This window comes from Triticum urartu, chromosome 3 (assembly GCF_003073215.2).
Source record: "Triticum urartu cultivar G1812 chromosome 3, Tu2.1, whole genome shotgun sequence".
NCBI lineage: Eukaryota > Viridiplantae > Streptophyta > Magnoliopsida > Poales > Poaceae > Triticum > Triticum urartu.
Genome location: NC_053024.1, coordinates 186,918,913 through 186,989,843, shown reverse-complemented (window position 1 = coordinate 186,989,843; position 70,931 = coordinate 186,918,913). Strand labels below are relative to the sequence as shown.

Here is a 70,931-nt window from a genome sequence, read left to right as displayed (position 1 = left end):
TCCAATACCAACAATAATGATTTTATTAGCACTCCGATTGCTCCTCTTACCGATGTTAAATCTTGTGAAATCAATACTGCTTTGCTGAATCTTATCATGAAAGATCAATTTGCCGGCCTTCCTAGTGAAGATGCTGCTACCCATCTAAAAAGCTTTGTTGATTTATGTGATATGCAAAAGAATAAAGATGTGGATAATGATATTGCTAAATTGAATCTATTTCCGTTTTCGCTTAGAGATAATGCTAAAACTTGGTTCTCTTCTTTGCCTAAAAATAGTATTGATTCATGGAACAAGTGCAAAGATGCTTTTATCTCTAAGTATTTTCCTCTCGCTGAGATCATCTCTCTTAGAAATGATATTATTGACTTTAAGCAACTTGATCATGAGCATGTTGCACAAGCTTGGGAGAGGATGAAATTAATGATACGTAATTGCCCTACACATGGTTTGAATTTATGGATGATTATACAGAATTTTTATGCTGGATTGAATTTTGCTTCTAGAAATCTTTTAGATTCGGCCACGGGATGCACTATTATGGAAATCACTTCAGGAGAAGCTACTAAACTCTTAGATAATATTATGGTTAATTATTCTCAATGGCACACCGAAAGATCTACTAATAAAAAAGTTCATGTGATAGAAGAGATTAATGTTTTGAGTGGAAAGATAGATGAACTCATGAAATTGTTTGCTAATAAGAGTGCTTCTTATGATCCTAATGATATGCCTTTGTCCACTTTGATTGATAATAATAATGAATCTATAGATGTGAATTTTGTTGGTAGGAACAATTTTGGTAACAACGCATATAGAGGAAATTTCAATTCTAGTCCGTTTCCTAGTAATTCCTCTAACAATTATGGTAATTCCTACAACAACTCTTATGGAAATTTTAATAAGATGCCCTCTGATTTTGATACTAGTGTTAAAGAATTTATGAATTCTCAAAAGAATTTCAATGCTTTGCTTGAAGAAAAATTGCTTAAGATTGATGAGTTGGCTAGGAACGTGGATAGAATTTCTCTTGATGTTGATTCTTTGAAACTTATATCTATTCCGCCTAAGAATGATATAAATGAGTCTCTCAAAGCCATGAGAATTTCCATTGATGAGTGCAAAGAAAGAACCGCTAGGATGCATGCTAAAAAGGATTGCTTTTTGAAGGCGTGTTCTTCTAGTTTTCATGATAATAATGATGAAGATCTAAAAGTGATTGGTGTGTCTCCTTTTAAATATTTGTTTGCCAATATGAATCTTAATAAATATGGGACTGGAGATGAGTCAACTTTAGTTAGAAGGCATCCCAATGATTCGGAGTTTTTAGATCTTGATGAAAAAATTGGTAAAAGTGGGATTGAAGAGGTCAAAACTTTACATAGCAATGAACCCACTATTTTGGATTTCAAGGAATTTAATTATAATAATTTCTCTTTGATAGATTGTATTTCCTTGTTGCAATCCGTGCTAAATTCTCCTCATTCTTATGATCAAAATAAAGCTTTTACTAAACACATCGTTGATGCTTTGATGCAATCCCATAAAGAAAAGCTTGAACTAGAAGTTTATATTCCTAGAAAACTTTATGATGAGTAGGAACCTACTATTAAAATTAAGATTAAAGATCATGAATGCTATACTTTATGTGATTTGGGCGCTAGTGTTTTCACGATTCCAAAAACTTTGTGTGATGTGTTAGGTTTCCGTGAATTTGACGATTGTTCTTTAAATTTGCATCTTGCGGATTCCACCATTAAGAAACCTATGGGAAGGATTAATGATGCTCTTATTGTTGAAAATAGGAATTATGTGCCCATAGATTTCATTGTTCTTGATATAGGCTGCAATCCAACATGTCCTATTATTCTTGATAGACCTTTCCTTAGAACGATTGGTGCAATTATTGACATGAAAGAAGGAAATATTAGATTCCAATTTCCGTTAAGGAAAGGCATGGAACACTTTCCTAGAAAGAAAAATAAATTACCTTATGAATCTATGAGAGCCACATATGGATTGCATACCAAAGATGATAATACCTAGATCTATTCTTGTTTTTATGCCTAGCTAGGGGCGTTAAACGATAGCGCTTGTTGGGAGGCAACCCAATTTTATTTTTGCTCCTTGCTTTTTGTTCTTGTTTAGTAATAAATAAATCATCTATCCTCTGTTATGATTGTGTTTTTTATGTTTTAGTTAGTGTTTGTGCCAAGTAAAGCCTTTAGGATCTTCTTGAATGATTGTTATTTGATCTTGCTGAAAAAAACAGAAAGTATGCGCTCACGAGAGTAATTTATATTTTTAACCGGAGGGTGATAAAATACTGATACAACTGCAGTAGATCAATATACAAATTATTTAGGATGTCCTAATTTCTCAGGATTTTGGAGTTACAGGAGTATTCAAAACCTATAGATTACTACAGACTGTTCTGTTTTTGACAAATTCTGTTTTTCGTGTGTTGTTTGCTTATTTTGATGAATCTATGGCTAGTATCGGGGGGTATGAACCATGGAGAAGTTGGAATACAGTAGGTCTAACACCAATATAAATAAAGAATGAGTTTATTACAGTACCTTAAAGTGGTGGTTTGTTTTCTTATACTAACGGAGCTCATGAGATTTTTTGTTGAGTTTTGTGTTGTGAAGTTTTCAAGTTTTTGGGTAAAGATTTGATGGATTTCGGAACAAGGAGTGACAAGAGCCTAATCTTGGGGATGCCCAAGGCACCCCAAGGTAAAATTCAGGGACAACCAAAGGCCTAAGCTTGGGGATGCCCCGGAAGGCATCCCGTCTTTCGTCTTCATCTATCGGTAACTTTACTTGAGGCTATATTTTTATTCACCACATGATATGTGTTTTGCTTGGAGCGTCTTGTATGATTTGAGTCTTTTCTTTTTAGTTTACCACAATCATACTTGCTGTACACACCTTTTGGGAGAGACACACATGAATTGGAATTTATTAGAATACTCTATGTGCTTCACTTATATCTTTTGAGCTAGATAATTTTGCTCTAGTGCTTCGCTTATATCTTTTTAGAGCATGATGGTGGTTTTATTTTATAGAAATTATTCTTCTCTCATGCTTCACTTATATTATTTTGAGAGTCTTTAAGAATAGCATGGCAATTTGCTTTGGTTATGAAATTAGTCCTAATATGATAGACATCCGAGATGGGTATAATAAAAACTTTCATATAAAGTGCATTAAATGTTATGAGAAGTTTGATTCTTGATAGTTGTTTTCAGACATAAAGGTGGTAATATTAGAGTTGTGCTAGTTGAGTAATTATGGAATTGAGAAATACTTGTGTTGAAATTGGCAAGTCCCGTGGCATGCACGTATGGTAAACGTTGTGTGACAAATTTGAAGCATGGGGTGTTCTTTGATTGCTTTCCTCGTGAGTGGCGGTCGGGGACGAGCGATGGTCTTTTCCTACCAATCTATCCCCCTAGGAGCATGCGCGTAGTGCTTGGTTTTGATGACTTGTAGATTTTTGCAATAAGTATATGAGTTCTTTATGACTAATGTTCAGTCCATGGATTATACGCACTCTCACCCTTCCATCATTGCTAGACTCTTCGGTACCATGCATTGCCCTTTATCACCTTGAGAGTTGGTGCAAACTTTGCCAGTGCATCCAAACCCCGTGATATGATATGCTCTATCACACATAAGCCTCCTTATATCTTCCTCAAAACAGCCACCATACCTACCTATTATGGCATTTCCATAGCCATTCCGAGATATATTGCCATGCAACTCTCCACTGTTCTGTTTATTATGACACGCTCCATCATTGTCATATTGCCTTGCATGATCATGTAGTTGACATCGTATTTGTGGCAAAGCCACCTTCATAATTCTTCCATACATGTCACTCTTGATTCATTGCATATCCCGGTACACCGCCGGAGGCATTCACATAGAGTCATATTTTGTATCGAGTTGTAATTCTTGAGTTGTAAAGTAAATAAAAGTGTGATGATTTTCATTATTAGAGCATTGTCCCATGTGAGGAAAGTTCTTCGAAAAAAAAGAGAAAGGCCATAAAAAAGAGAGGCCCAAAAAATGAGAGAAAAAGAGAGAAGGGGCAATGTTACTCTCCTTTTTCCACACATGTGCTTCAAAGTAGCACCATGATCTTCATTATAGAGAGTCTCTAATGTTGTCACTTTCTTATACTAGTGGGAATTTTTCATTATAGAACTTGGCTGGTATATTCCAACAATGGGCTTCCTCAAATGCCCTAGGTCTTCGTGAGCAAGCAAGTTGGATGCACACCCACTTAGTTTCTTTTGTTGAGCTTTCATATATTAATAGCTCTAGTGCATCCGTTGCATGGCAATCCCTACTCCTTGCATTGACATCAATTGATGGACATCTCCATAGCCCGTTGATTAGCCGCGTCAATGTGAGACTTTCTCCCTTTTGTCTTCTCACACAACCTCCATCATCATATTCTATTCCACCCATAGTGCTATATCCATGGCTCACGCTCATATATTGCGTGAAAGTTGAAAGAGTTTGAAAAGACTAAAGTATGAAACAATTGCTTGGCTTGCCATCGGGGTTGTGCATGATGGGAGAATTTTGTGTGACGAAAATGAAGCATGGCCAAACTACATGATTTTACAGGGGCTATGTTATTTTGATAAGACATGATTGCTTGGTTAGCATTGCTTGAAGTATTATTATTTTTACATCAATATTAAACTTCTGTCTAGAATCTTTTGTATCTAAACATTCATGCCACAATAAAAATAAATACATTGAAAATTATGTTAGGTAGCATTCCACATCAAAAATTCTGTTTTTATCATTTACCTACTCGAGGACGAGCAGGAATTAAGCTTGGGGATGCTTGATACGTCTCCAACGTATCTATAATTTTTATTGTTCCATGCTTTTATATTATCTGTTTTGGATGTTTATGGGCTTTATTATACACTTTTATATTATTTTTGGGACTAACCTATTGACCGAAAGCCTAGTGCAAATTGTTGTTTTTTTTGCCTATTTCAGTGTTTCGCAGAAAAGGAATGTCAAACGGAATCCAAACGGAATGAAACATTCGCGATGATCTTTTTTGGAACAAATGTGATCTAGGAGACTTGGAGTGGACGTCAAGGAAGAAGCGAGGAGGCCATGAGGTAGGGCGGCGCGCCCAGGGGGGCTAGGCGCTCCCCCCACCCTCGTGGGCCCTTCGCAGCTCCACCGACCTACTTCTTTCTCCTATATATACTCTTATACCCTGAAAACATCCAGGAGAGCCATGAAACCACTTTTGCATCGCCGCAACCTTCTATACCCCTGAGATCCCATCTGGGGACCTTTTCCAGCGATCTGCCAGAGGGAGAATCGATCACGGAGGGCTTCTACATCAACACCATAGCCTCTTCGATGATGGGTGAGTAGTTTATCACAGACCTTCGGATCCATAGTTATTAGCTAGATGGCTTCTTCTCTCTCTTTGGATCTCAATACAAAGTTCTCCTCAATGTTCTTGCAGATCTATTTGATGTAATTCTTTTTGCGGTGTGTTTGCCGAGATCCGATGAATTGTGGGTCTATGATTAAGATTATCTATGAACAATATTTGATTCTTCTCTGAATTCTTATATGCATGATTTGATATCTTTGCAAGTCTCTTCGAATTATCAGTTTGGTTTAGCCTACTAGATTGATCTTTCTTGCAATGGGAGAAGTGCTTAGCTTTGGGTTCAATCTTGCGGTGTCCTTTCCCAGTGACAGCAAGGGCAGCGTATTGTATTGTCACCATCGAGGATAAAAATATGGGGTTTATATCATATTGCTTGAGTTTATCCCTCTACATCATGTCAACTTGCCTAATGCGTTACTCTGTTCTTATGAACTTAATATTCTAGATGCATGTTGGATAGCGGTTGATGTGTGGAGTAATAGTAGTAGATGCGGAATCATTTCGGTCTACTTGACACGGACGTGATGCCTATGTTCATGATCATGCCTAGATATCATCATAACTATGCGCTTTTCTATCAATTGCTCGGCAGTGGTTTGTTCACCCATCATAATATATGCTATCTTGAGAGAAGCCACTAGTGAAAGCTATGGCCTCTCCGATCTAATCTACATCATATAAGTTTCCGATCTACAATTCTAGTTTACTATTTATTTTACAATCTTTACTTTTCAATCTATACAAAAATACCAAAAAGATTTATCTTATTATCTCTATCAGATCTCACTTTCTTAAGTGACCGTGAAGGGATTGACAACCCATTTATCGCGTTGGTTGCGAGGTTCTTGTTTGTTTGTGCAGGTACTAGGTGACTTGCATGTAGTCTCCTACTGGATTGATACCTTGGTTCTTAAAAACTGAGGGAGATAGTTACGCTACTTTGCTGCATCACCCTTTTGAAGGAAATATGCCCTAGAGGCAATAATAAAGTTATTATGTATTTCCTTATATCATGATAAATGTTTATTTCCTTATACCTTGGTTCTCAAAAACTGAGGGAAATACTTATGCTACTTTGTTGCATCACCCTTTCCTCTTCAAGGGAAAACCAACGCATGCTCAAGAGGTAGCATTTGTCGCCTCTTTCTTTACCATCTGTAATAGTACAAGTATAGAACCCCGGTACACCATTCTTTATTTGGTGCTTCTGTAATTCTTAAACATATGTACTTGTGAATCGAATAATGCATTGGTTGTTTGAACCTGGTGGATATGAAAAAGCTACAGCCTGCTTTCAAGTTTAAATTAGGTACAATTTTAAATAGCAGCAATTAAATTAGGGCAAAATTACGTTGTGCAGTGTAACGCCCGGATAATTAAGCTACAGTAACCCCACGCTAATGGAGCCACGTTACCTACGTTACTGTTGCTAATCGATCGTTAGATCAAAACCGGACCAAAATTCAAATTCAAACTTTGGTAAATAATAAAAGTTTTCAAACATTGAAATAAAAATGTTCGGTTTGTACTAAATATTACTTAGATAATTGTGGTGTAGGAGACCCAGTTTTATAAAATGCATAAATATTTTAAACTGAATTGAAACACAAGAGAAAATAAATAAAAGAAAGAAAATACGAAAAGGACAAAACAACAACAAAAAAAGGAGAAAGCCCCCCCCCCTCCCTGGCCGTGGCCCAACTGGGCCAACCCACCTAGCCCAGCCGGCCCAGCCCCTGGCCCGGCCCACCCCCTCACTCCCATAACCCCCCCCCCCCCCTACCAGAAACCCTAACCCCATCCCCCCACCTCCCCACGATCCCCCCCCCCCCCACGACGGCGCCCCATTCTCCCCCGATCCAGATCGGATCGGGCTCGACGCCGCCGCCTCGCCCTCATCGCCGCCGAACGCCGTCGCCCCCCTTCCCCGCCTGGACCTCGCCGGCGCCCTTCCCCACCGGCCTGCCGCCTCTCCACTGCGACGTCCCCGACCTCCACCTCGCCCCCCCGCTGCCCGTGCCCTACGTCCCCCACGTGAGCCCTCTCCTATCTCCCTATCCAGACGCCCGCACGCGCGCGTCCGTGCTCGCCGCGCCTGCACCGCGGCCGACGTCGCCCTGCGCCCAGACGCGCGCCCGCGCCTCCCTGCTAGCACAGCCGCGCCCCGCGCCGTCCCGCTCAGGCCATGGCCTCGCCTCCCCGCGCGTTGCGCTTGCCGGCCGCATCCTGGCCGTGCCCGGCGTTGCTCGCTGCTCCCCGTGCCGCCACCTTCAGCCTTTCCCCGCTCGCCGCCGCCCCTGGCTTCTGCTGCTGTGCGCCCCCGCTCGCCCCGCCCTTGCAGCCCCGCCACTCTGGCCGTCCCTGGCCACCGGTCTCCCCCCCCCCCACGGCGCCTTGCCGCACCCGTCGGCCCTCGCATCGCCCCACTCCCTCGCCCGCTTCCTGCCCTGGCCGCACCGGCTCCGCCCGACCGCGCTCGCGCTAGGCCGGCCCCGGCGCCGCCTCGTCGTGGCCTCACCGCTGCCATCCCCGGCGCCGGCGCCCCTCAGCGCCCGCTCGGCCCTCTCCTGGGTCGAGCGCCCGCAACGCCCCACGCCCGCTAGCCGGTAGCCTGCGCCCGCTAAGGCCCCGGGCCTATGACAGATGGGCCCCAGGCCCAGAATGTTTTAATTGAAAAAAAAGGAAATAAAAAATAATAAAAATAAAAATAATTAGATAAATAATAATTACTAAATTAATTAAAGAATTAATTAAATTAAAATAATTAATCTTGATTAGGTTAACCTAATTACTAGTTAACTTAATTAACCCCTGATTAGCCTAATCAATCAATGACATGCGGGACCCACACATAGTTGACCCAGTCAACTGCACAGTTGACTGCTGACATCAGCATGATGTCATGTTGACGTCATCCTTTACTGTTCCGGATAATGTTGAATTTAAATAATTAAATAAATCCTAAAAATGAATTAAGTCTTTTAAAATTAATATAAAATAAACCGTAGCTCAGATGAAAAAACTTTGTACATGAAAGTTGCTCAGAACGACGAGACGAATTTGAATACGCAGCCCGTTTATCCGCCACGCATCCCTAGCATAGCGAACACGCAACTTTCCCCCTCTTTTTCATCTGTCCGAAAACGCGAAACACCGGGGATACTTTCCCGGATGTTTCCCCCCTTCACCGGTATCACCTCATACCGCGATAGGGCACCCCTAGCACCGATACTTGTCATGTCATACATCGCTATGCATCTGTTTGCTTAAATATTTATTGTTTCTTCCCCCTCTTCTCTCGCTAGACACCGAGACCGACGCCGCTGCTACCCAGTACGACTACGGAGTTGACGACCCCTCTCTCTTGCCAGAGCAACCAGGCAAGCCCCCCCTTTTGATCACCAGATATCGCCTACTCTTCTCTATACTGCTTGCATTAGAGTAGTGTAGCATGTTACTGCTTCCCATTAATCCTATACTGATGCATAGCCTGTCCTTGCTACTACTGTTGTTACCTTTACCTGCAATCCTAATGCTTAGTATAGGATGCTAGTTTATCATCAGTGGCCCTACATCCTTGTCCGTCTGCCATGCTATACTATCGGGTCGTGATCACTCGGGAGTTGATCACGGGTATATTCTATATACTTTATACATGATGCATGTGGTGACTAAAGACGGGTCGGCTTGAGGAGCACCCGCGAGTGGAGTTTTGAGGCGGAGCGGCAGGGCAGGTTCCGACCACCTAGGAGAGAGGTGGGCCTGGCCCTGGTCGGCGTCCGCGGATACTTAACACGCTTAACGAGATCTGGGTATTTGATCTGAGTCTGGCCATTTGGTCTATACGCACTAACCATCTACGCGGGAGTAGTTATGGGTATCCCGGCGTCGTGGTATCAGCCGAAGCCTTCGTGACGTCAGCGACTGAGTGGCGCGCGCCGGATTGGACTGGAAGGCCACTAGGCTAGGTCTGCTTTCGGCCGCATTCGCAACGTGCAGGTGTGCTAAGGGCGATGGGCCCAGACCCCTGGGCGCTTAGGTTTAGACCGGCGTGCTGACCTCTCTGTTGGTCTAGGTGGGGCTGCGACGTGTTGATCTTCCGAGGCCGGGCATGACCCAGGAAAGTGTGTCCGGCCAAATGGGATCGAGCGTGTTGGGGTATGTGGTGCACCCCTGCAGGGAAGTTAATCTATTCGAATAGCCGTGATCTTCGGTAACAGGACGATTTGGAGTTGTACCTTGACCTTATGACAACTAGAACCGGATACTTAATAAAACACACCCTTCCAAGTGCCAGATACAACCGGTGATCGCTCTCTCACAGGGCGGCGAGGGGAGGATCATCGGTTAGGGTTATGCTATGCGATGCTACTTGGAGGTCTTCAGTCTACTCTCTTCTACACGCTGCAAGACGGAGGCTGCCAGAAGCGTAGTCTTCGAAAGGACTAGCTATCCCCCTCTTATTCCGGCATTCTGCAGTTCAGTCCACATATGATAGCCTTATTCCCGTTGATACCAATGCATACATATGTAGTGTAGCTCCTTGCTTGCGAGTACTTTGGATGAGTACTCACGGTTGCTTTCTCCCTCTTTTCCCCCTATCCCTTCTACCTGGTTGTCGCAACCAGATGTTGGAGCCCAGGAGCCAGACGCCACCGTCGACGATGACTCCTACTACACCGGAGGTGCCTACTACTACGTGATGCCCGCTGACGACGACCAGGAGTAGTTAGGAGGATCCCAGGCAGGAGGTCTGCGCCTCTTTCGATCTGTATCCCCGTTTGTGCTAGCCTTCTTAAGGCAAACTTGTTTAACTTATGTCTGTACTCAGATATTGTTGCTTCCGCTGACTCGTCTATGATCGAGCTCTTGTATTCGAGCCCTCGAGGCCCCTGGCTTGTAATATGATGCTTGTATGACTTATTTTATTTGTAGAGTTGTGTTGTGATATCTTCCCGTGAGTCCCTGATCTTGATCGTACACGTTTGCGTGTATGATTAGTGTACGGTCAAATCGGGGGCGTCACATGCAGGTCATTACGACACACACGATTGGTAAAACACAAACGTTTGCGATATACACCATAATCCGACACGGTTCACGAAGAGGGAACGTGTGCAAGCATGCACACAGTTGCCGTTTGCAAAGCGTGCGTGATGTCAGACACTATCACATACGGTGCGAGAAAACTAAATGTGTATGATTGTCTACCTATCGTACACGGTTTATAATCATGAATTGTTTGTGATGTGCCAGACATCATAAATCTCCCGTGCCTAGAATCTGCCTAGAAAACTGCCATGCCTGGAATCTGCCTGGTTTTAGGCAAAACCACAAAACTCCGACTATGATGGCAATGCGAGCACAAACGAGTGGCAAGGATGAAGCGTTTGGAATATTCGAGATATCGGAAATGGTTATAAAGGGACAACTGTATGCATCAAGGCTCCCTGTCCCCGACTGTTTCTGGATCGTGTGGGAAGGACCCCCCTATTGCCCACACTCACTTGGAGACGGTTTCATATGCTGTCGCGAAAAGGGGTTAAAAATCGTTTGTTTAGGACCGATGCGCCCCAGTGACAAAGTAAAGGAAAGAGATAACCACAAGTGGAGTCGGGGGAGACGAGGATGTGTTACCGAAGTTCCTTCTCTTTAAGAGGAAGTACATCTCCGTTGAAGTGGTGTGGAGGCACAATGCTCCCCAAGAAGCCACTAGGGTCACCGTATTCTCCTCACGCCCTCACATAATGCGAGATGCCGTGATTCCACTAATGGTGCCCTTGAAGGCGCTGACTGGACCTTTACAAACAAGGTTGGGGCTCTCTCCACAACCTAATTGGAGGCTCCCAACCAATCCCTAAAGAATCAACAAGTTTGATTGGCTAGGGAGAGAGATCGGGCAAGAATGAGCTTGTGAGCAATAATGGAGCTTGGGAAGGAAGAGGTAAGTCAACTTGTAGAAGATGACTCCCTTATATAGTGAGGGCATAAATCCAACTGTTATACACCCTCTGCCCGTGCACAAGCGGTAATACCGCTCGGGCGAGCGGTACTTCCGTTCGCACGGAAGTTCCGGCCACGTAGTTCAAACTGAACCAGTCAAGGAGGCGGTAGTGCCGTCAAAGCGGTACGACCGCTCCCACCAGCGGTACTACCGCGTGATGTTGAACAGCTGCAGGAACCCGCGGTAGTAGAGGAGGGCAGGGCGGTAGTGTCACCCTGGGCGGTACTACTGCAACCAACTGTCATGCTACTTCCGCGGAGGGGACTGGGTATTCCAGAACACACAAAACGGTACTTCCAGCGGTAGTTCCGCAACGTGATACTTCCGCTTAGCCACTACAAACCTAGTAAACCAACGGTAGTGGAGTTGCAGTTAGGGCGTAGTACCGCAAGGGCGGTACTACTGCGCTGAACTGCTGCTCTACTTCCGCTCGTTTACAGAATGCAAAAGACATGCGGAAGTAGTAATCGTACTAAACCGCGGTAGTACCACTGGAGCGGTACTACCGCTTAAGCTATTCTGAAAAGCCCAAGCAAGGTGGAAGGATACGCTCAGTTGCAAGGAAAGGAAGTAGGGTGAAGAGGACTGTGTATGTGTTGATTCCACCCAAACCTTTCTGAAGCGGAAATAGTACAGTGATCCTACGACTCAAGTCCACCGAAAATGAAATGCAAGAAAAACACGGTATTCATAAATATCCAAAGGGGTTCAAATCGTCTTTGTGCCATATGATAGATTATTTAAAATGTTCAATGCACACAATTAATCCGCAAAAGTATTATCATCAATCACCAAAACCACTGGTGGAGAAATATGCCCTAACACCAAGCATTCAGTTGTCTCTATTTAACGGAGTTTTTGTCTCATACACCTAGATGATATATTGTTAAGTAAAGAAAAATAATAAAAGAAATCATGTGCACATATGTTTTAGGTTTTCACCAAGTTTTCCTAGATTACTCTAAAGAATATATATTTTTCAAACAAAATGCTTTCTCATCAACATATACTATGTTTTCATAAAAACTCATATACATTTTTAAACATTAGCTCATTTTTAGCGATTCTGACAGTAACGCGCGAGGTATCACCTAGTAGCAGTAATGTATAGTACGGTATCACCTAGTAGCAGTAATGCATAGCCCGTTCGGTCATTTTTAGTGCATATAGGTTGCCTTTTTTAGTGTATGTATGTTTTGTCCGAAATCAAAGTATCTCTACTTTGATAAAAAATATCAACATCTACAACGTCAAACAATATTATTAGAGTATCTTCAACCGCACCCCCAACAAGCCTCCTCAAGACTTTTTTTATCGCCGACGTCGAAAAATCGACCCAATCGCACCCCAGAAGCCCAGTTTTCGTCGGTTAGGCCGAATTTGTCGCCGGCGGACCCAGGACGAACCCGACGCGATGGGGCCGCATGGGAGCGTCGGGGGAAACAATTTTGGCGCGAAAGCCTGGCAGGCCTGCCGAGTTAGCGGCCGGGTGCGTTCGTCGTCCTCGTCGTCTCGGTTTTCCGCGAAGAATCAATGCCAAGACTGCCGCTCTGCCGCGTCAGTCAACCTTCCATTGATGCCTCATGGGCGACACATGAAGGCGCGGCGACGCGCGGCTCGTCCACTTCCCCACACGTACACACGGCGGCCGTCGTCTTACCGCCCACGCACGGCTATAAAAGCCGCCCTCCCTCGCCGGTGAGCGCACACCTCCATCACCACAGAACCATCTTCCCCTCTCGACCTCTCATCGCCAACACTCGTCTCTCCTCTCTCCAGGCGATGGTGCGGCGGCCAACGGCTTCGGCCGCCGCCACCTGCAAGAGGATGAGGCACGCCTCCTCACGTGGCTGACTACCCGGCGCCGCCGGACATGCGGGTGTCGGGCACCTGGAGGCTCATCGCCGGCGGCATCCCGGTGCCTCCAGCGCCCACCGGAGCTGCTCGGCGCGCCCACGCGCATCCGGTCCTTGCTGCGGGAGCAGGCACAGAACCAGCCGAGGTACGTCCCTGACAGCAACGCGTCGTGGATGGCGTACTTCGACCGGCGCCACGAGGAGCAGCTCGCCTCCACCAACGGCGTCGAGCCCTACAGACGCCTCAACTTCGAGGGGCGGCGCCAATGATGGGGTGTCCCCGGCCGCACCCTCGACGCCGCCCTTGAGTACATAGAGACCGACAACACGCCGCGCCTGGAGTACGCGGTGCCCCCCTCCTTCTCTCGTCGCCGCGGCAGCTCCTAGACGTCGCGTCGGATGGAGATGGCAACCTCCTCATCGTCGGGCCCCCTCTCCTTCGGATCGCGGGCGCTCCGCCCCGTCAAGTCGGAGCCATACGAGACCCCGCTCAGGCGCCGCACCCGCGGTGGCGCCCTCATCATCAACGAGGGCGGCTATGGCCCCTCTTCTCCCTCTTCCCGCCTCGTCTGGCCAAAGACCGAGCCAAGGCTTCTCCCCGTGAAGGAGCACGAGGCCATGGCCGCCTTCAAATGGGCGCGGGAGGACTACGTTCGCGAGGAGATGGCGCACTAGCGTCGTGCCCTCGAGGAGATCGCCGCTCAACGTCGTGGACGTGAGGAGAGTGGCGTCGTCGTCCTTGACAACAGTGATGAGGAGATGCCCGGTCCATCCAACCCCCCATGCATCGCGACCTGATCAAGGGTGCAACAGGGACGGCGGCCACATGCAGGGCGGCAACGTCGATGTCGGCGACTACATCAAGTTTTACAGGCTGCTCGGTATGTAAAAGGTGGACGATGACGGCTTTAGTATTTAGTTGTTTTTAATAGTAGTAATATTTAGTTGTTTTTAATTTATGTTTTCAGTTTTTTGTATAAATATCAATGAAAATCGCCTAGTTTGGTCGAATTTCGGCCGAGTTTAGTTTTCGAACGGCTCAGGCAACGCTATTTCAAGCGCCTGGAGGACTGAACGTCTGGAGATGCTCTTAGATTCATTAGAAAAAGAAAACGCTGGATTCTTTCGTTATTAATACTTAGCTGTAAAAGTAAAAGGTACAAGCCCTGCTCTACGAGAAATACAGTACATCTGATCTGAGCACACCAACACTATAGCACGGCAGACGAACGCAGACACGCACACACACAATGGGAAACAGCCGAACATCCAGGCCGCATCTCCCCCTTAGTATAGGATCGATGATGATGAGATGCGTGGTGAAGCCGCGCAGCCGCGCGCGGCGCTCCGCGAACGAGCCCCGGAATGCCTTCCCTCGTTACGTAGCATAACAGTTTTCCTTCCACGGCGAGACCAGGAGGGTCGTCGAGCGGTGCTTCAAGCCCGTGCGTAGGTCTGTCCGAGGTGCGCGGCGCGGAGGTCAGCGGGGTCGGCGCCGGCGGCACGGTTGGCGGGACGGTAGTGGCCGGTGACGGGGTCAGGCACCCACGAGGCGTCGGCCACGGCCTTCTCGGCCTCCCTGGCCGCCTTCCCGTCCGCGGCCGCCGCAGCGCCGCGCCTCATCGCCCCGGAGGAGGCCGCCGCCGCGTAGCCCCTGGCGGTGGCCGGGGCCAGCCGCTGGGCGAGCGCGCGGGCAGCAGCGGAGCCGGAGAGAGCGAGGGCCATCGGATCTGTCTGTGTCGGACGATCGGACGGCTGGAGGGCTCCGGCTCTTTGCTACTGCTCCAACTTGGGCGTTTGAGGCTTGGTGGGCTTTGGTGGTGTGGGGGAACGAGAGAGGCCAGGGCCCGTATATAAAGAGAGACGGGGAGGGGTAGGCGGGGTAAAAAGGGCGGAACGGCGCGGGTTTTGTCAAAGATTCGGTGGCTTTTGGGAGCCGTCACTCAGCGCGGCGAACCGGCACGTGGTGTCGCAGGAAATGGCGCCGCGGGTTCGTCGCTTCCGTCCTTCCTACGTGGTCGACCTGATATTTTTGTTTACTCATCTCGAGCTGATGATAGCGTGCATTGCCGGGTCGACATGGGCTTGGTGACACTGACGCCGACGCGCGCTTAATAAAAAGGTTAGTGACAATTTGGACTTTTGAGATGAGAGGAGCAAGCAAGTCGTGCTTGTTTCGTTTTTCTCTTTTCGTTGTGAACGGCGAAGTTGCCTTTGCTCTTCTCGGTTTGGTGTGCAGTAAAATTAATTTTTCAGGGTGCGTCGGTTACACGTTGCACTAGTAACGGTTATCCACGTATTCGGGGCAGTAGAACACGATGCGAAAACAAAAACATTATCCTCTCTTGCCTCGCTTTGAGTATTTGGGTGGGGGCACATGGAAGGGGTCTACGTGTCGCCTCCTGGGACGTGGAGGAGATTTTTTTTTTTTGAGGGGTCGTGGAGATCTTTTGGCGAGCGAGCGAGCAAGCGTGGACCAGGGACCCAGGCTCGTCGTGAGCCGAGGAGGCGGCGTCTGGTGGAGGCGGGGGGCGCGGTCGGCAGCGCGAGGGAGCGAGTGAGCCGCATCTGGACGGGTCGTACCCGGCCCGGCGTGCGGCCGTCGCTCGCTAGGTATAGCGGCTCCCGGGCCGACCGGGTCGCGCGCCGACGGGCATCAACACCCCAAAGCAAAGGGCACAGGGCCCCCTGATGATGAGGAGACTTGACGCGGTCGGCGTCTCGGTCGGTCGTCGGCGCACCGCGCGCACGCGGCGCGGCTGGAACCTACATGGATGCATCCCGTGGTTTGGCCATTTTGTAGCAGCGGAAAGGAGATTCTCTCGTGACGCCTACATGCACCTCGTAGTTTGGCCAGTTAGCGGCGAAAAGAAAGGGCAGGGACGAGATGCGGATGCATTAGAAAACAGAGGAAGTAGATGCGGATGAGTTTATTTATTTATTGAGGTAATAGCATCCCAGATCCATGAACTTGCACAAAATGTGATGATTTAGTTCAAAACTTGCAAAATTTCACCAAGAGTTCCAAAACTTGACACCCTATGTGGTGATTTGGTCCAGAGCAAATCACAGCGCGACAAGTGGCAGTCCAGAGCTTGGACCGGTTAGCACTGGCATTTTTGCAATAAACCCCTGCCATTCCGTCGATTTAACCCGCACTGGTTAGTGCTCATCTTCTCCACCGCAGGTGCCCCGCCCCCGCTCGTCCACACAATACAGTACTACAGTCTCTGTCGAGTTCTTGCGGTGTTGATGCTTTTGCGGTGCAGATTTGCTCGTCGGGGTGTTCATCGATGCCATTCTCGAGCTGCGGGGGGTCCCGGCGAGGACGCGGATCTGGTGCGTTGTCGCCTGGTTGTTCAACCCCTTCACCTTCACCATCGGCACCAAAGGGAACTGCGAGCCCATCATCTGCGCCGCCATGCTCTGGATCCTCATCTGCTTGATGAAGGGTGTAAGCTCTGCATCCTTTTTTTATGTCTGTTCAGTGATAGCTACCTTTATGAACTGCTAGCTTTGAATATTTTGCAGTTGTGTGATATGCTAATTCTTACTTGTCAAAACTAGGAATATTTCTCTTCAAATTTTAGTAGGTATATAATTGGTCTGAAAGTTGCGATGATGCTCCACACATTTAGTTCATTATGTTTAGTCTGTAAAGTATCTTCCGTTTAGTCCTTTCTTAAGTTTTTGTTCACCAATCAATTGCCTGTCTGTTGGATGATCAATCCCACTATTTAGCTTATTTTTGTGAAGTAGTCGAACTTAACCTTTTATACAAGGGGTATTTAACTTATTGGACCAATGGATTTACAAACAAAAATTTGGCAGACTGCATTTTACAAAGTTGGGTGTTGCTTATGCACTGAAATACATGATGGTAACATCAGAAAAATCCCACACACAAACAAAAACTCTCAGAAGAAGGAAGGTGTACCCATAATCCAAGAAAACCATACTAGATTTCTATCACTTTTGCAAAACCACATATACCAAATAATTTGCTTCTTAATTCTTATACATAGTTCTAGTCTCCTTTGTACCTGTCTGATGTTTTTCCTTGAAAGATATCAGTACTTGGTGCTCAACTGTTAAAGTACCTTTGCTTCAGAATTCAGGTTTTCTTTTGATTAATGTCTTAATGGTGTCATTACAGTGTCTTCTGTCCTGTTTCTTCACTTGCTTGACTCGATGCATTTTGACAGACATTCAGCTTCATAATCTAGTTTGTGAAGTGAAAGTTGTCAGGCAAATGGTTTGCTTGCTTTATTTGAATGGTAGCCATCATCATCATTCTCTTTTTCATTATCAAGATAAAGGGCTTCATTTGAAGAGTTAGTTGGCGGGCCTACCGGCCCGCAGACTACGAGAAAGAGATAGAGGTTGCCTCTCTTGCAGATCATTTACTCTGTTGCTTACTTGCATCATAAGTATGGACAATTTACTAGTATTTGCAGACACATGTAGTAAGAAGATTAAAAACACAGAATTATTGTTTATAAATATTTTGCATGGCTATCTTACAGTTTGATTATCTACTGCAGGTAGAGTACTGGAAGCAGCATTCTTGTATGGGCTGATTGTGCACGTCAGAATAATCATTTGAGATAGCAGTCACTTGAGTGTGTAAACTCAAGCTCCTTTTTGCTGCTGGCTAGAGTAGTTACTGCTATCCTGGAGTTGAGCAATACTTGAGCACTCAGATGCGATGAAAAATTAGATATGCGAAATGGGCAGTAAATAACTCTTTACTGTAATTTGTTTTCTTCCAAATAATTCCAGCACCAACACTACTAGGGAAAACCCTAGCAGTAGCGCTCGTTTTGTGCTCACTAATAGCGCGGGTAGGCGCGCGCTACTAATAAGGCGCTACAGCTATTGCTTAGCAGTAACGCGTGCCGCACGCACTACTGCTAGGACAAATAGCTGCAGCGCTTGTTCACTCCCACACTGCTGCTAATGTAACTACTGACAGCGTGTTTTCTTTCCATCGCTACTAGTATTGTTTTTTTATTTTTTTATTTTTAGTGTATTTATGCGTTATCGTACAAATATTGGTACAATACCAGTTATGAGGTTTACATTATTATGTCCATAACAGTGTGTCAAATGAAGGTGGATTAGGTTCACGTGGAGGCAGTATGTGGTGCATGTCAAAAGTATACTACTAATCTAAACTTGATCTAGTTTGGACTAGTAGTACTTTCGATGTGCACCACATGTTGCCTCCACTTGAATCTAATCCGCCAGCACAAGCTATTTAATCATCATCATAATCATTAGCATCAACAATATTTATTTAATCACCACTAACACTAGCTAATAATAATCATCAGTCATTACCACCAACACTAGCTATTTTATCATCATAGTAATAGTGTAGCACATCATTATCCTCAAACTCATTTCTAGCTAATCACTCTTGCTGCTCTCTCTTAGGTAAAACAACATAAAACATGTGTAGCTCTCCTCCTTGATCAAGTTGGAGCATGCAGATGAACCCGTCTCCTAATTTTGGGTAGCACATCTGTTTGCTGCCCCCTAGTACTTGTCTGCGCTCCCCCATCACATATCTGGTCCAGTCTTGCACTATTAAGCATTCATCGCTGATCTTGAATGCACTAAAGTAACATGTAGGATATCTTGGCCGTAAGCTAATAATACTCATGGTACCTTTAGTCTCGATCCCATAAGGCACAACATTCATCGGGAGTCCCTGTTGAAGAACATCGTATGGTCACATACTTAGCAATGAAGTTTAGCTTCATAAATAATGTATGGAAAAGATGCACTGAGGACAAATAGTAAAAATCTTACCATCCTTCCTAAATAGATGTGACCGTAGTTCATGACGAACACTATTGGTCGCACGTTTTCAGTACTAAGATTTCTAAGTCCAGGAAGAAAATTTGTCTTGACGGTATCAAGATCCTCAAGCCATGAAACATAATGACTTAGCTCCTCGCAGTTTAGTTCAGCCCCGGGACAGTAGTAGGTCCTGTCTACCAAGCGTTGGACATGTTTGCTTGCACCGAAATAAGCTGATAATACAAATTAGTTGTCAACTATTTTTGAATAAACAATATCAAAGACATAAATATGGTTGAGAAACTTACATTTTGGTGTAACTGGAGGCGTCTGCACATCGACCCAGATGTCGGTATTACCTTCAATATCATCTTCCGGACGAATATCAAAGGTGATAACCATATCAGGCTCAAATGCATAAGTCTTGCATAGTGCTCGCCATGTTTTGCATCCAAAATAGGTGTAGTCGTCTGAATTGTATAATTTTACGTGGAAAATATAACCATGCTCGGTCTTCAAATAAACTTTCTTTACCTCCATAGTATGACTGAAACCTATCTTATCCAATACAAAAACTCTTGCATGGCAGGGGATACGCTAGTAGAATAGTAAAAAAAATATAAGTTGAAGCAAATGAATCAGATGTCATGCTTAATTACGAAAAAAGACTTGTCGTTGTGACTTACTGTATCCACTTCAAAGTTCTCGTCCAGCTTGATGCTGAAGCGCCTATCATCATCTAGGAAGATTCCGTCGCACAGGCCGCGCTCGTCTTCGCAGTATTTGCAAATACCGAAATCCTTTTTGTCGTCAGACATTTCCTATGTTCATAGTTAAAACATTAATTGAAAATCGATAAAAGACAACTACCAGGATACTCAACACACAAATCCGGGGCACTCGATATTTCCTACATATTTTGGCAAAAGTCATGCCAAAATTCACGGAAAAATCCGGCATGACCTTTGCTAAAATAGGATATATCGAGCGCCTGAAATTTGCCGGAACGGAAATGAATCAACACTCCAGCAAAACATAGGCCACTCGGAGGTGTAACCTGCAAACATGACCGGCCACTTGGATATTGAGCAACACAAGATATACATTTTAAAATATCTTATAAGACTCAAATTAGCATGCATTCAATAAGCAAAAGTAAATCATCTCATGCGTCCGTACATCGTCGAATATTATCACTAATACATCCCGAATAGTGTCATACATATAACATCACTAGTACAACTAAAACCCTAGCACACAACGGGTATCGGCGCGGGCGGTGGACACCCACAGAGAAGGAACCATCACGGGATCATAGCTCCAGTGAGATCCCTGGAGAACCTACCAGGTATTGGAGAACCTGTGCTCCAACGCAAACAAGCAGCGACGGACGTGCGCGTCCTCCTCACTGACACGGTGACACACCACCTCCGCGGAGTCCTCGAGCCTCTGGACCGTCACTGGCCCACGCGGCCGCCACCAAAGAAGGTTCGGGTCAACGACAGGCTGGCTCCTCACCAACCTGTGCCCCCCGGTAGGTAGCGCCTCCCAGTACCACCCCGGCGGAGCCCAGTCCCGGACATGGCCCATCTGGTCAAGCAGGTGTCGTCCTCCGCCGACTCGACGACGAGGATGCGGGATAGGCATCGTCCACGTCGATGCGGGAAAATTGCTTTAACTAAAAAAATAGCAACAAGTTCTTACTAACTAGTTTTATTAATTCAACTAGTTCTTACTAAAAATAAACTTACTATAAATAAAAATATTCTAGTACCTAATTAGTACCTAGTTCTTACTAACTAATTAGTATCTAAGAACTACTGCCCTAATTACCATCTAATTTGATGAACCTATAGGGGTGGAAAGTGGTAGAAACCCTAACTAATTTGATGGAGGTAGAAACCCTAGGCAGAGGTAGGGGGGAGGGAGGAGCAGGCGTGCTCACCTCGGGTGCTTGCGACGAGGGAGGGGCAGGCGGCGTCGAGGTCGTGGTCGGGGCTCCGGGGCGGCGTTGAGGTCGGCGGCGGGGCCGGCGTTGAATCTGGGGTCGGGGGCGGCGTGGGGAGAGCGGCGGCGGCCGAGGGGCGACGGCGGCGGCGAGAGTGGAGTTGATTTGGGGGATGAAGTGGCCGTGGGGAAGGACGAACCGCGTGGTTAAGTCAGAAGTACCAGTAGCGCGTTCCAGAAAGGGCGCTACTGCTACGTTAGCTACAGCGCGTTCTGGAATACACGCTGCAGCTAAGGAGATTAGCAGTAGTGCTGGGCCATTATACGCGCTACTGCTAGGTTGGGCTAGCCATGTGCGCCCAGTTCAAACGTAGCAGCAGCGCTTTTCGCTAATACGCGCTACTGCTAAAGTCATAACAGTAGCGTGGTTTATTTACGCGCGCTCCTACTGGATGCTTGCACTATTAAGTAGCAGCAGCGCTTGATTTTATACTGCGCTACTGCTAAAATTCTGTGTATAGACCTTTCCCTAGTAATGCAAGCTTTGCATTAGTGCAAATGACACCGAAGTAAGTTAGCTCGGTATAATATCTCAAATACAAACATCCAGTAGGAAGATGAAATGTGGATCATGGGGCCACGTGCCAGCGGCCGCATTGTACTGCATTTTCGGACCGGTGACCTACGGCCATTGTATCTAAGATCTTCTCCTTGTTTGCATCAGGAGTAATAATCAGAGTATAAGCCGTCATTCCGCACAGGCTAGAGGAGGGCATTCTACCTGAACTGAAGAATGTTTAGTTCCTCGGGAGAAACGGTCTTTTATTTTCAAAATATCGTGTGGACATTGCGATCATCCTGTACGTGCGTGCAGCACAAGGTTTGTTAGTCCTGCACCTAACCACTCCTGACAGGCTGACGCTGCACAAATTTTTGCCATGTCTTCATCGTGAGTTCAGACTTCAAAGCATGCACCTACCTCTTCCTCTCTCTATCTCCCTCTAGTTCACCCAGAAGAAGAAGAAAAAAAGGCAAACAATGAAGGTTGGAATCAGACACCCAATGCCGTCGAAACAACCAAACTAATATGCCATTTCATGTGCGGTTCAAATTTGAATAACACAACTGAAATATCAACAAACTTGGAGAAGTAACAGACGGAGGAAAACCAATTCTATAACTTAAATTCCAGGCCGAAATGGAGGATCTCTCTGTCAACCGAACCGAACCGAATCGTCACCATCGTCCTACGCAACAACAGCAGGGGGCAAAAAATTCTCGGACTTAGCTCTAATGGGGGCCGTGCGGCTGACCGATCATAGACTAGAGCCATCCGAGATGTAAATTGACGGAACGACAGGGAGTTTATTGCAAAAATGCCAGTGCTGACCAGTCCAAGCTCTGGACTGCCACTTGTCGTGCTGTGATTCGCTCTGGACCAAATCATCACATAGGGTGTCAAGTTCTGGGAGCCCTCAGTGACATTTTGCAAGTTTTGGACTAAATCATCACATCTCGTGCAAGTTCATGGATCTGGGGTGCTATTACCTCTTATTTATTTATTATAACAGCATCGAGCAATCATCTCAATCATGGTGAGCGTGTCGGCGTCACCTACCTTCGATCATGGCGAGCACGGAACGTAGAAAAGAAAACTGGTCGGATGGAATCATCTTGCTTTATTTGGCACCGGGAGCATGGTCCAGCGGACCCAATGCAATCAGTAAGATGGGTGATAGACTCGGTAATGGACTCAACAAGTGCTGGAAAAGTAAGCAAGCCGAAGCAATCAAAACAAATAAAATGGAATACACCTGATGAAGGCGTGATGAAGATTAATGTAGATGCATCCTTTGATGATGTTTCCTGTCAAGGTTTGACTGGGCTGGTTATTCGGGATAGGGAGGGTGCATTACTTCGTGCACAAGCCCTTTGGTATAATTTTGCAGCTAGCTCACAGTCCATGGAAGCAGAAGCAATTTGAGATGGGGTTCGAATGGCTATTGAGAGAGGTTTCAGCAAAGTTGAGGTGGAAACTGATGCTCAAGCTATTGTTAAGTTGTGGGAGTCGGATACCTTTGATCGTTCGGAGATAGCTGGCATTCTTCAAGAGATCGGGGAGCTTTATCAATTTGAGAGTTTTAGGCTGAAATTTGTACGTAGAGAAGCTAGTGAAGCGGCTCATTTATGTGCGAAGCAGGCGACAAGTGTTAGAAGAAGATGTTTATGGCTTAATTACACTCATGTTTTCCTAATGATCATGTTGTATCGTGACTGTATGCCTGCTTAAGTAAGCAATAAAACTCTTTTATGTTGCAAAAGAAAAATTGATTTAATTTTAGCTATATAGTACTTCCTCTGTAAAGGAATCTAAACGCTGTTATATTTCTTTACGGAGGGAGCAGTATACTCCTATATATAGATGTGGAGGGGGAAAAAAGAGTCATGCACACAAAGTCACACACCATGTATCTTCTTAATACTGTTTCTTGCCAGGGACATGACAATGAACACCGCAAATGCAATTATACTACCTTCAAGATTAGCATCTCCTAAAAGAACCGATCATCAATACTAAGAATCCCTCAAAAAGGTACTCCCTCTGTAAACTAATATAAGAGTGTTTAGATCACTACTTTAGTGTTCTAAATGTTTTTATATTAGTTTACAGAGGGAGTACTAGTATCTTCTAAAAATAATACAATACGATCTTGAGGTTTAGCATGTACTACTGCCAGCAAACAGTTTGCCAGAAAAATATCAACGTGCTCTCCAAGACAATAGAAAAAATCAAGAAGAATCTTCGTAGGCACATGGTGCTACGCTATGGATAGCTGAGAAAGCTTAACGGCAAGATACACTCGGCAGTCGCGATCACGCATTAATCCACACGCAAAAGAAGTCACACCATGCTCCATCAAACAGTCTTGAATAGCAAATTTAGCATCACAGGCAAGCAAGTCCAGAATATCTCCAGCCCAATAATCTCCGTTGCATTTCGGAGAGGAGAAACATAACAGGCTGTTGATCCTCAAGTCATCAAGTGCTACAGCAGATTTGTTTCAAATAAAAAGTGCTACTGCAGATTATCAGGTCGAGCTCCTACAACAGAGTCCTTTTATTGACCTGGAGTCCCGGACAAACGTTCGTTCAGTGCCAAATTCATGAACACAAAAGTTGCAATCAGTCCAAAAATCAGAAATGCAGCTCAAGACTGCGCAAATGCTAAGCCGAGCTCTATGTTTTCACCATCACAACAGCTTGACACCAGATTCTCTGACAGAATCTATAACAGCCTTGACTTTCCCGTGGTACTTCTGCTCTCTCTTCATGTGGATGGACACGGCAGGTATCCCCTTGAGCAGCAGGCGCTCCCCCAGCAACTTCCCAATCTTTGCGGCGGCAGATACGTCGCGGGTCGACTCCAAGTTCGGTCTCAGCAGCTTCTCCTGCGAGCTTGCAGAACACGCGACGGTTGCTGTTGGGGTATGGATGACCTGGGCGGTTACATACTTGTTCGAGAAATGCATCCTCAAAAGGTAGGGCTTGAGAAAACCGACGATCCTAGCGGCCCTGTCTGGTGGAGGGACGACCATTGTTACTGGTTTCTCTGTAGCAAGGTAACAAGCAGCACGTATTAGTCAATTGACAATGTGAATACATTTCAATTACCCAATCTATAAACCAGTTTTAAATTATCAGCGGTCGATGTTAAAAATCAGGATATCAGAACACACTGAGGAATACAGTATTAATGCAATTGCTAAACAATTCATAAAACAAATTCTTGCCACTGGTGTAGACAGGGAGCGACAGTGCATGATAAATTGACGATCTTAAAAGAAAGAGAATGAAATCAATAGCAGGGGCAAAATCCAAGTAAAGTTGCCTGCTAAGTAGATAACCTGATACTGAATCTAGTACTTAGCTCCAGTGTTTGAACCATTGTGACAAGGAGCTATACCAGGAAACTCACACAACCTTTTTGCTCATACACAATAGCTAATAGGTAAGAATCTTGATTTGCACAGTTGCACCTTAGGTGTGTTTGGTTTGAGTCCAAGCCACTGCTCCAAATACCGGTCAGTTAACTGTAGAGTAGTTAACTGTTATTCGGACCCCTCAGATACGAGAACGTGCTATTCGAGCCATTAACTGGTAGGTCCAGTTAATTTGTCTGACAAGCCGATTTATCAGCTGTCAGGCCGAATTATTGGCTGGGCCAATTAACTACTAGGCATTTTTTAGCCCAAAACTAGGCCATTCCCTTCCTACTTTTCAATGTTCAGGTTTATAAACTTCCAGATCGGCTGCAACATCATTAGAACATCAAGGCAACAATTTTCCTTGTTGCTATGTAGCCTAGGATTGCGTATTTAGACACTCAGTACATTGCACGTCGCTGTATAGCCTAGGATATATAGATATGGCCCTAGTTATACCTCCCGATAAATGGGTTACCGATAAATTCAGTAAAAATGGCCTATTCGCCCATTAATCCCTACTCAGCACCCAACTGATATGGTACCAGTTACCGATAGCCTGAACATTGGTCCAAGCCAAGAGATACAAAAATGTTGGCTAGGCAAAATATTGGATATGGTTTTGGTTGTCAAAGTTCTGGCCTATGTTGGCAAGGAAGTTCACTGGGAGTCGCCTAAGGAGCATGAGTATATGGAGAGTTTGGCAACCATGTAGATGCCTATGAGAGGTATTAATTTGGACACTGTGACATCATGAGCAAGAAATTGATGCGGTTAATTTAGGCATAGGCCAAACATAGCCTGAACAATGTAGCTATGAGAATAGTGTTCTAGTTGATATGCATTTTTTTTAATATAATGCAGCAGCAGTAACTTAATTGACAGACATAAAACTCTAAATGAAGTTGCCAACATTGATATCAGAATACTTAGCGCCAAACAAACCAAGGCAGAATTTAGCAGGTTCATTGAGAGGAAGCTTAATCACACTGTCTTTTGAGGTATGATGACTAGACATGTCAACTTCAGCAAAATGAATAGGATATTACACCATGAAATTTAGATTTCAGCCAAATTATCTAGAGTGGCAATATCTAATGGCTAAGAAGGAAAATTTATGCATTCATGAGGCAGAAACAGAGTGATTTGTCCCAAAAGAACTAAAAGACTTTCAGAGTGACTCACTACACTGAGCCAGTAACCCGAAGCCGGAAAGGATTGTCACTGAGTGAAGCTAAGACCTTAATATGCCCCAGCAATGCTAGGCTCCAATAAACATCAGTACCGAATAGGGCTCTACACATTTCAGTTTACCAGTACACATGGCACCTAATGAATTCCAGCTCAAGATTTTTCAAATAAAAACATGGCAGTTAAGTATGCAGAAACTGGATCAAGCGTGCTGCGTGCAGACCTAAACATAAGAATTAGCGACACTTAATTCTCGGGCCATATCAAATTAACAGCCACAGAACCAAATTATCGAACCCATCTGGTGAAGATGTGTTTCAAAATGAGTTGAGCTCTACCACGGAATGGCAGAATACCACTGGTGAATCAACGCATAGGTAAACCGATACGGATCTCACGAGAAGTGCAGCCTGACTATATCTGTATTACGACTTTATGAGAGAGGTGGCCTACCTCGGAGAGCACGTGGGGCCGGAGTCGTACCGCGCGGCGAGCCGGGGATGCAGCGGACAGCGCAGGGCGGCGGCGGCGGCGCGCGGCGCGACGTGGGTGGCGAAGCCGATCAGAACATGGACGGGGCGGCGGCTGCAGGGTTAGAGGAGGAATGGACGCGATGCGATGCGATTAGACTAGTAACGGCCCGGTTAGGCCCAGGAATATGGTCGTTGTTTGGGGGTGAGCCCAGCTCGTTTCTTATCCAGGCCCACATTGTGAACCGCCTCCAGTACCGGGACAAGAAAGGAGAAGGGTGTAGTAGCTCGGAGATCGGCGGGCGGCGGCTATGGCGATGGCGGCGGCATCAGCGGGCGGCGAGCCGGTAGAGCCGCAGTCGTTGAAGAAGCTGAGTCTCAAGTCGCTGAGACGCTCCCTCGACCTCTTCGCGCCCACCCACTCCCTCCCCTTCGCTCCCGACGCCGAGAGGTAAGCCAGCTCGCTCGCCCCCCTTCCTTAACCCCCCCAAACCCTAGCCCACTTGTGCTAACCTCTTCTCTTCGCTTGCTCTCTATCTCGCGGCAGCAAACGGATTCGCGTCAGCTGCAAGGTTCGTGGCCTCGTCTCGGCTCTCTACTGGTTATGTTCCTACCTTTGTCTGCACATAAGCGGCGGCCCTGAGAATTTGGTGGTCGGGTGGTTTCTCGCAGGTGAATGCGGAGTACGGCGCGGTCAAGAACCTGCCGACCGACCAGGGCCGAGCGCAGGGGAAGGGCGCCGCCGCTCCTTCCAATGCGTTAGCGCTTCTAGGTATTTTTTTGCTGCCCTTCTTGAATGAGAAGTCCCTGCCGCTTTTCAAATTGAACAACAGAAATTCACTAGCTATATCAGGACTTTTGATGCTCGTTAGTAATGACCGCTAGGCAAAAGAAACAATGGGGATTTCAAGAACAGGAATAACGGCTGAAATTCTAGCGAATTTCATTGTAGATTGTTTACAGGATGATAAAAATTATCTTTGTCAGGCACACAAGACACAAAAGATGCTCCTAGGGAAGGCACTAGTAATGCCATTATCCCTGCACCGCTTATGCTTCCTAAAGCACCGTAAGTGCATCCATGTTCTCTTGTCTGTTGTTAATATGTTGATGTTCCTTTTTATTGCTACTGAAGTTTCCTCTTTGATTTTTCATCAGTGAATCTGCAGTGCCTGGCAAAAATACAACCGTATTGTCGATTCCTGGGTCATCTGATAGGTTTGTTCACTTGCATTTCCCTCTATGGCTGTCTGGTCATCATACAACATGGCTTCCATATTATTTCTGATATTCTATCAAGTGTGTCAACTGTGAAATATTTGTAACGTGCAGTTCCTGGCTGTTACTTTAAATTGCTCATGTCTTGATATGTCTTTTAGATTCTCGACATCTGCACTGATGGAAAGGTTGCCAAGTAGATGGCCTAAACCTGTATGGCATGCTCCCTGGAAGAACTATCGGGTAATTATCTTTCATTCAAGTGTCACTTCCATATTGTGTGTTATAGCTTGTTTGGCACCCCAGGGACAGGTTCTTGGCATATCGGTGCCGTATTTGGACTGGAAAAAAGATTTATTTTGACCTTTTGAGCATCCATGCAATTCTACTATCCATCTGTGAATATTTAAACTGGTTAAAATCGTTAAACCCTCTCATGTTCTTCTGCATATTTGGTTGGAATTAAACTGGTCTATGGGAGCATCTTGGTTCTCACTAAGTGATAAATTACATCATTTCTTTTCCAGAATTATTGTTGATGGTAGTTCTAAACGTATGCAGGTTATCAGTGGCCACTTGGGTTGGGTGCGATCTATAGCATTTGATCCAGGCAATGAATGGTTCTGTACTGGTTCTGCTGATAGAACAATAAAGGTGAGCCCTACAGCCTGCACTCCTGTCTTGGAATTTGGAAATTAAGTTGAATTCATGTATGCGTGCAACTAGTTATATCATAACATGCATTGGCACTGTTAGTGGCTCAGAGGCTTGTTTACAGGTGTCCTCACTTTTCTAATGTTTTATACTTCTATTTGCATGATGCAGTTATTCCCAGTTTCCGGAATCTTGTTTGAACTAATATAATAATTATATTGCTATTCTGTTGGCGAATTCTCATGAGAAACAGAAAATAGTGCATGTACAATTTATTATCTGTTTATGCTTCTGGTGGGTTTTATTTTGACATCAATCTTCCATTTGCATTTTTTTGCTTTGTGCAAGGCCAACCGCTACTATAAGGGTCACTAAACTATCTCCCTCTTCCCTTATTTTGCAATTGTACATTAAGCTAGCAATCCAACTGCCCAACATGTCATACTACTTTCCTGTGTAGTTCATTGATTGATCTTCTGACAACTGGGTTGTGTAGATATGGGACCTGGCATCAGGAATGTTGAAGCTGACACTAACTGGTCATATTGAACAAGTCCGTGGTAAGTTGTTCTTGGTTTTGGATTGCAGAGCCTTCAGGCACTCAGCCCCCTTTCAGATTTCTTTTGCTTTTGCCTCAATCTGAAAGTTTGTAACTGAGGGGTGTAATGTGCATTTATGTAGGACTTGCTGTCAGTCAGCGGCACACATATTTATTTTCTGCTGGTGATGACAAACAAGTAAAATGTTGGGATCTTGAACAAAATAAGGTCTGTTTTATTATTTACTCGTGTTTAGCATGTGGCATATCGGCATTCTTGATATTTTGTCTGTATTCTCTGTAAAGGTTATTCGGTCTTATCATGGGCATCTGAGTGGGGTTTACTGCTTAGCTCTCCATCCAACAATTGATGTCTTGCTGACAGGTGGTCGAGATTCAGTTTGCAGGGTAAGAAATTACTCCTTACCGTGCACATTATGCAAAATTTGGCAGCACACTATGCACTAAGCTGTTCTTGTTCCATGCACAGGTGTGGGATATCCGAACAAAGGCTCATGTTTCTGCTTTAACTGGACATGATAACACAGTTTGTTCAGTGTTTGCTCGGCCAACGGTAAGAAAGCATCTTTACTTGTCGCAACTCACTGAAATACCGAGTTTTGCTGCTTCAATACTCTTCATCTATTGGCGTCTCAAGTTTCTAATTGGAGTCTTCTGATTCTTAGTCTTCTTAAAGTTAAATAAAAAGCAGTTAAAGAATACATGCATAAAACCTTTGATTTGTTCACCATGTTATTATTTGGACTAGGCTTGGAGCTTGCTTGTGATAGTATTTTCTTGTCTATTGTGGTAGCTACTGTTAATTACCTTTTTTCTTTCTTTCTCAGGATCCACAAGTTGTCACTGGCTCACATGATACAACTATCAAGTTCTGGGATCTTGTAGCTGGTAATTCAACTATTAAACTTGACATTGTCCACCAAATGGTTCCGTTTATCTGTATCCGTTACAGTTGTTTGTTTCTCCAGGGAAAACTATGTGTACTCTTACACACCATAAGAAGTCTGTTCGGGCCATGGCACTACATCCAAAAGAGTTAGTACCCAGGGATTCATTTTTTAAATTATTTGGTACCCATGGATCCATATTTTCCATTATGTACATTGCTGGAACCTTTACAGTAACTTCTCTTATGTAGGAAATCATTTGCTTCAGCATCTGCCGACAACATAAAAAAGTGGAGTCTGCCCAAAGGCGAATTTCTGCACAACATGCTGTGAGTTCACTTATTTGTATCCATACTTTTTCACCTTGTCTATAAGTGACACAGTTTGTTATTTAGCTAACTGTAATTTGAAACAATTAAGTACAGCACTATATGTCAATGCAACTCAGATTCCATGATTCCATCATTTGTAATCAAAATACATTTTAGGTCTGCTTTATAACCTTCTTTGGTAAATGAGTGCGCGCCATCTATGCTGACCAGGATGTCTTTTTTGTCTTCATTTGTGTGCATTCAAATGGTTGATTAATGGGTATGAATTTGCTGGTGTTCTTATTGTAAGTTTGAATTCTAATGCCCTAGATCTACCTATGGACATTACCAAAGTCAAGTTCCTCTTATCTCAGAGTTATGGAAAACTTTCGAGGCATTTGTGCTACTCTCTCTGATCCAAATTAATTGTCGCAGCTTTAGTACAACTTTGTACTACTAAAGTTGTACTAGAGCTGCGACAATTAATATGGATCGAAGGGAGTATTTGTTTTAGCAATTTCAAAAGTATATTATTGTTATTCTGTAATATCAAAACATGCTACTTGCCCTAGATAATGACCATCCGGTGTCTTGGTCTCATCCTGCTCAACATTGATTCCTGACAATGCCACTAGTATTGCTACTACAAAGTGCAAACGGAGAACTCACACAGTTTGGCATAAGTTGCATTCATCTTTCATAATCCAATATATTGCATTGCCCCTCTAGTCACGATTTCAACATCTGGATGTGATTTTTTTGCTCAGTCCAACATCCTCATGCACTAAACTTCTCATCTGTTATCACCTTCAGGTCCCAGCAAAAAACAATTCTAAATGCAATGGCTGTTAATGAGGATGGTGTCCTGGCAACTGCAGGTAAATGCATTGACAGAGTGCCATATTCTTCCAACCTTTTGGGCTCCCCATCATGCTTTCTCAAGTGTAGTAAGATTTTGCAGGGGATAATGGAAGCATGTGGTTTTGGGATTGGAAGAGCGGCCACAATTTTCAGCAAGAACAGACTATTGTCCAGCCTGGTACGTACTACTACGCATTCCGCATTGGTTGACAGGCTCACAAGTGATATTCAGCTCGGCCATTTCGATTTTTTATGAAGTTTTTCCTCTTATGAGGGGTTCTGAATAATGATGTATCAGAAATGCTAGTGACACTGGCAAAACTGGTCTAACCTTGATGTTTGTTTACAGCTGGAATCACTGATTATCTGCATCCATGTTGTCTTGAATTTCAGGATCATTGGAGAGTGAAGCATGTATATATGCCCTTTCTTATGATAATAGTGGATCAAGGCTTGTGACATGCGAGGCAGATAAAACAATAAAGATGTGGAAAGAAGATTTAACAGCAACACCAGAAACCCACCCTGTCAACTTCAAGCCACCAAAAGACATCCGGAGATATTGATTGCCACATAAGTTACAAGATTTGTTTCGACCACCCAAATTCTACCCTTTGGTTGAGTGTTCACCTCCTTTATGGCGGTGTTCAAGCCCTAACGTCCCTGTTGTATAATACAGATGGTGTTCTAGTATTTATTGCTGAATCTGAAGCATGTTTTCTAGTTCAAATATATTTTGTTCTATGCATTGGGAATTTTTGTGATCTATCAAAATTGAATTTCTGCAGCTGTAGTGGTGTTTGTAAGTCACTACAGGTTCTCTGTAAGATTGAGATCTTGCTAATGCTTCAGGCTAGGTTCAACAGTATGATTTTTTTCACCTAACATCATTATTGAGGCTTGCGAAAAGCTTAACGTGGATGATGTATTATTCCATGCTGAAAGCTCTTCGGTTGCTGCTGGTGCAGTTATTCGCGATGAGTTGGACTATTTTTCTTTTTTCTTTTTGCTGCTGCCTAAGCATTGTTTGATTCAAGCTGACAAGTTGGTTGCAATACGACTGGAAGGCTTGATGTGTATCTGGATGTAGAAACCTGCAATTAGTCAAAATCTGTAGTTCATGGAGAAACGAGGACTACTGAAAGCTAATGCTGATGGGTTTATCTGGGGATAGTATAACCATGGTGGCTGGTGTGTCATAAATCCGTGGCTATAGAGGAGAGGTGATCACAGCAAAGGCCGGAAGCAAATCCATTCAGTGCTGAATGCATTTTATCTTGCCACGAACCTGGGAATCATGAACCTGATTCATAAAAATGGATGCTATCTTCTCGCTCAGGCTATCAGTCCGGTACCCTGGAGTGCCCGTCCAAAATATTGGCGTTGACTGCCCTTGGGAAGCTGTTTGCATGGACACAGAAACTTTGGTGAGCCCAGCCCTCCTCGCGTTCGCTAGTTCATTTCCACGCCATCTTTTTGATGAGACGGGGGCGGCCAAATCCTGCGCCAATTATTTGGCATGGCCCGGATTGGCAGGGCCAGCTCAGGCGCAAGCCAAACAGCCCAAAAATAATTTGCTATTGGCGGAAAGGCAAATTGGGAATAGGTTGCTAAGTTACTACAATGAGGTATTGAGGTGTCAACTTTGGATGCAAGGGAATCCCATGGCTGGGCATATGTGTATTCCGGCACCAAAATGTGATAGTTAATACATCCAGTTTTCTCTAAAAACCCACTTCTTCTCCACATAGTTCAAACTTTCCACACGAGTATGACGGGAATCTTTTTTTGCAGCGATGCAATGTACTAGATTACTTTCAAATTTCAAAAGGCGAAAAACAATTCCAAACCAACATCTGACCTTCTCAAGATATCAAGGTTTACCCCAAAAAAGGGATATCAAGGTTTACCCCAAAAAAGGGATATCAAGGTTTACCCATCAACACTTCAGTTCTCAACCTAACGAGAATAAAGTTAAAGCAGTTAGCTGAAACCAACATTAGTCACTGCAGCAGGGCCTACTCTATCTCCACCAATAAGAATTCCTAGCGAGCGTGGGTTCACTTGAGATGGCACTCGTAGTCTGATCTGACCATAGCAAAAAAATTACAGCTCGTAAAATGATTCGACCTAGCTATTCACATCTGAGAAACCTCTACTGGCCTAACTAGGCTCTCCGTAAGGCTTTGCGTAGCTCTGTTTGATAGTCACCAAACTGAATGCCAGTAGGAGGATGCATGTTGAAAACGTAAGCGACTGGTGCTGATACTTGCATCCCATTTGGATAACTTGGGGCGTCCGAAAACCATCCCAGAGTCCCTTCATCGAACATAAATGATTCACGCAGAAAATAGAAGCATTCCCTTGCCAATCTTTCAGCCTGTAAAAATGGCAGCAAGGTCATACTCAGATAACCTGGATTAAGTTATTCAGGCAAAAGGTACAAGCAAATAAGAAAATATCTATCATTAATCAGGCACAACAGTAGTTTTTAGCTGTATATTTTGCTTCTAAGAAATTGGCATACCTGTAAGTGAACAAATTTTGTGTTGTTCATGATCAAGACAACCTGCAAATTGGGCAATGTCTCTGACAAGGTCTTGATGGCAATATGCTCAAAGAATTTCTGCAGGAGAACTCTCTCATTCATTGATTCATCAGAATCAAAATCAGCAAACCAGAAAACCCGCTGTAACTTTGCCCAAGGAACGGGTAGTTTACGTTCACCACCAAGAATCAGACGACAAGGATCAGCCACATTCTGGAGTATCATGATGCCGTTTGTCACTGAATCAGATTCCACTGAATGCAGACCAGGTGTACATGTAACTATCTTAGTGGGGTCATAATAGTGGCAAATTTTATAGGAGAACTGCAGATTTTTGTCATTCATGATAAGAACATGCCCATCTCCACCTGCAGGCAGCAACTTCGCACAACATACTGCGGTAGGCATGTCTTCTTGAGAGCATATTCCAGATGTAATAGATGAAGTTTTCAAGTTCGAGGAGCCACAATCATGTGAAAATGAACAAGAGCTACCATTTCTACAACCCTGATCATAAGGAATAGCACATCAGATAAAAAGATTACAGCTCAATAGTCAAAACATTAAACTCGGGCAGCTCAATAGATAATTTTTAAAATAGACGTGCAGTTAAATAAACACAGGCAAGCTCAATAAATAATTTTTTAATGAGCTTCAAGCTGGCATACTATCGAACTGTTGTTAATGGCATTTACTGTGTTCTAAAAAATTCATTTACCAGTTAAATCACTATTTTGTTCATAGTCTCACCAATGAATTTCCTTGAATTACTTCATACAGTAATAGTATGTCAAAACATTAAACTCGCTAGACAGACACACACACAAACACACACACACACACACACACACACACACACACTGCAATACTAATAACATAACCCTACCAATTATAAGCTGGAACGTTAGTGACATGACCAAAAGAAAATGGGAAAAACAAACTGCTGAAAATATGGTACCTGTAATGTAAGGAAGAACTTGCATACTGGTTTGGGGGCACGAGAGGAATGAGAAAAAGGGCATGTGTTGCCTCGAGTACAGGATCCACGTATAAAGAACACACACATCTCACTTTCAACGGTTTGTTGAGCATAACCACTAACTCGTTCCCTACAAGAAACTACATTGTCCTCTGCAAGTTGTGTCTTCATCTGGAAGCCAACCAAGAATCATTATGTTTGCAACATGGTGAATAAATATTTATACTAATTTTTCTATTGAATAAGGAAATTTTGACGAAGCATGAAGTTACAACACACCTCCTTAATAAGCGCCTTCAGTACGACAACAGTGAGAGTGACCCCAAAATCAGTTGCAGAAACATAAGGGGTTGCAGCACACTTCCTCTGTGAACCCAAGTGGGAACTCTCAGATTCCAGGGAGAGTGAATTCATATCCTCTGGCTCTAGTACTTTATGGTGAAGACACACATGGTGGAATTCAGAAGGCAGAAGGTACTTAGGAGGATCGATTTCCACAAGAAAACTAGGCCTAAAACGGTGCAGTGTGCACATAACATCATCGTCTGTTGAAAAGAAAGAGTTAACCAATATCAGTATTGCTTACATTATTTCAATTTTGGTACAAGTTCATCATACAGATTTTTTTTTGGAAGGAACTTCTGCATAACCCACTAGGCTACCATTTCTATATTTTACGTACATAGTTCATTTGTTCAATGATTTAAAAGAAGTAATAATTCAGGTTTGATTTGAATTCATCATTTGGCTGAGAATCTTTACATATATTCAAAGTAATAAAGCAGTAAAATACAGTGAATAGTGCAGTAGCAATAAATGCAATAGTATTGGCTTCCATAATCGAATTATTCATTTTATTTTGTCAGGATGTAATCACGATGATATAAAATTTTGATTTCTGTAAATTAACAAGATGACTTTTCCATTGCGGTGATACTGAATAGGATCGACATTGTGAATAACTTCATCCGATCTATTAATTCGATTCATCAACAAGAATATAATAGGAATTTTATCCAAACATCTCATTTATAATGATACATAATAAGTGTGAAAAATGTACCCAGGGCACACACTACAAACATGAACAATGTGCGATCAAACTACAGTGAATTGTGCAGTAGCAATAAATGCAATAGTATTGGCTTCCATAATCGGATTATTCATTTTATTTTATCAGGATGTAATTGCGATGACATAAAATTTTGACTTTGTAAATTCAACAAGATGACTTTTCCATCCCGGTGATACTGAATGGATTGTGAAAAACAACATCTGATCTATCAATTAGATTCATGAACAAGAATAGAATAGGAATTTTATCCAAACATCGGTACATAATAAGTGTGAAAAATGTGCCCAACAAACACTACAAACATGAACAATGTGTGATCAAATTATGCATATAGTGAGAGTAACTCATAGATGAGCACAACATTCATTTTATCTTTTTTTTATCACAAGTAGGAAGAACTTACAAATTTCAGAGATATTGTTGAGTGCTGCTGGCAAGAGGTTATGAAATGCACACCACACTTCTTCCTGTTTAGAGATAAAGGCATGATATGCTGTTGGCTCTTGTGCGTCCGCCACCATTTTCAGATACTCTTGACGATACTTGTCCTGAAACATATGAAAATGTAGTGATAAAGTAACTAATGTTTCAAACAGAAGACCATGATAAGTGCATTTTGATTCATCAATAATCATTCTCACGAAGGCCAAGACCGTAGCTTTCTAGCAACAGTCATTCACTGGGAATGGGCCTGAGAGAGTAAACTGTGTCGCTGTTGATGGAATCTTGGAAAAAGAAATGAGCAATGCATTAGTAAATGTAGTACTTTTTTAAGAACGTACAAACAGCATTTGCACATCGAAGCAAGCTATGGAAGAGTTTTAGTTCATGGGCAAGACAATTGCACAATTCTCAAAACAAAACAGTAAATGTTTAACATAATGTGGGTTTTGAAACTTACTACTAATAACCAACTATCAGATGCAACAGGTCCTGAAAATATGCACAGTGATTACTAGAAAAAGTGAAGGCGTACCTTAAACATTCGCTGCCAAAATTGGAATGCACAAAGGTTTCCAATTAATGTAGCTTCCTTCTTGCCAATTTTCAGGTTGCTATCCTCGTCGAAGTAATTGTCTCTAAACATCTTACACTGGAAAACAGGCAGTTGGATACATATATAATATAATATATAACTAAAATACAACACAGGGATCTAAGCATTTTGCAAGAGGCAACTGAAACATACCAATGCTTGATAGCCAAAAGGTTGCAGGATAGGAAGTGGTTGGATGTCCAACATAATGCCTATTAGAATTCCTTCATGGAGAAAGCCAATCTCCGCAAATTTCAGGGCAAGAACAGAAGCATCAAACGATAATGGCAAGCTATTGAGCAAACAGCCATAAAAAGTGGGCTCATAACGCCCTCTAGGAGAAGTTGGCTTAACCAATGCATGGATTTGAACAAGTGAGTCTAGTGCATCTTGAATAACATCCAAATTTGGAGGGTCGAGAACTTTTTGCAGCACGACTGGAAAAAGTGAACTGTTAGTGAGAATATTACCTTAATGCTTAATCTAAGCCAAATAACAAGAAATGCAGTATATACCCCCCCCCCCCCCCCCCCCACCCACATATACCCAGATAAAGTTTGTTTTCAAATGCATGTAGTCAGAACTTTTAAACCTTGGATCGCTAATATACATAGAAGAATTTGGTGATTTTTCTATAAGTTGACAGAATAGTGTTATGGAATTAAATGGTCAAACTTAAGGCTGTGCAAAGTGTAAAAAAATAGGCACTTAAGGACAGATGGTGCAGTGACTAACATGTGGACAACCAAATATATAAATATTTATATAACAGAAACTGGTCATGTGAGAAGAAACATCAACCAGTATTAGTTGAATTTCAGTAAAACAAATACCATTAGGATCATTCATAGCTCTTGACTCTGCACAGCAAACCATGAGCACTTGCTCTCTTAACGATAACCTTAAAATGGCAGGATGTTCATGATCATCTAAACTGTTGTAAAATGGTCCAGTTACCAAGCGATAAATTTGACCATCACAGGTTCGGCCTGTTCTGCCTTTCCGCTGCTCAGCCTAGAAGAGGTTAAAGTAGTTGTAAGCGTCAGGGTTAAAGTAAGTTTTTAAAATGGATAACACCAGTATATTTGTGAGATTAACCTGAGACTTGGAAGCCCATACAAGCCCAGCTGAGTCTGTTTTCCTGATTGGATCCCAATAGACTTGCAATGATCTACAGGAATCAATAACATAAGCCACTCCAGGAATAGTGACAGATGATTCGGCAATGTTTGTCGCCAGTATAACCTGCAATGTGAAGTACAAACGACTCAGAGAAATCGGTTGACAAGATGAAATTGTTCCAATCATGTAAGCATGCATACATCCATGCTAAGTTTTACCTACACATTATTGTTTAATTGCAACATTTATGGTTACTAGGGCCAAGGATCAAATCTATACCGATAAGTTGGAATTGTGCCCTGGTCACTAAAACGTGCAAGGGGAGTGGTGGAGAGAAAAATAAGCTGAACTCATTTGTTTTCAGACGTGGAAACACAGAACTTTTTCTGGCAATGGAGTGGAGGGGGCACTTCGGTGGGCCACATATACTGTGAACGGACACAGCCAATCAAAGTCATCATGTTACAAGATGAATAAAATTAAGAATAAGCAAATAATGATAGTGATATATATAGGAAACAACTCCACAAGTACACCATCTGCATAATATTTCAATTTTGTCACCATGTCCCACTACTGGCACCACATAACTTGCGAGATTATCTTAACAGGTAAAAAATGTTTAACTGAACCAAGGTAATTGCAATAAAACAACGAATACCTTTCGGCAAGACTTTGAGACCTTCATAGTTTGAAGTGCTTCATCAGTGTCAATGCTGCGATGAAGAATGTGCACCTTGAAAACTGATCTAACAGATGACAGACGGATCCACTGCTGCTCCAATGCATAGTATGTAGGAAGGAAAACCAAAATGCTATTTTCAAGGTCTGGATCACTTCGGTGTATGTGCAACAGTAACTCGTGGATAAGTTGATACACGTCCGAGTTTAGACCAGCATCAGCGTCAGCATCCTCCCCAGAGCAATACTTTGTTGAAAGTGATTCAGAATTCATCTTGAGAATATCAGCAATCTGACATTGCATCAGGTGACAACAGTAAATAACAGACTAGAAGAGATCCATGTAAAGTACTGATCGTATCAAATAAGGCAAATCACAAACTAGACAATGGAAGGTGACAATTTCAAGGCGAAAGCTCTTACGCCCTTACAAAGAGATCAAACCCTTAAGCCACTAGGGCATAGATTAACATGTCAGACACAAGGTGGCCTGCATGTCAGACAGGGGGTCTTCAATGGAGGGGAGGGGGTAAGGATTTAACCCAAATTCTAATAATAGTTAAATGAACCCAATCTAATTAAATAACTCACAATTGTAACATAATTCATTAATGAGAATGATGCAATGCTACATTCGTTAAATAATACTCCTTTTGTAAAATCCAATGTACATACATATACTCCCTCCATTCCTAAATACCCCCTCCGTCCGGAAATACTTGTCATCAAAATGAATAAAAGGGGATGTATGACAAGTATTTCCGGACGGAGGGGGTATAAGACAAGAGCAAATAGGAAACAAACTGCAGCATCTTCAGTAACAAGGCACTGTAGATACTAGAAGGTACATTATTAAACTTCCAGAAGAAATTTAGGTAAGATAATATCGACATTTCATGGTATATTAGTAAGCCAAACATTGAGAGCCCAGTTAAACGCTGAAGTCAGCTACAATACATACCTGCTCAAGGTATAGGACTTCTCTCTGAAAAATGCGCGTACGAGGACTGGTTGGAATGGCAATCACTTCAACCCTTTCACCCCTTCCAAGATCTCTAAAGTATTCCTTGTATCTTGTGATATCAGCAGTAGCAGACATTAAAACCAACCTATGTCAAGAGTGACATGACATATCTTAGCAATAAGAAGGAAGTAAGATAATTTTGTAAGGTGGACAGAAATGAAATGTGCCAATGCATGTTATCAGAGTTCTTACCTTAAGTCATTTTTTTTCATCATGAACTGCTTAACACAAGCAAGTACAAGATCAGATTCGACAGACCTTTCATGTATTTCATCAAGAATAATAACCTTATATTTCAATGCAGCAAGGCCCTTATCACGCATTTGCTCCAGTACAACACCAGCTGTTTTGAAAACAATTTTTGACCTGATATAGCACAAATGATATATCACAAAATCAACGAACTGGTGAGAAAATCATGAGGTTCAGGTGTGCAAGATACATCAATTAAATATAATGCTACATATACTGGAAGGAGTTAAGTAGGCAAGCACTGAAAATACACTAAATGTGGATATCCTGCGCAGTAATGCCCATGGAGAATGCAGAATGAAGAAGAAAATGAATATAACGATTCATTCATCTGCCTAATATCAGGGACTAAGGAGCCATTGGCTCGCGAATTCAGTGAGAAATTACCTTTTTGAATTGAGATTTGACACATTGGAGTGACCAATATGATATCCAACCTCTTCTCCAACCTGACAGTTGCGAGATTCAGCCACCATTTGAGCAATAGCTACTACAGCAAACCTCCTTGGCTGTGTGCACATAATTGGTTCCAAATTTCCTTCTAGGAGGAACTGGGGAACCATGGAGCTCTTTCCTACAGCAATTTAACGGGTTAAATCCATTAGTGTGACTAAAAATAAAGTTAACATCCTAAAGCAGGATAATGTATGCGAGTAACATAGTCCAATCATACAGAAGTATGATTTCTACATCATTCCTCCATTGTATGTCGGATGAGCATGCGTGCATTCAGAAAAGCCTAAAACCAAACAAAAGCTGTTACATAAAAATGCAAGGAAATTCAGAAAAGAAGAGTCTCCGAAAAGGTAGCGATGAATATAACAGATCTAAATTGCGAGCCTTTTTTTAGTAAAACCCCAAATCCAGAAGATTGGTTATTAGAAGGTAGATCCACACTCGCGTCAGAACTCAGAAGAAATCAAAATAAGTAAAAGGAAGAAAAGTTCGGGAGAAAAATTCAAGAACCACCACTCTCCCAAAAACCCTTCCTCCGTCGTCCATCTCTTGCCCTTTCCCCTAAAAAGGGAGAAAGCAAGGCAGAGATCCCCAATGCCGCCATCCAATCAGAGTTGAAACACGCAGTTCCCAATCTGGCAGAAACCCCTGCTCCAACAAACCCCCAATGCCGCCACCCACGATAGACCCAAAACCCCATTAAACAGTAGATGCAAAAAAAAGGCCGGAAAAAGCAGATGAACAAACAGAGCGGCAGGAAGCAAACAAGGGAATTTGCGGAAATCCAGGCCAAAAATCCGTGGTTTTCGGTTAAAAAAAGGGATAAACCTCCCCCAAACCCCAAATGCCACCAAAAAAATCGAATCACCCAAATGCGAGCGATCGAGGCAGGAAGGAACGTATGTCGAAGGAAAAGCGACTCGATTGTTACCGCATCCGGTGTCCCCAACGATCAGGGTGACGCGGTTCTCCTTGACCTTCTCGACGATCCTGTCGCGGAGAGCCTCCGTGGCGACCGGCGGCCGCCGCCGCCGCGGCGCGTCCTCCTGCTCGACGCCCTGCATGACGGAGGCGGCGGGGAGGTCTCCCCTCCTCCTCGAGAGAGAGACGGCGGCGGGCGGCGCTGCCTTCCCTTCTTGCACTGCAAGGCTCGCGCCCGCCCTCCGTACCAGTAGTGGGGGGTTGAGTTTCCCTTTTGAAGACACGACAAGTCCGGAGGCAGCGGCACGGCGCATGGACCGGCCCCGAGGAGAGCACGGGGGCGGCGCGTGATTCCGCGGTGCACCAACACCAGGTCCACGCCTGGGTCGTGTCTCCTGCACACGACCTCTGTTGACCCATCGCGATATTTTCCACAGCTGGCGAGCACGAGAAGTCCGCACGAGAAGGACACTGTCAAGCGGGACAGGGGGGGTCAGCTTCTGTTGACTGGGTGAACGGTGAACAACCTGTATTCAATCGTGGATTATCGGAAAACAACGGTTGCAGGTGTTCCGCAGCTCCCGCCCACGAGTCCGGTCCAGCCGGCCATCCAATCATATTCTCTAGATATATTCACCTATGGTATTTTTTCGCCTAACTAAGACCCGCAAACCAAGCCCCATATGTTTTTTTTTTAGAATTTTTCATTCATATCATGAATCAGTACAAAGTAGTTGACCCTTACAAGCACACTGAAAAGCAAACATGAAGGACCATGAACACCTAGAGTACCCTAAGACAACCATAATACAAGAAGATCTCCGGAGCCCTGTGTTATCGTCCCTGAATCTTAAGAGAAGACCCCTGCAGCAGAAAGATCTGCAACCAGTCGCAAACAGGTCATCATCTTCGACAACGGTACAATTGCCGCCACGTTGCTTCCTCCTTTCTTGACACCAGCGCTGAGAGGGCATGAACATCAATCCAACACACCTGCAACAGCCGTCGCCATCTTTGGCTTTGAGTACCGCGAAAAGTGTCCCTTCCGGAAGGAAGAGAACTCGAGTCATCCGACCGGTCCAGCACCGCGGCCGGGTCATCCGCCCGGACAAAGCAGGATCTCCCACCAGCATCAGTGCAGAGGAAGGAGAAGAACAGCAGCAACAAATCATACCAACAAGGAAGAAGAAGGGTCTTCGTCTCCCTGCCTCCATCGCCCATCTGAGGATCCAAACGGCCAGTGCCGATGGACCTCCAACCACCATAGCCCGCGACCTCGACGAGATCCGGGGATCCCAACACCGCTGGCTCCTGGACGAAGGCAAAAGCCTCGCCTGACCGCGAACGGAGCCCGGAGAAACTTATTTCGACGCGACACCACCGCAACGGCCTCGGCAGCGTCTCTCTCAACCCTAACCCTACCACACACCCACCTAGTGAACAGACCTGAGGTTTCCCCTCCCTCCCGCCGCCGGAGCGACCGACGGAGAGAGAGGGAACCGGCGGCGTCACCGGCGACGCGCAAGGGATCCCTAGTCACCTCCTTGATCGCCTTGTTTGGGATGTACATCACCATTCATATCCGGTCCATATGTGGGGTGGATAGAGGGACTCTCGGACACGTCCATCACGTCGGATCAACATGTGAGACCCGCACGAAAAAGCTTTGATCCGTCGGAGGAGGTCACTGGTTTGGTGACTGCATTCATGGTGCCACTCTGGCAAGAACCCGACTATTTATTTAACCAAACGGCGAGGGCAAACCCTGGTCGTCCACATTTCCCTCCTTTTCTTCGCGCCTGCGCCGCCACCGAATCACCAATCTCTTTCCCCTTCTGCTTGGGCCTCCCTGACTGCCATGGTCAGAGAGAAGATAATCCTGCTACAAAATGCTAACGTCCTAGGGCCGGGCGGAGATCGTGTGGGAGATGTGTGCCGTCGAGGAATGCCGTGCCACTGAGGCACACCACAAGACGAAGGCAAACACGTTGATTAGCGTGCAGAGAAGGACGAGGCGCAGGCGCAGTGAGAGGTCGAGGTGCCGGAAGACGAGGATGAGGCGGCATGGAGGTTGAGCCCGACGATTTTGGGCGGAGGTGTGATGGGGTGGTCGAGCAAGCGGGGAATGCCTCGTATGTGACGTTGGTCGCCGATTGCAAACTCATAGCCGAGAACCTAGACTCGGTCCAGTATGAGCAGAAGATGGTGGAGAACCGCCGCCTTACCTACCTCGCTGATGTGGAGCGGAAGCTTCTCTTCACGGACGAGGACGAGGAGGCCCCGGAGCATCGCTAGTGGCCTCGGTAATGGGGTATTTGATATCTCCGACGATGAGTAGGATTAGAGTAGTTTGCTTCATGCATTATGATTACCTAGATATAATGGGCATTGCATGGAGTAGTACGAAAATGGGGGTTTTAAAATGAAAGTGTGGTTGCAATGGTGGACAAATGAGGGGTGATTGGGTCCTATCCATGGACTTATAGGGGGGGTCATATTTTGTCAAGGGTAGTTGTACCCCAACTCTAAAATTATGCACTCAAGTTACAAAAAATCAGTTCGGCTCTAGGGAGCATTTGTCCCCAAGCGCCAATTTTATTTTTCCAAATGTGGGGAAAATACAAAAACTTTTAGACCCAAATTTTATCCCTAAACTTTTTGGGAGGAAACATAAATATTTCAACATGTGCAAAGAAGAAAACAAGATTTTTTTGGGTAAGCATCTACTTTATTTAAGCAAAGTCCGAGACTTCATCCATGATTACACTTAGAATACAATCCGGAGGTGACGACCGCCAAACCATACACACTCCATCACCTACAGCTAGTCTAGCTAGGGTGTGAGCAGCCTTATTTGCTGATCTTCTTCTCCAAGTAACCTTGCAATCCTGCCAGCAACACATTAGTGACTTAATGTCCTCCACAATAGTGCCCACCATCGAAAGGTTTCTCTTCGCGTCGTTGATCATGCACACGGCCTCTTTGCTGTCCATCTCCACATGTAGCCTCTGAAAGTGAAGTTCCCACCCAACCTGCAAGGCTTTTCGACATGCCATAAGCTCTGCCACTTCATGTTTTGTCACTTGAGGAAAGAGATGAGCGAGGGCACCATGAAAGGCTCCTGCGTGGTCGCGAAAGACAACCCCGCCACCTCCATCACCCGAGCTCCTGCCCACCGCTCCATCCACATTCGCCTTGGTCCATCCTTGCTCCGGCGGACACCACTGTCCACAGGAGGCGCTGATGAGGACCGAAGCTTCTTTGGCACCGCATTACTCCACTCGTCCATGAAGCGGGAGACCGACGCAGCAACCTCAATTGCATCTTGGATCCGGACGCCATCCCTCGTAGCATTGCTAGCCAGCCACAGACCATAAGCTCCCTGAAAAAACATCTCTTTCTGCTCCTCCTGCGCCTCACCTATCCAGGACCGAAGCCACCGTCCCAGTGCATGGTTTGATTCAATCACTTCATGCGGGACCAAAGCATGAATGCTCCTCTTCTTAGCTAGTTCTTGCCAGAAAACCTTCGAGTGTGGACAGCCCCGGAAGCGGTGGACCAGTGTCTCTTCCCTCCCACACGCCGCGCAGAAAACGCCCGGCTTAATGCGCCGGCGATGCAACCCTGACCAAGTGGCCAGCCCATTAGACAGAAGTCTCCATACATGAATTTTAACTTTATTTGAGACATGGGTATTCCACAAAGTCAGCCAATTCCTGTGAGTGTGTACCGACGACGAACCTCCTGGTCGGCCAGCTTTCGCACGCCGTATACTCATAGCAAGATGGTAGGCAGAACAAACGGTGAACTCCCCAGATTTTGTAAAGTTCCAAGCTAGGAGATCATGAGCCCCATGCCAGCCACCGGAATTTGCTTAATATCCTCAACATCATCAGCAGAAAACATTGCATCAATAGTTGCATGATCCCAGCCATCACCACCTTCCGAGAGCAGGTCCGCCACCCTAGTGATTCCATGCATGAATATTTGTCCTAGTGGCCGCATGGAACCCTTTCGAGGAATCCAGTTATCATGGTGAATTAAGATATCAGCCCCATCTCCAACACGCCAAACCAGCCCCTCTTTCAACAAGTCACGACAAAAAAGGATACTCCGAAAGGTGTATGATCCGTTTGAGGGGCACGTAGCCTGCATGATAGAGGAATCCTTATAGTATCATGCTCGTAGAAGCCTGGTGACGAGCGAGTCAAGCTCTTGCAGAAGCCTCCATGCTTTCTTAGCTAACAAAGCTTGGTTGAAAGCCTCAAAATTCCTGAAGCCCATGCCACCATCTCATTTTGGAAGACACATCTTGTCCCATGCTACCCAATGAACTTTGTTCTCACCATGAGTTGACCCCCACCAGAAGTTAGAAGAGATCGTAGTCAGGTTCTGACACATTTTCTTTGAGAGTTGAAAACAACTCATGGTGAAAGTTGGTGTAGCTTGCAGCCCAGACTTCGCAAGAACTTCTTTGGCCGCTTTCGAGAGCCCTTGTCCTTTCCATCCCAAGACCTTGCCCCGAGCACTCTCCCTCACAGGCTTGAAAGTACCATCTTTTGATCTTCCCACCACAGTTGGTAGGCCCAAATACTTCTCACTGAGTGCTTCAGATGTAATACCAATGATCCCCTTTAACATGGCCTTTTTATTCTCAGCACATCCTTTACCAAAGAAGATAGATGACTTTTGTAAGTTGACCCGTTGCCCAGAAGCTTACTCATAGCACTGAAGGATATCTCTAAGAGTCTCCAAATTATCATGTGATCCCTCCAAGAAAACAATGCTGTCATCCGCAAATAACAGGTGAGTCACATGGGGGGCAGTGCTCCCAAATGACACTCCTCTAATCCTCCTTTCCTGTTGAGCTTTCTTCAACAGTACAGAAAAACCTTCAACACAGAAAAGAAAGAGGTAGGGAGACAAAGGGTCCCCCTGCCTAAGCCCTCTTGATGGCAAAAATAGATCAGAGAGACCCCCATTGAGCTTAACAGAAAATCTGGCGGTACGAACACACCTCATGATCATGTCAACCCAAACCTGGTCAAAACCAAACTTCTGCATAACTTGTTCCAAGAAGGTCCACTCCACATGATCATACGCTTTCATCATGTCTAACTTTACAGCACAAAGAGGTTTTTTCCTCTTCCGGTCTCTGATTGCATGTACACATTCATACGCCACTAAGACATTGTCCATGATAAGCCTCCCCGGGACAAACATGCTTTGCTCCTCAGAAATCATGACCGGTAAAATACCGTTAAGCCGATTTGCCAACACCTTCGCTGCAATCTTATAAAGCACGTTACATAGGCTAATAGGACGAAACTAGGTTAACAACTCCGGAGAACTCACCTTGGGGATCATGACAATGACAGTATCATTAAAGGTCTCCAGGGTTGCACCACCCGCAAGGAAGTCATGAACAGCAGCACAAACATCTCCTTTCTGCAAAGACCAGTGTCTCTGATAGAACATAGCGGGCAAGCCGTCTGGCCCCGGGGCTTTGGTAGCTCCCATCTGGAAAAGAGCACACTCAATCTCCTCATCAGTTATTGGCGCAGTCAGCTTAGTGTTCATCTCAGTAGTAACCACTTCCTCCATCAGCCCTAGAACCGCGTCAGCTCCCGATGAGCCCTCTGAGCTAGACAGGTTGGCATAGAAGGCCGCAGCCATAGCCCTCAGCTCCACATCAGTAGTACACCTGCTGCCATCCGTCCGTTTCAGAGCACGGACAGTGTTCTTCCTCTTCCGATGCGTAGCTTGATTCTGAAAATACCTTGTATTTTGATCCCCTTCATGCAGCCACCCTACACGAGAGCGTTGCTTGTACATAATCTCCTCATGCTCGTACAGTTCTTGGAGCTGACCCTCCAAATCCCGCACCTCTAGTGAGGTACCAGAGACAAGAGCCCTTTGTTTAACATCTTCAAGATCTAGCTTCAACTTTTTTATTTGACGCCGGACCGACCCAAAGACCGTCCGGCCCCAGTGTTGAATTTCAGCAGTCATCACTTGCAGCTTTTCACCCATCCTCATCGCTCCCTGCTCCCCAGAGGCCGCATTATTCCATGCAGGGGTGACCATTGCTTCATAGCTCTCATGTCTAGCCCACATCTCTTCATACATAAACCTCCTTGGGGTACCCAAATTAGCATCAAGAGCCATCTCCTGAGCTCTAGCAACAATTGCATTATGGTTCGACTCTTCTGTAATTATATGTTCAACTGTCGTGTCAGGAAACATTTGAAGGAAGCCATCATTGCACACTGCCCTGTCCAAGTGAACCTGGATGTTAGCCGAGCCATCCCTTTTGTTGTCCCAAGTATAAGGATACCCAAAGAAGCCTAGGTCAGCTAGACCACAATCAGCCAGGCAGTCCCTGAACTTGTCCATTTGTGTAAAGCTTCGCAAATTACCCCCTTGTTGTTCAGTCAGGAGAAGCGCTTCATTGAAATCCCCAAGACATATCCATGGTTGGTCATCTTGTCTTCTCAGATACCGAAGGGCCTCCCAAGATTTCTCTCTTAGCTCCGTGTGCGGCTCGCCGTAGAATCCAGTGATTCTGAACGCCTTGCCGTAAAAAACAACAGTTGCATCAATAAAATACTGACACCAGGGTCTAACAGTAACTTGAACATTGTCACGCCACCAAAGAGTTATGCCCCCACTTTTACCACAACAATCAACCGCAACCCCATCTCTGCAACCAAGACTCCACTTGATCTTCTCCATTGCCCGCGCTCTCTTCTTTGTCTCACACAAAAACACCACCGCTGGGTTGTATGACCTAATCAGGTCTCTGAGTTCGCCTACTGTCGAGTCCAACCCCAGTCCTCGACAGTTCTAGGCTAGGATATTCATTGCTCTCGGCGGCCCCGTCTCGCGGGGTCCGCCGCTTCATCGTAGTGTTCTGAGATACGGTCAAACACGGACGCTGTTTTGCGTCTTGTCTCGCGAACGAAAGTATCATTAGCTGCATACCTGTCCTGATCCCCTTTTGCAACCCATACCTGCTTGGTCCCACTTTTGCGACTATCAGATCCAGCATGCGAACTAGAGGAGCCGCCAATCTGAGGCTCCCCCTCATTGCGATACTTCCTGACATAGTAGCCCTTGCGCCTCTGTCTATCCTCATGCATAGGATAATTCTCATGCATATCGGGTCGCCCATGCATAACGGGTCCATCGTTTCTTGTTTCTTTCTCCGGCGCCCTGTGGCCCGAAACCCTAGCATCCCCATAGCCGTCAGCATACTCTCTATTATGTCCTTTTTCCCATCTGTCCTCATATGCGTCGCGACCAGTAGGCCAGTGCCTCTGGTGACTCTGCTCAACCAGCTTGTCACGCAATCTATCTTCTCTCCTCAGCTCCAACCCTTGCCTCAGGTCACCCCTGAAACGACTAGGAGCAAATTCATCCACTATGGTATCCGAGTTTTTGCCTGAGCCCCCACCAGTGTGGTACTCAGCAAAACCCCCAAAGTCTTTGGCTAGGTTTCTCTTTGTGGGTATATCTCTGGTCTTCGGACGATCAGCTCCAAACGAGCTAGTTTGACTGTTTGAACTACTAGCCGCTGCACTAGTCGAACCCTCTTTCCCTGTCATGTTCCTTCCTGGCGAAGCACGCAACCACTCTCCCCATTGAATCGAGGAGTCCACTAGAGGGTCACACACTCCACCAACATGCACAAGCCTGCCCCAGTCGAAGCAAAAATGAGGAATCTTTTCATAGTGGAAATCAAACCAAACGCCTTCTGTATCATCCTTCGACTTCTTCAAATTGAAACATCTGATCAGAGGCTCAAAAACAGATATTGAAACTCTGATACGCATATTCTCGCCTCTAGCAATCCCATCTCTATCAGTATCCACCTTCACAGTTGATCCCAGCTAGTTACCTAGCGCCTTTCCAAACACTTCTGTCCTTTTGTCCGGAGGCAGATCACTGACCCTAACCCACATATCAATCCGGTCGAACACCATCTCAGACGGCCTCACTTTCCCTTCGTAATCTTTCATGATTAGCATGTTGAAATCAAATTGCCATGGTCCATTTTGAAGAACGTGCCTCCAATCTCCCTCACATCCGAAGTGGACTACAAATATGTTGGATCCCATGTCCCGAAACTTTGCCTCCTTATGCAGTCCCCAGGCTCGCAGTAGAGTACGCTCAAGAGCAGACTTTTTCAGAGGTTTTGATGAGCATACCTTCCCAACCGCAGACCACTTGGATTCCATAGGGTGAGCCTGATCCTCTTCCTCAAAAACGATGCCATCAGCTTCTTTATCCAAGAGAACCATCCCCCAAGCCTTGCCGGGAGAATCGCTGCAGGATCCGGGGTCTTGCTCTCCACCGGAGACTTATACAGCCCCCGGCTAGCAGAACCAGTCGTCTTCTTCGTCGGCGTGACAGCCGCCGCCGCCGCCAACTTCAAAGCCGTGGTCGCCGATGTCCCCTCCTGCGCCGCAGCCTTTCCCTTCACCCACTCCGCCATCAGCCCCACATGAGGCAGATAGCAGCACGCCGACCCTGTGACCAGAGAGCATTGATTTTTGGCATTTTCTTACCACCAGATATTTTTTAATGGACAAAACATTACGTTGCCATTCTATTTCATCTGAAAATCTTCAAGCATGCTTTTTTTGAGCCGAAACCGTAGAACAATCGTTCTACGGTAATTTTCATTAATATATCATAAATTTACAAAAAAAATACAAGTCCATCCTAGACCCTCAACCAAGGCCGGTTTTATGAAACATCGCAGATATTACAAATAGAGAGCTATCCAATTACTGATCATCGTGGCCTTTTCATGCTTTGCTCTAAGAGTAGTGATCTCTAGACTTTCCTTGAGGTAGAATTTCCATGTACCTAGATGGATTGGTGCCTGCCTAAAGATCTTATCATTCCTGGTAAGCCAGATGCTCCAACAACCTAAAATCACAATTTCCATAGCAATATTTGTCGGCAGCTGATCCAGCGTGAGAAGTATTTCATCATATGTAGAAATGCCTTTGACTTTGGAGGGAGTAAGAATATTCCAACATGTCCATGCAAATGGGCAATCCCAAAAAAGGTGCGGAGAAGTCTCCTCAGTGCCATCCCCGCATAGGGCACAATTGTAACTCTCGAGATACATGCTTCTGCGTTGTAGCATGTTTCTGGTACTGATCCTATCATGAAGAAGGAGCCAGAAGAAGATTTTATGTCTGAGTCTACACGCCGAACTCCAGAGCTTCTTGAAAATGATGTGAGTTGTGCTTGGTCCCATGATCACTTTGTATAATTTCATAGATGAAAACTTGGTAGAGGTAGTACTAGAAAACCAGTAGTCTCTTTCAGCTGAGTCTGATCTATTCATGATGATCCCTTCAATGACATTGAACTGATTAAAAGCTTCCAGGGATAAAGGACGGTGGAACAACTGGCTGAGGTCATCAAGCTGGTAAACATTTCCAAGTGTGATTTCTTTGTTGATTGCAAAAGAGAATAGTTCTGGATATTGTGTTTGCAAAGGGGTGTTTTGCCAATTGTCTGCCCAAAGCTTAATTGTATCCCCAGTCCCAGCTTTACAAGTATGAAGGAGCCTGAAAGTGGAAGAAGTTTGAGTATTGCTTTCCACCAGAAAGATCCAATCATTCTCTCATTGGGCAAAGAGTGTTGATAATAAGACTCCCAGATAATATTCACCCATGGAATGTCATCTCTATTGAAGAACTTGTATAAGGACTTCATCATCATCGTTTTATTATGGGTGTGCAAGTCAAGAACACCTAGCCCTCCATGTGATTTAGGCTTGCAGACTTGTTCCCATGATATAAGTGCAACACCTCTGTCCCGAATAGCATACTTCCTCCAGAAACAGTTCATGAGGTAGGAGTTGATTTGCTTGATCATAGTCTTAGGAATCATGAGTGTGCACATGAAGAAAGTAGGCATACTGGTGAACACTGACTTAATGAGAGTAAGTTTGTCACCAGAGGAAAGCAAGATGGAGCAGCCTAACAGTCTGGTTTCAATTCTCTTTAGCAGAGGCACAAAATCTTCAATTCTTGGTTTGGCAGTGCAGAGGGGCAGACCAAGGTATTTGTGAGGGAGAGTACCAATATTACAACCCAGCTGAGTGGATAACTGTTGCATCTTCTCAGGAGGAGTGTTGATGGATATCAAAGTGGATTTAGAGTAGTTAATCTTGAGCCCAGTGTATTCAGCATAAAAGTTGAGTAAATGTTTGATTTGTTGAGCTTGTCTAATGTCTGCCTGAGCCAGCAGAATGGTGTCATCTGCATACTGAATAACAGGGAAGTCTGGGCTTGAGGTGTGCCTTAATGGTGAGCTGATAATAGAATTGCGCATGACTTCATTAAGCATTGACTGTAGAATATCAGCAACAATGACAAATATCAATGGAGAGAGAGGATCTCCTTGTCTCACACCTTTTTTTACAGAGAAATTGTTTGCCAGGGATCCCATTGAGCAGGACTGAAGAAAAACCAGAACCATAAATCATCTTAATCCATTGTATCCATTTGTGTCCAAAACCTTTAGCCTGAAGGACTTGAATAATAGTATCATGGCTTAGCATATCAAAAGCCTTCTCAAAATCCAATTTTAAAAGGAAAAGCTCTTCTCTGCTTTGGAAACACTGATGCACATACTCATAAGCCCAGGCCAAGCAATCTTGAATGCATCTGTTGTTCAGAAAACCATATTGATTCTTATGCACTAGATTTTAAATTTATCTTCAAGCACGCTTCAAACACTAACATGAACATCTAGAAAATACAGAGTTTTTAAATTTATTATTCATGCAGGAGCAAAATGCTCCCGAGAGCCAAAGCACCATGCCCAGTTGCGAATATTGGTGTTGTCAAAGTCCATGGAGAAACCAGTCCAATAATGAGGTCACGATCGATCTCGAAGAAACCACCTCAGTAGGATGGGAAGGAAAATGTATACTCTTGACAATATACCGGATGCATGAAGAAGGTGGAATGCGCAACAAGATGTGGTATTGTGGTTGGATGGTCATGTGTAGGTTGTGACGATAAGGCTCACTTGAAGTAATCCAAGTGTTGAACATGGTCGCTGTACGTTATACCTGAATGTGTCCAAAAAACAAAAATTATTCCTGATATTCGTTTTCGTGTTTGAATAGATAACGTACACAATGCGTAGAGGCTAGAGCAACACGGGTCACAACTCACAAGTCTTGGCAAGTTGGCATCGGAAAAGAAGATGTGGCAACCAGACATGCCTTGACCGTTGAACCCAAAAGACAGTTGGACGAGTCCGGTGTCCTCCATGCTGCACGCAATGTCAGGTGCAGCAGCAGTTGCCAGTCTACAAAGGCCTGTAGCTGTAGCAGTGGCAGGGGGCAGGAGTAGTGTACAGTGTAGTTTATATATTTGTGTGGTTGGACAGGAGAAGCCGCGTGTTGTCCACCTCTCGCCTGGTTGTAGTACTATGTTGGTTCCGCTTCTACAGTTCCGGTGCAATTGTTCTGAACTATGCATGACCGTCATTATGATTTCTCTTATACAGTACTAGTTGAAGGAAACAAGTTGGGACGACCAAATTGAGAGAGCTACTAGCTCCCTGTCATGTGTTGATCTTGTTATAAATCGAATATACGGCTCACTTGAAGAAGGCTATCTTGGTTTTGTTTTTTTACCGGAAGGAAGCTTTATTGTTGGCAAAAGGACAAATGAGAAAAAATTAAAGCACCAAATCTCAGGCACGGGCTCAGCGCCAACTTCGGCAGCGTTAGCAAGCAGGGGACGTTGATGGCCGCTCCCCAAGCTTTTTTTGCCACGTGCAGTTGGGCATGGGGTACTGTATTTCTTTGTTGTTTTGCCCCCCTCTGTCGAAACCTAAACGGAATGAGAGTATGATTTTGAGTCCCCTCAATTCAGTCGTTTCTCTGCAACGGTAATCTCAATCCCTACTACTATAAGAGAATCTCTAGTAGAGCTGTCAGATTTCGGATTCCGGCAAACCCTTGAGGCGAACACTGGGATGCGCACGAAGATTTCCCCCCTCTTTAGCTCGCACACTCAACAATCTCACAGCCTAGTTTGACGGACCCAACGAACATAAGACACAAGATTTATACTGGTTTGGGCCACCGTTGTGGTGTAATACCCTACTTCAGTGTGGTGTGGTGGATTGCCTCTTGGGCTGAGAATGAACAGTTACAAGGAAAAAACAGCCTCCTGAGGAGAGGTGTTCTTGTGCTTGATGAACTTGTGCGAGGCTATGGATGGAATGGCTCCGATTCAAGATGAGATCCAAGATGAGATGCCTAGCTATGGTGGTGGCTAGTCATATTTATAGAGGCCCTGGTCCTCTTTCCAAATATTGAGTGGGAAGAGATCCCATAATGGCCAATTTGAAGGGGACAACTAGTACAAGCTATCCTAACAAAAGTAGTCTTCGCCTGCTAAAGGCTCTGGTGGTGACGTCGTCTTGGGCTCCATGGTGACCTCCGTCCTGCCTTCCTGCTGATCTTGGTCTTGTTGCACCGATATGGAAATCTTTGACCGATGCCTCGGAACTCCTCGCCTGCGCTTGCCTCCTTAACACCAAAGAGGGAACGAGGACACTATGCTCGCTGGCGCCCGCCTAGTCTTGATCGTCATGGTTTACGTCATTGGAACCTCGCGAGGTTCGCCTTGCCTTGATCTCTCCGCCCCTCATGAGCCAGCCTGGCGAGGCCACCCCTGAGGAGGTCTTGCCTCGTCCGCCTCGCGAGGCTTGTGAAGGAAATATGCCCTAGAGGCAATAATAAAGTTATTATTTATTTCCTTATATCATGATAAATGTTTATTATTCATGCTAGAATTGTATTAACCGGAAACATAATACATGTGTGAATACATAGACAAACAAAGTGTCACTAGTATGCCTCTACTTGACTAGCTCGTTAATCAAAGATGGTTATGTTTCCTAACCATGAACAAAGAGTTGTTATTTGATTAATAGGATCACATCATTAGTTGAATGATCTGATTGACATGACCCATTCCATTAGCTTAGCACCCGATCGTTTAGTATGTTGCTATTGCTTTCTTCATGACTTATACATGTTCCTATGACTATGAGATTATGCAACTCCCGTTTGCCGTAGGAACACTTTGGGTGCTACCAAACGTCACAACGTAACTGGGTGATTATAAAGGAGCATTACAGGTGTCTCCAAAGGTAGATGTTGGGTTGGCGTATTTCGAGATTAGGATTTGTCACTCCGATTGTCGGAGAGGTATCTCTGGGCCCTCTCGGTAATGCACATCACATAAGCCTTGCAAGCATTACAACTAATATGTTAGTTGTGAGATGATGTATTACGGAATGAGTAAAGAGACTTGTCGGTAACGAGATTGAACTAGGTATTGGATACCGACGATCGAATCTCGGGCAAGTAACATACCGATGACAAAGGGAACAACGTATGTTGTTATGCGGTCTGACCGATAAAGATCTTCGTAGAATATGTAGGAGCCAATATGGGCATCCAGGTCCCGCTATTGGTTATTGACTGGAGACGTGTCTCGGTCATGTCTACATTGTTCTCGAACCCATAGGGTCCGCACGCTTAAGGTTACGATGACAGTTATATTATGAGTTTATGCATTTTGATGTACCGAAGGTTGTTCGGAGTCCCGGATGTGATCACGGACATGACGAGGAGTCTCGAAATGGTCGAGACGTAAAGATTGATATATTGGAAGCCTATGTTTGGATATCGGAAGTGTTCCGGGTGAAATCGGGATTTTACCGGAGTACCGGGAGGTTACCGGAACCCCCCGGGAGCTATATGGGCCTTAGTGGGCTTTAGTGGAAAGGAGAAAGGGGCGGCCCAAGGTGGCTGTGCGCCTCCCCCCCTTCCCCTAGTCCTATTAGGACTAGGAGAGGTGGCCGGCCCCCTCTCTCTCTTTCCCCCCTCAAGGAGTCCTATTCCAACTAGGATTGGGGGGGGGGGGGAATCCTACTCCCAGAGGGAGTAGGACTCTCCTGGCGCGCCTCCTGTGGCCGGCCAGCCTCCCCCCTCTAATCCTTTATATACTGAGGCAGAGGCACTCCAGAAACACACAAGTTGATCCACGTGATCTATTCCTTAGCCGTGTGCGGCGCCCCAGCCACCATAGTCCTCGATAATACTGTAGCGGAGTTTAGGCGAAGCCCTGCTGCTGTAGTACATCAAGATCGTCACCACACCATCGTGCTGACGGAACTCTTCCCCGACACTTTGCTGGATCAGAGTCCGGGGATCGTCATCGAGCTGAACGTGTGCTCGAACTCGGAAGTGCCGTAGTTTCGGTGCTTGATCGGTTGGATCGTGAAGACGTACGACTACTTCCTCTACGTTGTGTCAACGCTTCCGCAGTCGGTCTGCGTGGGTACGTAGACAACACTCTCCCCTCTCGTTGCTATGCATCACCATGATCTTGCGTGTGCGTAGGAAATTTTTGAAATTACTACGAAACCCAACAGTGGCATCCGAGCCTAGGTTATTTATGTTGATGTTATATGCACGAGTAGAACACAAGTGAGTTGTGGGCGATATAAGTCATACTGCCTACCAGCATGTCATACTTTGGTTCTGCGGCATTGTTGGACGAGACGACCCGGACCAACATTACGCGTACGCTTACGCGAGACCGGTTCCCCCGACGTGCTTTGCACACAGGTGGCTTGCGGGCGACAGTCTCTCCAACTTTAGTTGAACCAAGTATGGCTACGCCCGGTCCTTGCGAAGGTTAAAACGGAGTCTATTGGACAAACTATCGTTGTGGTTTTGATGCGTAGGTGAGATTAGTTCTTGCTTAAGCCCGTAGCAGCCACGTAAAACTTGCAACAACAAAGTAGAGGACGTCTAACTTGTTTTTGCAGGGCATGTTGTGATGTGATATGGCCAAGACATGATGCTAAATTTTATTGTATGAGATGATCATGTTTTGTAACCGAGTTATCGGCAACTGGCAGGAGCCATATGGTTGTCGCTTTATTGTATGCAATGCAATCGCGATGTAATGCTTTACTTTATCACTAAGCGGTAGCGATAGTCGTGGAAGCATAAGATTGGCGAGACGACAACGATGCTACGATGGAGATCAAGGTGTCGCGCCGGAGACAATGGTGATCATGACGGTGCTTCGGAGATGGAGATCACAGGCACAAGATGATGATGGCCATATCATATCACTTATATTGATTGCATGTGATGTTTATCTTTTATGCATCTTATCTTGCTTTGATTGACGGTAGCATTATAAGATGATCTCTCACTAAATTATCAAGAAGTTTTCTCCCTGAGTATGCACCGTTGCCAAAGTTCGTCGTGCCCAGACACCACGTGATGATCGGGTGTGATAAGCTCTACGTCCATCTACAACGGGTGCAAGCCAGTTTTGCACACGCGGAATACTCGGGTTATACTTGACGAGCCTAGCATATGCAGATATGGCCTCGGAACATGGAGACCGAAAGGTCGAGCGTGAATCATATAGTAGATATGATCAACATAATGATGTTCACCGTTGAAGACTAATCCATCTCACGTGATGATCGGTTATGGTTTAGTTGATTTGGATCACGTGATCACTTAGAAGATTAGAGGGATGTCCATCTAAGTGGGAGTTCTTAAGTAATATGATTAATTGAACTTTAATTTATCATGAACTTAGTCCTGGTAGTATTAGCATATCTATGTTGTAGATCAATAGCTCGCGTTGTTGCTTTCATATGTTTATTTTGATATGTTCCTAGAGAAAATTGTGTTGAAAGATGTTAGTAGCAATGATGCGGATTGGATCCGTGATCTGAGGTTTATACTCATTGCTGCACAGAAGAATTATGTCCTTGATGCACCGCTAGGTGACAGACCTATTGCAGGAGCAGATGCAGACGTTATGAACGTTTGGCTAGCTCAATATGATGACTACTTGATAGTTTAAGTGCACCATGCTTAACAGCTTAGAATCGGGACTTCAAAGACGTTTTGAACGTCATGGACCATATGAGATGTTCCAGGAGTTGAAGTTAATATTTCAAGCAAATACCCGAGTTGAGAGATATGAAGTCTCCAACAAGTTCTATAGCTAAAAGATGGAGGAGAATCGCTCAACTAGTGAGCATGTGCTCAGATTGTCTGGGTACTACAATCGCTTGAATCAAGTGGGAGTTAATCTTCCAGATAAGATAGTGATTGACAGAATTCTCTAGTCACCATCACCAAGTTAGTAGAACTTCGTGATGAACTATAATATGCAAGGGATAACGGAAACAACTCCCAAGCTCTTCGTGATGCTGAAATCAACGAAGGTAGAAATCAAGAAAAACATCAAGTGTTGATGGTTGACAAGATCACTAGTTTCAAGAAAAGGGCAGAGGGAAGAAGGGGAACTTCAAGAAAAACAGCAAGCAAGTTGTTGCTCAAGTGAAGAAGCCCAAGTCTGGTCCTAAGCCTGAGACCAAGTGCTTCTACTGCAAAGGGACTGGTCACTGGAAGCGGAACTACCCCAAGTGATTGGCGGATAAGAAGGATGGCAAAGTGAACATAAGTATATTTGATATACATGTTATTGATGTGTACTTTACTAGTGTTTATAGCAAACCCTCAGTATTTGATACTAGTTCAGTTGCTATGATTAGTAACTCGAAACGGGAGTTGCAGAATAAACAGAGACTAGTTAAGGGTGAAGTGACAATGTGTGTTGGAAGTGGTTCCAAGATTGATATGATCATCATCGCACACTCCCTATAATTTCAAGATTAGTGTTGAACCTAAATAAGTGTTATTTGGTGTTTGCGTTGAGCATGAATATGATTTGATCATGTTTATTGTAATACGGTTATTCATTTAAGTAAGAGAATAAATTGTTGTTTTGTTTATATGAATAAAACCTTATATGGTTACACACCCAATGAAAATAGTTCGTTGGATCTCGATCGTAGTGATACACATAATCATAATATTGAAACCAAAAGATGCAAAGTTAATAATGATAGTGCAACTTATTTGTAGCACTGCCGTTTAGGTCATATTGGTGTAAAGCGCATGAAGAAACTCCATGCTGATGGGCTTTTGGAATCACTTGATTATGAATCAGTTGATGCTTGCGAACCATGCCTCATGGGCAAGATGACTAAGACTCTGTTCTTCGGAACAATGGAGCGAGCAACGGATTTGTTGGAAATCATACATATTGATGTATATGGTCCGATGAATATTGAGGCTCGGGACAAGTATCATTATTTTCTGATCTTCACAGATGATTTGAGCAGATATGAGTATATCTACTTGATGAAACATAAGTCTGAAACATTTGAAAAGTTCAAAGAATTTCAGAGTGAAGTGAAAAATCATCGTAACAAGAAAATAAAGTTTCTACGATCTGATCGTAGAGAAGAGTATTTGAGTTACGAGTTTGGCCTTCAGTTAAAAACAATGTGAAATAGTTTCACTACTCATGCCACCTGGAACACCACAATGTAATGGTGTGTCTGAACGTCATAACCGTACTTTATTGGATATAGTGCAATCTATGATGTATCTTACCGATCTACCACTATCGTTTTGGGGTTATGCATTAGAGACAGCTGCATTCACGTTAAATAGGGCACCATCTAAATCCGTTGAGACGACACCGTATGAACTATGGTTTAGCAAGAAACCTAAGCTGTCGTTTCTTAAAGTTTGAGGTTGCAATGCTTATGTGAAAAAGTTTCAACCTGATAAGCTCAAACCCAAATCGGAGAAATATGTCTTCATAGGATACCCAAAGGAGATTGTTGGGTACACCTTCTATCACAGATCCGAAGGCAAGAATTTTGTTGCTAAATTCGGAAACTTTCTGGAGAAGGAGTTTCTCTCGAAAGAAGTGAGTGGGAGGAAAGTAGAACTTGATGAGGTAACTGTACCTCCTCCCTTATTGGAAAGTAGTACAGAAACCGGTTTCTGTGACACCTACACCAATTAGTGAGGAAGCTAATGATGATGATCATGAAACTTCAGATCAAGTTACTACCGAATCTCATAGGTAAACCAGAGTGAGATCCGGACCAGAGTGGTATGGTAATCCTGTTCTGGAAGTCATGTTACTAGACCATGACGAACTTGCGAACTATGAGGAAGCGATGATGAGCCCAGATTCCGCAAAATGGTTTGAGGCCATGAAATCTGAGATATGATCCATGTATGAGAACAAAGTATGGACTTTGATGGATTTGCCCGATGATCGGCAAGCCATAGAAAATAAATGGATCTTCAAGAGGAAGACGGACGCTGATAGTAGTGTTACTATCTACAAAGCTAGAATTGTCGCAAAAGGTTTTTGACAAGTTCAAGGTGTTGACTACGATGAGAGTTTCTCACTCGTATCTATGCTTAAGTCTGTTCGAATCATGTTAGCAATTGCCACATTTTATGAAATCTGGCAAATGGATAAACAAAACTGCATTCCTTAATGGATTTATTAAAGAAGAGTTGTATACGATGCAACTAGAAGGTTTTGTCGATCCTAAAGGTGTTAACAAAATATGCAAGCTCCAGCAATCCATCTATGGACTGGTACAAGCATCTCGGAGTTGGAATATACACTTTGATGAGTTGATCAAAGCATATAGTTTTATACAGACTTGCGGTGAAGCCTGTATTTACAAGAAAGTGAGTGGGAGCACTACAGCATTTCTGATAAGTATATGTGAATGACATATTGTTGATCGAAAATAATGTAGAATTATTCTGTAAAGCATAAAGGAGTATTTGAAAGGAGTTTTTTTTCAAAGAAAGACTTCAGTGAAGCTGCTTACATATTGAGCTTCAAGATCTATAAAGATAGATCAAGACGCTTGATAAGTTTTTTTAATGAGTACATACCTTGACAAGATTTTTGAAGTAGTTCAAAATAGAGCAGTCAAAGAAAGAGTTCTTGCCTGTATTACAAGGTGTGAAGTTGAGTAAGACTCAAAGCCCGACCACGGCAGAAGACAGAAAGAGAATGAAAGTCATTCCCTATGCCTTGGCCATAGGTTCTATAAAGTATGTCATGCTGTATACCAGATCTATTGTATACCCTGCACTGATTTAGCAAGGGAGTACGATAGTGATCTAGGAGTAGATCACTGAACAGCGGTCAGAATTATCCTTAGTAAAATAAGGATATGTTTCTTGATTATGGACGTGACAAAAAGGTTCGTCGTAAAAAGTTACGTCAATGCAAGTTTTGACACAGATTTGGATGACTCTAAGTCTCGATCTAGATACATATTGAAAGTGGGAGCAATTAGCTAGAGTAGCTCCATGCAGAGCATTGTAGACATAGAATTCGCAAAATACTTACGGATCTGTATGTGACAGACCCATTGACTAATATTATCTCACAAGCAAAACATGATCACACCTTAGTACTCTTTGGGTGTTAATCACATAAAACAATGTGAACTAGATTATTGACTCTAGTAAACCCTTTGGGTGTTGGTCACATATCGATGTGGACTATGGGTGTTAATCACATGGTGATGTGAACTATTGCTGTTAAATCACATGGCGATGTGAACTAGATTATTGACTCTAGTGCAAGTGGGAGACTGAAGGAAATATGCCCTAGAGGCAATAATAAAGTTATTATTTATTTCCTTATATCATGATAAATGTTTATTATTCATGCTAGAATTGTATTAACCGGAAACATAATACATGTGTGAATACATAGACAAACAGAGTGTCACTAGTATGCCTCTACTTGACTAGCTCGTTAATCAAAGATGGTTATGTTTCCTAACCATGAACAAAGAGTTGTTATTTGATTAACAGGATCACATCATTAGTTGAATGATCTGATTGACATGACCCATTCCATTAGCTTAGCACCCGATCGTTTAGTATGTTGCTATTGCTTTCTTCATGACTTATACATGTTCCTATGACTATGAGATTATGCAACAACACGTTTACCGGAGGAACACTTTGTGTGCTACCAAACGTCACAACGTAACTGGGTGATTATAAAGGAGCTCTACAGGTGTCTCCAAAGGTACATGTTGGGTTGGCGTATTTCAAGATTAGGATTTGTCACTCCGAATGTCAGAGAGGTATCTCTGGGCCCTCTCGGTAATGCACATCACATAAGCCTTGCAAGCATTACAACTAATATGTTAGTTGTGAGATGATGTATTACGGAATGAGTAAAGAGACTTGTCGGTAACGAGATTGAACTAGGTATTGGATACCGACGATCGAATCTCGGGCAAGTAACATACCGATGACAAAGGGAACAACGTATGTTGTTATGCGGTCTGACCGAATAAAGATCTTCGTAGAATATGTAGGAGCCAATATGGGCATCCAGGTCCCGCTATTGGTTATTGACAGGAGACGTGTCTCGGTCATGTCTACATTGTTCTCGAACCCGTAGGGTCCGCACGCTTAAGGTTACGATGACAGTTATATTATGAGTTTATGCATTTTGATGTACCGAAGGTTGTTCGGAGTCCCGGATGTGATCACGGACATGACGAGGAGTCTCGAAATGGTCGAGACGTAAAGATTGATATATTGGAAGCCTATGTTTGGATATCGGAAGTGTTCCGGGTGAAATCGGGATTTTACCGGAACCCCCCGGGAGCTATATGGGCCTTAGTGGGCTTTAGTGGAAAGGAGAAAGGGGCAGCCCAAGGTGGCTGTGCACCTCCCCCTTCCCCTAGTCCTATTAGGACTAGGAGAGGTGGCCGGCCCCCTCTCTCTCTTTCCCCCCTCAAGGAGTCCTATTCCAACTAGGATTGGGGGGGGGGGGGAATCCTACTCCCAGAGGGAGTAGGACTCTCCTGGCGCGCCTCCTGTGGCCGGCCAGCCTCCCCCCTCTAATCCTTTATATACTGAGGCAGAGGCACCCCAGAAACATACAAGTTGATCCACGTGATCTATTCCTTAGCCGTGTGCGGCGCCCCAGCCACCATAGTCCTCGATAATACCGTAGCGGAGTTTAGGCGAAGCCCTGCTGCTGTAGTACATCAAGATCGTCACCACGCTGTCGTGCTGACGGAACTCTTCCCCGACACTTTGCTGGATCGGAGTCCGAGGATCGTCATCGAGCTGAACGTGTGCTCGAACTCGGAGGTGCCGTAGTTTCGGTGCTTGATCGGTTGGATCGTGAAGACGTACGACTACTTCCTCTACGTTGTGTCAACGCTTCCGCAGTCGGTCTGCGTGGGTACGTAGACAACACTCTCCCCTCTCGTTGCTATGCATCACCATGATCTTGCGTGTGCGTAGGAAATTTTTGAAATTACTATGAAACCCAACAGCTTGGCCCCTCGCGAGGGTCTTGGGTGTTTGCTGGTGAAGATGGGCCATACGGGGCCACTGGAGGAGCCACGTTGCGGGCCGCAGGCAGGCAATTCTGGGGACCCCCGTTCCCAGAACGCCGAGAGTAGCCCCCGGGCCCAAGGCGCGCCCGGGCTTGGCTTCGAGGCGAAGCCAAAGGGCAGGTGCGGAGCGCCGCGTGCCCCAACAGCCTGCGGCCCTGGTCGATGCGTGGCGACTGATTGGACTTGGGCGTCTCCGCTTCCCCATGCAGCCTCAACAACTGCCCAACTTGACGGGTCCTTGCTGCATGCAGAAAAAATCATTATTACCTTGGATCGTGGAGGCCGGCGGTTGGTTGTTTTACTCTCTTTCAAACAGTAGACTTTTCAACCATTTTTGCTTGTGCTAGTGCTCCCAGAAATGAATGGATTTTTTGTGGCCTCCCCTTGGCTATAAATGGGAAGTGGGGGTGGAGCCCCCATCACCCATCTCTTCCTTGCTTCTCCTGCTTCTTCTCCTTCCTTGCTCCACTCCTTGCTGGTGCGGTCATGGCGCCGATACGGAGGTTCTCGACCGCAGAGAAGGGCAAGACTTCCCTCAACGAGCCCGAGCTGCTCCCGCCGAAGAAGAGGAGGTCCCATTGTCGCGAGATGGTCATGAGGCTGGTGGTGTCGTGGCCGTGGTATGAGAGGCCACCTCCTGGGTACCCATTGCCCTTGTATGCTCGTGTCGAGGGCCCCGGAGGAAGGGGCGATGAGCATCGCTGCCCGCGCCAGGGCCGTGGTTGCCGTGCCATGGTGCCACACGCCGTTGCCCGAGGAGTGCACGTCGTGGACTCATCGCGTGAATTTGTGCTGTGGGCGGCGATGCCTCCAAGCACTTGGATTCGCTTCCCGCAGTTCTTCGCCGCCGAGATGCCGTCGAGGGGCCCCCTCGAGCTTTGGCTGCAGCACGCCGACTGCGACGCCCCAGCAACTAGAGCGGAAGTTGAAGCCGTCACCTCCAGGAGGATCTTCATGACTCGAGGCTGGGGAGAGGTCGCCCGAGCCTGCCGCGCGAACGGCGCCCTCGCCATCCACTTCGAGTATGACGGCGCCTCCACGTTTTTCTTCAAGGTCTTCGATGAGGAAGGCCGCCGCTTGGAGTGCTGCCCTGAAGGGGGTCGCCAGGACGGCGCAGCGGCGGGCGCCGGGCCTGCCGCTGGCCTCGCCCGCAGCTCCTCCAGCGACAGCGGTGACTCCTAGTGGTCCAGCGACTCTCCCGAGCTCGTGGAGTCTCCGAAGACGAGCGACGACAACTACGTGCCCCCGAGCTCTCGTCGGGCCCGGAGCAAGGTTGCGCATCTGGCCGCCACCGCCATTGATCTGGATGGGGTTGGCACCGGCCTTCCGTGGCCCACTGTTGATGATGGCGTCGCCGACGCATGTAGACAGAGCTCCTAGGAATTCCCTTCCTTTTGTTCCCCGCGAGGAATCGAAACAGACCCCGCGGGGGTGTGTAAAGCGTCCGTAATGCCTTTTGTTGATATCATCCTTATTGTGAAAATTTGCGAGCACATGTCCTGCTGAGGCTCGGTCTCTCCCTTTCCAATCCCGCAACAGCTTGGTGCTCTATGCTGACAGATCCCGGTCCCCAGGTAGGCTGCAGCCATCGCTGGTATGCCAGGTCGCGATGCCGTGGTCAAGGCTAGGAGGTGAGCGGCCCAAGGTCCAGTAAGAGCTCCTGAGGCGCGATGCTCAAGAGGTCCCTTTTAGCGCGCAAGCAGCTACCCGAGGATGGGAAAGGGATGCGATGTTGCCGCAGCAGGGCAGTGAAAAGGCGAGAATCTTATGTCGTGGCGCTGGGTCGGTCCAGGTACAAGACTTATCTTGGCATTCTGGAGCCGGCTTCCCGTGCCACACCAGACTTGGGTGTCGGCTGCTGCTGGGTAGCTAGGTTAGGCCCGTGCGGGCCTCCCCCTCTTCTCCATGTTCTTCCTGGTGCTCTACGTCCTTAGGTCCCGGCCCTCGAGCAAGCTCAGCCGCCGCTGGTATGCCAGGTCGCGATGTCGTGGTCAAGGCCAGGGGTGAGGGCTGGAGAGCCAGTAAGAGCTACTGAGGCGCGATGCTTAGGAGCCCCCCTTTTAATGCGCAAGCGAATTGCATGGGAGAAGAGAGAGAGAGAGTCCACGGTACCGCCCGCTGTAGTCCTCAGGAAGTTCCTGCAGGTCAGCGCGAGGAGGGGAACAAATCGCCGTGGTGATCGCTCGTCTGTTGCTGGCTTGTGGGAGGGGACTCCCTACTGTAGAGAGCCCCCGGGGCGTGTACAGCCCTGCCCTGGCATGTGGCTTGCACGGCAGGGTTAGGTGAGGTGTATCTGGGCGCTCGTGAGCCAGCGCGGGACTCACAAGGCCCTACCTCAAGGCGGGTTCGCCTGGTATTGATTCTTGATGGCGGTGGCGTTCCTGCGAGATGGTTAGACAACCTGCGCCGAAAGGATTTCTTGAGGCTATCGCACGAGAAGGCCAAGCACCAACGACCCCAGGAGGTGACGTGAACGGGGTCGGCCCGCCAGACAGAGCTCATCCGTTGGATTTATCGACGCTGCAGGGACGGGCCCGAGCACAGACGCCGTGCCTAGCCTTCTAATGTGAAGGATCCTGAAGAAAGACAATCGGCGCACGACTCCCATGGTAGGTGACAATCGAGCAGGTGATATCCATAGGTAGATTACGCATGAAAAGCAACTAGCTTAGGTAAATGCGAGAATGATACATGCCACTGGGTTGGACCCGAGCGGCCTGGGGTTAATATTGCCCGTGGGGCGCTCCGAGCAGAGTGAACTGAAGATGCAAGCAGATACATGCCGCAGGGACAGACCCACGTGGCCTGGGGATGATGCAGCCCAGCGGGCACTCCCAGCTAAATGAACCTGGAAAGATGTCACCTGGTTTGGTTGCCGAAGGAGTGTTGGGGTAGCTGAAGACGCATAGCGAAGAAGTCGCTCCTCATGAGCAGTCGAGGCCCTGAGCTTCGGGAGGCTTGGGCGGCCTCCGGAGGACCGTCTCCATCTCTGCCAGGACTGCGTGATGCATGTCCTCTTGACCCGCCATGACACTCCGTAGGTTGCGCTGGAAGGCGGAAGCCACGCTCGGCAGGCCGAGCGGCATGCGAACATAGCTGTGAGGCGGGCCCTCACACCGGCCTGTACGCGAAGGCCAGAAGCGCTCCTGAGATGCGACCTGGTTGAGCCCTGGGATGTCGATGCAGATGCGCAGCTCACCACCCTCGTCTGGGTGGAGAGCAACGCCAGGTGGGCGGCGGTCACCGTGTATTGTTCTTGCTTCCTGAAGCTCCTGAGATGCCTTGGTGATGAACTCCAGAGCGCCGGGCGCTCCTCGCCCGGTGTCCTCCTGAGGGAAACGTGCCGTGAAGCACACCTCCACGTGGTGTTTGAGCGCCTCCCTCACGATGCTAGCCAGGTCTAAGGCCCTCCAGAAGAGAGCCCCTGAGCCCTGCCCGAGGACGGCATCGGGCGCTCCTCCCTATGCGAGGAAGAGAGGCGCCCTAGGCGCGGGCGTAGATCCTGAAGTGGTGCCGCCGGAGGTGCTGCTCCCTTGAGGTCTAGTGTGGAGCAGCTGCTTCTTATTCTTGGGGTTGGCCTCAGGAGGGTACTGTGCTGCATTGCTGTCGGGGTCTTCGATTGATGCAGCTTGGAAGGCGCGCTCGAGGGAGCACACCGCGTCTCTTTCTTCACAAGGACGGTGTTGATTCCACCACTTCCGGGCATCTTGAGGACATTGTAGCCATGGTGGGTGACTGCCATGAATTTGGCCAGCGCTGGGTACCCGAGGATGGCATTGTACGGCAGACGAATGTGGGTGACGTCGAAGTCGATGAGCTCGGTGTGGTACTTGTCGCGCTGACCGAAGGTGACAGGGAGGTGAACCTGCCCTATCGGGGTGGTAGAGCTGTCAGTCACTCCTGAGAAAGGCTTGGTAGGCTGGAGTTGATCGTATGGCACTTAAAGGCTATCAAATGTCTCGACGGACAGGACATTGAGCCCTGCGCTGTCGTCGATGAGGGTCTTGGTGACTTGGACATTGCTGATGATGGGTGAACAAAGCATCGGGAGAATGCAGGCCGTTGCCGCGCACTTGAGCTGGTCCGTCGAGCTAAAGGTGATGGCGTACTTGGATCATCTGAGCGGGCATGTGACCTCGAGCCTGGGGAGGACTGCGTTCACCTCGCGAGCAAACTTCTTGAAGACTCGTTGAGAGGCTGGGGCTTGAGCTCCGCCCAAGATGCAGGCGATAGCTCGCAGCTCTTGGAAGCCCCCAGCCCCCTCGTCCTGTTGATGGTCGTCGTTCCTTCTTGGTGGCGGCAGCGAAGGGAGACCAAGGTTGCCCTGAGGACGGTCCTCACGAGGCTGGTCCCTCCATGCACCCTCACGAGGCTGGTCCTGCCAACGATCCTCGCGAGGCTGGTCACGCCACTCTTGGCGGGGCCCACGGTCATCCCAACGTCCTCCACCACGTCCACCTCCTCGGCCGTAGCCCTGGTCGTTGCGCTTGGGGCATTGACTGAAGCGTCCATCTCGAATGGCCCTAAGCTCTTGACAGTCATTAGTATTGTGCGTGCGCACGCTGTGGAAGGCTCAGAACATGCGGCTGCCCTTGGACGACTCGGGAAGATCTCGACCGCGCTTGGTGTCTGGTTCCACCACGAGCACGACCACCCCTTTGCGTTTCATGTCCTTGGCCTTGGCCTTCTTCTTATCTGGATCCACAGTAGGGAGCTCGAGGAGGGAGAGGCGCCCCTCCTCCGCTCTTGCACACTTGGTCGCGATGTTGAACAGCTCCAAGGTCGTGCACAACTCTTCATGGATGGCGAGCTCCTCCTTCATCTTGACGTCGTGGACGCCGTCGAAGAACGCTAAGATGATGGCCTCGTCCATTACCTTGGGGATCTTGATTTGCATGCTATTGAAGCGCTAGATGTATTTATATAGGGTTTCTCCTGGTTGTTGCTTGATGCGGCGTAGGTCACCCATGACCGGGGGGCGGTCACGAGTGCCCTGGAAGTTGGCGATGAAGCGGTCACGCATCTCGTCCTAGGAGGAAATCGAGGCTGGGGGCAGGTTCAGGAGCCATGAGCGGGCGCCGTCCTTGAGAGCCATGGGTAACCAGTTCGCCATGACCTTTTCGTCGCCGTTGGCCGCTTCGATGCTCAGCTCGTAGAGCTGCAGAAACTCCGCAGGGTCGGGGGTGCCATCATAGTGAGGAGGCAGATCTGACTTGAACTTGCCCGGCCAGACGATGCTAGCAACTCAGGAGTGAAGGCGCGGCAGCCCGCCGTGGCCACCGCGGCCTGTCGTGGAGGTAGAGCTTGGTCGTGGTGCCCTTGCGCCGCCACGGCACGTGGTGCATGGCCCTGTCGCAGCGGAGCTAGGAGTGGTGGACGTTTCCTTGTGGACGGAGAATCTCTTGGCAGCTTCTTTCTTCATGCGCGGGCACGTGGCGCGGTGGGTCGCGCCACGGGGCCGCACACCTTGGAGCGAGGGCACCATCCTGACGCGGGAGAGGCGGAGGCGCACCGCGAGCCGCACGCCTCGGCGCAAGGGTGCCATCTTGTTGCGGAGGAGGCGGAGGCGCTCCGTGAGCCACATCGCCCACAGCTGGGGGCGGGCGAGGCGGCGAGGGGGATGGTGCAGGAGAGCCTCCCGCGGCGCTGACGAGTTCGGTGATGTGGTCCAGCCAGTCCTCGTAGAGGTCGTCGACTGAGCGGTAGCACAGGAGCTCGTGTGCCATGAGCATCGCGGCCTGCGCATCCGCGGGTGCGCGGCGAGCGTGAGATGACGAGCCAGCCGGAGTCAGCGAAGGGGTGACGGTGTGGCCGTCACGGCACACGGAGGGATGCAACAAAGTGGCTTGCTACTCGTTTGCTGCCAGACCGGAGGCAGCATTGGTGGCGGGTGACGGAGAACGACGGGGAGGCCCGCCTACTGGGGCTGTCTGAACGATACGGGCGACGAGAGCGGCCCGGCGCTCCGCGCGAGCCCGGCGAGCGCCGGCCATGAGCTTGGTGGAGTGACAAAGCATGGATCGACGAAGAAGAAAGCTTTGGTGCACCCCTACCTAGCGCGTCAAATGTCGGACTTCGGGTTCCAGCAAAACCCTTGAGGTTCGAACACTGGGGTGCGCACGAAGATCTCCCCCCTCTCTAGCTCGCACACTCGATGATCTCACGGCCTAGCTTGACGGACCCAACGAACATGAGACACAAGATTTATACTGGTTCGGGCCACCGTTGTGGTGTAATACCCTACTCCAGTGTGGTGTGGTGGATTGCCTCTTGGGCTGAGGATGATCAGTTACAAGGGAAGAACAACCTCCCGAGGAGAGGTGTTCTTGTGCTTGGTGAACTTGTGCGAGGCTATGGATGGAATGGCTCCGATCCAAGATGAGATCCAATATGAGATGCCTAGCTATGGTGGTGGCTAGTCCTATTTATAGAGGCCCTGGTCATCTTCCCAAATATTGAGCGGGAAGGGATACCACAACGGCCAATTTGAAGGGGAACCTCTAGTACAAGATATCCTGACAAAAGTAGTCGTCGCCTGCTAAAGGCTCTGGTGGTGACGCCGTCTTGGGCTCCACGGTGATCTCCGTCCTGCCGTCCTGCTGGTCTTGGTCTTGTTGCACCGATATGAAAACATTTGCCCGATGCCTTGGAACTCCTCGCCCGCACTTGCCTCCTTAACACCAAAGAGGGAACGAGGACACTGTGCTCGCTGGCGCTCGCCAGGTCTTGATCGTCATGGCTTACGTCATTGGAACCTCGCAAGGTTCGCCTTGCCTTGATCTCTGCACCTTTCGCGAGCCAGCCTGGCGAGGCCGCCCCTGAGGAGGTCTTGCATCGTCCGCCTCGTGAGGCTTGGCCCCTCGCGAGGGTCTTGGGTGTTTGCTGGTGAAGATGGGCCGTATGGGGCCGCTGGAGGAGCCACGCTGCGGGCCGCAGACAGGCAAGTCTGGGGACCCCCGTTCCAAGAACGCCGACAAGAGTGGCTATAATCTCGGGTAGTACAATCAATTTACGGTTTGCCCTAAATTGATTTATTTTTTTGCCCCACGCAGAACATATACCACAAGTCGACTAGTGCAAGTTTAAAAACTAAAGATAAATATGTTCCTACTAGATTTTAGATAGTCCGGACCTCGCCGGAATTCACACATACACACAAACAAACTAAATCCTAGACGAAGGACGGCGGTGGCGTACGGCTTCACGACAAAGGGTGGCGGCGGCTCACAACTTCACGCCGAGGTGGTATTCGCAGGCGGATTTGTAGATGTTGCGGGCGAGCTCATACTCCGTGTGCACCGCCTCGAACGTGTGGCGACGCCCTCTTCGCCGGCGTCCAGTGCGTCCTTCGCGGCGAATCGCACGACCTCTGCCTCGCGGAGAGCCTTCATCGACAGACAACGTGCGTCGTATAGCTCGTCGAAGCGGCGCCACCCGTGGCTCTCACCTCTGCGGGGGAGGGCACCGCGCTGGCGTGATGTCTACTACACAACCTTCTTCTTGTAGACGTTGTTGGGCCTCCAAGTGCAGAGGTTTGTAGGACAGCAACAAATTTCCCTCAAGTGGATGACCTAAGGTTTATCAATCCATGAGAGGTGTAGGATGAAGATGGTCTCTCTCAAGCAACCCTGCAACCAAATAACAAAGAGTCTCTTGTGTCCCCAACACACCCAATACAATGGTAAATTGTATAGGTGCACTAGTTCGGCGAAGAGATGGTGATACAAGTCCAATAGGGATGGTAGATAAAGGTTTTTGTAATCTGAAATTATAAAAACAGCAAGGTAACAAGTGGTAAAAGTGAGCATAAACGGTATTGCAATGCGTTGAAACAAGGCCTAGGGTTCATACTTTCACTAGTGCAAGTTCTCTCAACAATAATAACATAATTGGATCATATAACTATCCCTCAACATGCAACAAAGAGTCACTCCAAAGTCACTAATAGCGGAGAACAAATAAAGAGATTATGGTAGGGTACGAAACCACCTCAAAGTTATCCTTTCTGATCGATCTATTCAAGAGTCCGTAGTAAAATAACATGAAGCTATTCTTTCCATTCAATATATCCTAGAGTTCGTACTAGAATAACACCTTAAGACACAAATCAACCAAAACCCTAATGTCACCTAGATACTCCAATGTCACCTCAAGTATCCGTGGGTATGATTATACCATATGCATCACACATTCTCAGATTCATCTATTTAACCAACACCAAGAACTTCAAAGAGTGCCCCAAAGTTTCTACCGGAGAGTCAAGACGAA

General features: G+C 46.2%; 4 protein-coding genes and 1 long non-coding RNA gene across 7 annotated transcripts; 2 read left to right on the top strand and 3 right to left on the bottom strand.

The window, feature by feature from the left end:
• Positions 1–14,407: 14,407 nt before the first annotated feature.
• Positions 14,408–15,146, bottom strand: LOC125543543 (late embryogenis abundant protein 41-like). The gene has a single exon (XM_048706917.1). The coding sequence runs from the start codon at positions 15,031–15,033 to the stop codon at positions 14,746–14,748; it is 288 nt and encodes a 95-aa protein (XP_048562874.1). The 5' UTR covers positions 15,034–15,146; the 3' UTR covers positions 14,408–14,745.
• A 267-nt stretch (positions 15,147–15,413) lies between these two features.
• LOC125543544 lies at positions 15,414–18,140 on the top strand. Of its 3 annotated transcripts, none has more exons than XR_007298559.1 (4): positions 15,414–15,430; positions 16,369–16,495; positions 16,578–16,762; positions 17,853–18,140. It is a non-coding gene; the product is annotated as an uncharacterized LOC125543544 (long non-coding RNA). The 3 variants fall into 3 exon arrangements; XR_007298558.1 differs by lacking the exon at positions 15,414–15,430 and adding an exon at positions 16,121–16,254; XR_007298557.1 differs by lacking the exons at positions 15,414–15,430; positions 16,369–16,495 and having other exon boundaries at positions 16,502–16,762.
• A 5,833-nt stretch (positions 18,141–23,973) lies between these two features.
• LOC125543542 (50S ribosomal protein L18-like) lies at positions 23,974–26,863 on the bottom strand. The gene is made up of 2 exons (XM_048706916.1): positions 26,691–26,863; positions 23,974–24,673 (listed from the first exon to the last, which is right to left on the bottom strand). Exon 2 carries the CDS (start codon positions 24,657–24,659, stop codon positions 24,315–24,317), a length of 345 nt encoding a protein of 114 aa, XP_048562873.1. The 5' UTR covers positions 24,660–24,673; positions 26,691–26,863; the 3' UTR covers positions 23,974–24,314.
• Positions 26,864–26,925: 62 nt separating this feature from the next.
• On the top strand, positions 26,926–31,984 carry LOC125543540 (protein pleiotropic regulatory locus 1-like). The gene is made up of 17 exons (XM_048706915.1): positions 26,926–27,158; positions 27,255–27,279; positions 27,380–27,479; positions 27,695–27,776; positions 27,866–27,925; positions 28,087–28,168; positions 28,487–28,579; positions 29,076–29,139; positions 29,261–29,346; positions 29,424–29,525; positions 29,608–29,691; positions 29,966–30,026; positions 30,107–30,173; positions 30,277–30,354; positions 31,150–31,214; positions 31,298–31,375; positions 31,591–31,984. Exons 1-17 carry the CDS (start codon positions 27,019–27,021, stop codon positions 31,761–31,763), a joined length of 1,440 nt encoding a protein of 479 aa, XP_048562872.1. The 5' UTR covers positions 26,926–27,018; the 3' UTR covers positions 31,764–31,984.
• A 1,055-nt stretch (positions 31,985–33,039) lies between these two features.
• On the bottom strand, positions 33,040–41,620 carry LOC125543539 (zinc finger CCCH domain-containing protein 4-like). Its single transcript, XM_048706914.1, has 14 exons — positions 41,302–41,620; positions 40,302–40,488; positions 39,855–40,028; positions 39,600–39,747; positions 38,619–38,930; positions 37,934–38,080; positions 37,669–37,849; positions 36,989–37,272; positions 36,776–36,892; positions 36,203–36,347; positions 35,004–35,269; positions 34,704–34,895; positions 33,725–34,252; positions 33,040–33,577 (listed from the first exon to the last, which is right to left on the bottom strand). The coding sequence occupies exons 1-14, from the start codon at positions 41,603–41,605 to the stop codon at positions 33,365–33,367; spliced, it is 3,198 nt and encodes a 1,065-aa protein (XP_048562871.1). The 5' UTR covers positions 41,606–41,620; the 3' UTR covers positions 33,040–33,364.
• Between the last annotated feature and the right edge of the window lie 29,311 nt (positions 41,621–70,931).

What these genes read in the sequence shown, in the direction of transcription:
- LOC125543543 (XM_048706917.1), bottom strand. Translation starts at nt 15,033, where the DNA reads ATGGCCCTCGCTCTCTCCGGCTCCGCTGCTGCCCGCGCGCTCGCCCAG.
- LOC125543542 (XM_048706916.1), bottom strand. Translation starts at nt 24,659, where the DNA reads ATGGTCGTCCCTCCACCAGACAGGGCCGCTAGGATCGTCGGTTTTCTC.
- LOC125543540 (XM_048706915.1), top strand. Translation starts at nt 27,019, where the DNA reads ATGGCGATGGCGGCGGCATCAGCGGGCGGCGAGCCGGTAGAGCCGCAG. An exon ending in TCATATTGAACAAGTCCGTG is followed by an intron (nt 29,140 to 29,260) that starts GTAAGTTGTTCT and finishes GCATTTATGTAG; the next exon opens with GACTTGCTGTCAGTCAGCGG. An exon ending in CAGTGTTTGCTCGGCCAACG is followed by an intron (nt 29,692 to 29,965) that starts GTAAGAAAGCAT and finishes TTTCTTTCTCAG; the next exon opens with GATCCACAAGTTGTCACTGG.
- LOC125543539 (XM_048706914.1), bottom strand. Translation starts at nt 41,605, where the DNA reads ATGCGCCGTGCCGCTGCCTCCGGACTTGTCGTGTCTTCAAAAGGGAAA. An exon ending in TCAAATCTCAATTCAAAAAG is followed by an intron (nt 40,029 to 40,301) that starts GTAATTTCTCAC and finishes GTGCTATATCAG; the next exon opens with GTCAAAAATTGTTTTCAAAA. An exon ending in AAGTCCTATACCTTGAGCAG is followed by an intron (nt 38,931 to 39,599) that starts GTATGTATTGTA and finishes ATGCAATGTCAG; the next exon opens with ATTGCTGATATTCTCAAGAT.